The 72,089-nt window shown below is 46.6% G+C and overlaps 1 protein-coding gene and 1 non-coding gene across 5 annotated transcripts; one reads left to right on the forward strand and one right to left on the reverse strand.

The window, feature by feature from the left end:
* The first annotated feature begins 1,684 nt into the window (after positions 1 to 1,684).
* On the forward strand, positions 1,685 to 1,757 carry Trnaf-gaa (transfer RNA phenylalanine (anticodon GAA)). Its single transcript has one exon. It is a non-coding gene; the product is annotated as a tRNA-Phe (tRNA).
* Positions 1,758 to 8,406: 6,649 nt separating this feature from the next.
* On the reverse strand, positions 8,407 to 39,714 carry LOC119391161 (caspase). 4 transcript variants are annotated; one of them, XM_037658847.2, is made up of 7 exons: positions 39,361 to 39,714; positions 35,579 to 35,621; positions 30,431 to 30,545; positions 28,964 to 29,111; positions 24,340 to 24,515; positions 22,886 to 23,009; positions 8,407 to 16,278 (listed from the first exon to the last, which is right to left on the reverse strand). In XM_037658847.2, the coding sequence occupies exons 1-7, from the start codon at positions 39,404 to 39,406 to the stop codon at positions 16,040 to 16,042; spliced, it is 891 nt and encodes a 296-aa protein (XP_037514775.1). In that variant the 5' UTR covers positions 39,407 to 39,714; the 3' UTR covers positions 8,407 to 16,039. The 4 variants fall into 4 exon arrangements, with proteins under 4 accessions (XP_037514775.1, XP_037514767.1, XP_049270299.1 ...); XM_037658839.2 differs by having other exon boundaries at positions 30,431 to 30,572; XM_049414342.1 differs by having other exon boundaries at positions 35,579 to 35,611; positions 39,348 to 39,714.
* Between the last annotated feature and the right edge of the window lie 32,375 nt (positions 39,715 to 72,089).

Raw genomic sequence — 72,089 nt, forward strand, 5'->3', positions numbered from 1 at the left:
CGTGATATCGACAGAATCCGCGTTCGCTGTCTTTCGTCCTCGTTCGCTCTATCTGTTACGCCGACGACGCCGAACAACGCAGGAACAGACGCCTAAGAGCTGCGCTCTAAAAGCACAGCGCGTATCGTAGAACGTCGTGGCTCGAATCGGCGGGCACAACTCAGTTTCACGATTATTTGGACACGTCTAATTCACTCCATATTCTTCATTAAATTTGTATAACAATGTTCTTGCACAATTTCGCTTTCGCAATTTGTTTAGGAGCGCTTGATTTCACGAATGAACAGCGCGTACATAGCTTCAGCCGTGCGCCCGTCGCGCGGAAAGACTATATATGGCGGACGCCGCCGGAGCGGAGGCGTGGCGGTGACGTGAATAGCGTCATCGCCGCGCCGCGACGTCACCGCCCCGCCCATTCGCCAGACTCTCCCCATCGACGGCTCTGGACGAGAGCAGCCGCGCGCGCCGGGAGGAACTCGCTCCGACTCGGTTTCCTAGCAGACGACATTTGCTGTAACGAGCGGGCAGTGTAGAAAACGCCGTTCTTTTCCTTTTGTTGTTCTTTACTGCGCTTCCATCAAAGCAGACAAATCGTTTGCACGTGCCATTTTGTTCTTTTGTATTTTTATCTAATCGTGACACCAACATAGGTCCGGACAGGGGGAACCTACGACACTCCGCACTTGTTCGCAGCAGATGTTTGTTTTTTTGTTTTTTTACTACTCTGGTGCAGCACGTTCGAATAGTTTACTGTTTTCTTTTTCTTTTTTTTTAGTGGTCACATACCCCGAAGACGACAAATGCCGCCGCCTCTTTACTGCAGAATGTCAATAGGAAAAAAAAAAAAGAGACGAGCTCCTTCACAAACCCACAATGTCGTCGACTGGGCCGCTTGCATCCGGTTGCCGGCCCATACGGCGCACCAACGCCTTGCGGCATTCGAGAGCAAAAGCCACCGAAAGCCCTGTGAAAGCTTAAAACCCCCAAAACAAATTCTTTCTTTTGCTTTTCCATGGCCAAGTGTATGGGCGTGCAACATGACTTGCGTGGTAAAAAAAGAAAGCTGGAACAGAAATAAACGTGACTACTGAAGTTGTTTAATTGCACTCTGATACACTGCACATTTTCATCATTCAAGGTTTAGGCGCGTGAAAATCGATCACCGAAGTAGAAGGCTCGTGAAACTTGCAACCCAAGCGCACCAAAACAAGCGAGCCCGGAGAAAGGAAACCCGCGGATAACGGGCGCTTCCCAAAATCATCACTGCGCATCGCAGAGGCGCGCACCGCGCAAAATCGGTGCATGTGAAACGAAGCCGCGTCCGAGCGTCCTGCTGCCGCTCGATCGCCGCGGGCCCCGCCGCTCGGTCGCTCGCATGTGAAACAGGCTTTAGACTGACGATCTAAAGGTACCTGGTTCGATTCCGGGTTTCGGCATCTGCCTCATCTCTTTTATTTTTTATAGAGCAGTATATATAGGAATGGCGTGGATTCATGCTCCAAAGAAACATTTATGTTGTCTTATACGTGTCATCAGTGATAAGCTGTTAATCGAAAGTGAATGTAACAAGTACCTCTTCTACATGAAAACGTCAAAAGAAAAGAACGCGCGCTGCTTGAACACATTACAAGAACGCACATTTGTCAACGTTGGCATTGTTCCGCTTTAGGTGGATGTTAGTTCTGCCGAAAAAGCTGAGTTGGGAGCGCGTTAGACTGAAGATCTAAAGGTCCCTGGTTCGATCCCGGGTTTCGGCATATGTGTCATTTCTTTTCTTTGTTATGGTGCAGTGCATATTGTAACACAGAATTAAGGAGCACACTATACCAGCATAAAGTAGTTGAGACGAACTTGTGCCCGAGAAACAAACAATTCAGCGAAAGTGTCTGTGGCAGTTCCAGACGACAATGTCTCTTTTTTCTCTAGTTCCACACCTCTTCTCCTTCCCTTATTTTTCTTCGGTCTTACATGGGTCACGCGCAGCTGCTGTGGCATGGTTCATGTAGGCACGTGCTACTTTCCGCATTTGTACTCTGTTTCCTAAGTACGCCGTGAACAGTCGGGAGGGCGTAAGAATCGCTCAGCGCGCGTATAGTTTGACGGTAACTTGTGTCATTACCCCTCTTTCAAAAGTGCATCGTCCCGATGCTTCATACAAGCTGGTTTCCAGGCGATCGTTCATAATGCTTCTTGGTAAAAGCAGTTATCATGGAGGTGATGTGTTGTCTCGATTGTTCATTGCCTGTCATAATAAGGTTTCATTTTTACGACATGCACGATTTCTGTGCGATGCTGCCGTCGTGATGCAATTTCTTGTGCCTCCGGAGCAACTTCGTATTTCAGCGAACCAATCTGTCGAAAATTGCGGCCAAGCAGCTTTTCGCACTGGCCACGTACACGTACGGGAATCCACAACCAGTCTTTGTCTCCCGGTGCATAATGGACCTCTTCGTCGCAGATTTTATCGATGCGTGTCGACTTTTTGTCGCTCGTGAATACGATGTCGCGCAAGCTGTCTTGCTTCTTCTGCCCTTTGTATACAATCGCTGACATCATGGTCATTCTCGGACATCTCATCTACAGGTAGCATTGCATCTAAAGTGGTGGTGACTGTCCGGCCAAAACAAGTTGAAACGGCGTCGTACGGGTCGTCTCTTACAGTGCGGTATTGTAAGCGAGCGTTGCATACGGAAATATTTGGTGCCATGTTCGATGTTGTACGTCCACATACATCGACAGCATATCACCCAGCGTTCTCTTCAGTCGTTAGGTTAATTCATTTGTTTGTGGGTGATACGCTGCCGTTTTTCTATGACTGGTGTGCGTCAATTTCATGATGCACTTCGTCAAATCAGCCGTAAACGCGGTTCCTTGATCCGTAATCAGCACTGTAGGAGCACCATGACGCAGTACGATGTTGGTGACGAAGAATTCGGCGACTTCAACGGCCGTTCCGCTAACGAGAGACGCCGTCTCAGTATATCGAGTAAGATAGTTGCCACTATGATCCACCGCTTCCCTGATGACGAAGTAGAAAATGGGCCAAGTAAGTTCATTCCCACTTGTGCGAATGGGGCCTCTGGTGGCTCTATAGGTTGAAGGAGCCCTGTTGGTTTCAACGGTGGTGTCTTACGTCTTTGGCAGTCCCGACAAGTCCTGACGTAGTGTTGCAAAGAACTTAGACCAGCAACTTAGGCCAGTAATATTTAGAGCGAATACGTGCTACCGTTCTGCTTACTCCCAAGTGTCCCGCTGATGGGTCATCGTGGCAAGCCTCCAAGATCTCCGGGCGTAATACTGAAGGTACGACGAGCAGGAATGTCGTTGTATTGTGCTCAAAGTTCCTTTTATACAGGACGTTATTTCGGAGGACGAAAGCCGTCAAGCCGCGGGCAAAAACTCGTGGAACATCGACAAGGTGTCCTTTTAGGTAATTGATCAGTAGGAGTAATCCCGGGTCAGATTGCTGATGATGCGCCATCTGTGATGTCGTCACTGCTCCAAGAAATAGAAAATTTTGTCCATCTTCTGCGGAAGTAGAGACAGTGGGTTCAGTCGGTGCTCGCGACAAGCAATCAGCATCACTGTGCTTGCGACCGGATTTATATACGACGGTTACATCGTATTCCTGCAGCCGTAGGCGCCACCTCGCAAGCTCTCCAGACGGGTCCTTGAGATTAGCGAGCCAGCACAATGAATGATGATCACTAATGGATCGAAAAGGTCTACCGTATAAATATGGTCGAAACTTGCTGATGGCCCATATTACTGCGAGGCATTCTTTTTCTATCGCTGAATGGTTCACCTCAGCTTTGGAAAGAGTGCGACTATAACGCAATTACTCGTTCTTGTCCGTTTTGACACTGAATGAGTACGGCTCCGAGACCTAAATTGCTCGCATCGGTGTGCATATCCATGTCCGCTTCCTCGTCGAAATAGGCAAGAACTGGATGGCTCTAAAGACGCTTCCGTAGTTCACTGAACTGTTCACTAAGCCAGACGAAAGGCGTGTCAGCCTCGTTAGCGGTTCAGCGATCCGTGAAAAACTTTCGACGAATCGTCTGTAATAGGCACATAGTCATAAAAATCGCCTAACAGCCTTTTTATCCGTAGGCTTTGGAAATTTTGCCACTGCCACTGTCTTCTCCGGATCTGGGCGAACTCCCTCCAAGCTGATGACATATGGCCAAGATAAAGGAGCTCATGAAATCCGAAATGACATTTCTGTTGTTTTATCGTCAAACCTGCCGAATTGATGACGGTGAGCACAGCCTGTAGTCGTTCGATATGTTGCTTGAAGGTAGTCGAGAAAACCACAACGTCGTCAAGATAAACTAGGCTAGACTGCCATTTCAGACCGGAGAGCACTGTGCCGTCATCCCTTGGAAGGTGGCGGGTGCTGAACAAAGGCCAAATGGGAGTACCTTGAACTCGTATAAACCACCCGGTGTCACATATGGCGTCTTTTCACGATCTCTTTCTCTGCTGATATCCACTTTTAAGATCAAGCGCGGAAAAGTACTTCGCATCTCGCAGCCTATTAAGAGTGTCGTCAGTTCTTGCAACAGGGTAAACACCCCGTTTAGTGACGGCGTTCAGTTTCTGGTAATCTATGCAGAAACGTAAAGTCTGATCTTTTTCTTTACAACGTCAACAGGCGACGCCCATGGGCTTGCTGACGGTTGGATTACGTCGTCCCTAAGCATTTCTTTGTCTTGACTTCCGATAGCCTCTCTCTCTCTCTTGGCGACACTCTGTAGGAATGCTGGTATAAAGGCCTCACCGATTCGTCCACAATGATACGATGTTTGGCGATAGGTGTACGTCGAATTTGAGATGGCACCGAGAAGCATGCGGCGAATCCCTCACGAGGCTCTCAATATGTTCCTTTTGGTTGGGTAGTGGTCGTGCTTCAATGTCGATGGACGCAAGGACAGAATCTACATCCTTCACACCAGATGTCGTGGTATCAGAAACATTCACCTTCGTAACCTGGACGAAATCATCCAGACTGGCGATGACAGTTCCCTTTGCAATGTGTTGCACCTCGTTTCCAAAGTTTGTGAGCAAAACGTCGGTACATACATTCCACCGCGCAGCTGAACGAGGCCTTGGGCCAGACTCCTTTTTCAAGTACCAAGCCCGCATTGTTGTCGGCAACTTCTTCGAAGTCACTGAACGCTCTGCTCGTTACTGTAACTGATATGCTTGATCTCGGCGGTACCACGACGTTGTCCGTAATGCAGAGATCATAGACGTTTTCTTCTGTGTCGAAGGTTGCGATAGCGTGCCTTGTTGACAATGAGACACGATTCTCGCAAGTTGATCATAGCGCCGTTAGCCAGCAAGAAGTCCACGCCAATAATCAAGTCTCTTGAGCGGTTTGTTTGAACGGCGTCACAAGCAGCACAATTATGACGTGAAGAAAGGAAATGTGAAATCCAGTGCTTTGGCTGAGCATGCGACAGGTGGACACACAATCGACTGGGGGAGGGCACGTGTTCTCGCTAAAGAAAAAGGACTGTCATGGCGTCTTCATCTTGAGTCGCTCGTGATACAGACCGCAGTAGAGAGGTGGGCGAGTTGGAACTGATGCATTCATGGAAACTTTTCAGCGCGAACTGGACGGAGCACAAAGAAGAGAACCCAAGGCAGCGCTCGTCTTGTGTCCTCTTCTTTGTGCTCCGTCCAGTTCGCGCTGAAAAGTTTTCAAGAATGATACAGACCACACCACGCACTCTCAACAGGAGCGATGGTAATCTGCCGCCAGCTTATGCGCGCTGAACGCGTGACATATTCAAGCGTACACAAGGCAACTTGCTTGACACATGTTTTTGTAGCGTTAGCTACGCTGGCCTAGCCGGAGCCGATTTCGCGTGGATCCTCATGAGCCGTGCTGCGCATGCGCGAGGATCAGTGATGTCACATAGCTGGCTCACCGGAGCCGGCATCTCACGCGCTCTCCGCCACCGCCGCGCGCGACTCGGGCGTTCGGGAGGATTGGCGTCGTAGCCGCGGCAGACACACTGGCGCCGGCGCGCGCGCAGCTATTCGCCTTCGCTGTGCAGTCGCAGTCTGACACTGCGCTGGAGCCGCTTGATAGCGCCTCTGACTGGCGTTTGCAGGTGGGTAACGCCATGGAGGAGAGCGCAAATGCTGCTCGACGGCGCAGAAGAGCCGAGAAGCTTATTTCATCGGACCCCGAAGTAGTTGCCTGGCAATTAGCGGTTCAGCCTACGAAGAATGAATAGAAGAAGGCTAATAATCCTAGAGAATCTGGAAAGCTAAGAATAATTAGCTGAACCTTTGCTAACGCTACGTATATCCTGGCATAGCCGAGTTAAGCCACTGCAAATTTTTTCATTTCACTTGTGAACAAGGCTCCCGTGTGGGAGCCGAAACGGTTTTTTTCTGTGTTTTAATTTTCACTTTGGTGGGCGCAGTGCCTCGGGGTTTTTTACCTTCACAAAGTGTCTTGAGCATTCGGGCAGCACAATAAGACTAGCCGCGTACGTGAAACCCCGTATTCCGATTCTCGCGGTGCATATTCCCGTTGGGTCGATGAGGTGTCCTCCTGCTGTGCGAACTCGTGGTCCCTTCCAAGGTGTCAGCACTTTCTTCAGCGTCTTGGAAAGTTCACTACTGATCCCCGAGTAATGTGCACCTGTGTTCACCAGCTCGATGACTTCGTATCCATCAACAAATACACGTAAATCAGAAGTGACATCGTTATTACAGCACCGGTTGCCGAGTCTATCGTCGTCGATTGGAGTCAGCGATCGAGGTAATTACCCGTTACATAGTCCTTTTTTCGGCTTCTGAGGAAAGCCAGCGAAGGATGAGAAAAAGCTTGTGTCATGCATATCAGTTCTGTGGAAGCTGGCAAAAATTAGAAGGGTTCATGAAAGGGAAGAAATTCTCATTCGTACGTTCCGGTAGCATGAATGTTTCATCAACTGGGAAGCTTTCTTTCCGAGTGTCACGTGGACGTGACAGTAAAGAAAGCAAACACAGCCGGTAAAGATGAAACACTTTATTGGGCGAACCTGCGCCCAGGAAATAAAAAAAGCCAAAAAACAAGCAATACATGCTGTACTATGATAGCGGCGATCAGAGTCGTTGGCCGTCGGTAATCTGATAAAAGGGGGGACGCGCCGTCTTTTATGCATTATTGATCGATCCTTCCAGCGGTATCGCTGGTGCTCGCGTAAGCTTTCGAATAAACTTGACTAGTCGCGTAAGACAATCTGAAACAGTCGCGAAGCTTCTCAAACATTGCTGCGCGGCCTGCGCCGAGCGATATGCTAAGAGTTTTTGTCGGTGAAACCCGATCACATCAAAATAAATAAATAAGGGGGCGTGGCACGAGAAATCTTTATGGACTTTTATTGCAGCTTGATACTTCAAAACGTGTGGGCAAGAAGCGTTTCCCTTTCATAAACTTCTGTCTGCATCCTTGTTTCTGGCCTAGCTCATCACATTACATTTAAAAAAAAAGGCACAGCTCGCTGCAACGGTGATGCAGTGAATTCGATAGCAACCGAGTCGAATGCTATACGAAGAAAGGCTAGGTGCAAACTCTTGTAGCGTCCGATCTGTTGTAACTCAACGAAACGCCGGCGTAACGAAACGCGGCCGCTGCGGCGAGCGAAGCGACCTTCATGCTGTCTATAGCTTCAATGCAAATTTTACGATGAGAACGCAACCCGTACAAAGGTATGAACCGTCGATTTATCCCCTGCAAAGATACCACGCGTGCGACCGCGGGCGACCACGTCCGGCTGGTCTAAGTACGCATTTCCTGCTGGAGCGACGAAGCCTCCCTCCGACACCCCTCCATGCGCCTTAAACGCGACGGAGACGGCCGGCTAGATTCATCTCTGCTTGAGCCGCATTTGTCAGCTCTCGCGCGCTTTCACTCGCACAAAACATACGACGAAGGGGGCGATATTGTCGATTTGGACTTTACATGGAATATGACGGCGACGCCGACGACAACGGCAAAAATGCGCCTGGAGTGTCCATATAATTGCTATCGCAATAAAATTATGAGGCAACCTTATTTATGTACGGGCAAATGCATTATATGGCAACACACAAGCAGTGTAGGGGAGAATGAAACATCATACAAGTTTCAGAGCCCAAACGGCTGAGCATATACAAGCTGTCTTCATCAATATGGCTGGGAAAGCACGGAGGCAGCACTCTACTTGTTCCACTATTACAATTCGACCTTCAGTTGGATCGAAGGAAAGTGCATCTGCACAGTCATTGGCTGGACACATTGTCTCTGCCGTAACGTTTCCGGTGCAAAATAAACGATCCACCCCTTCCTTATTCAATTGAGCAGCCTCACAATAAAAGATAGATGCAATTGCTGATCTGTTCCCAATTTATTCTCAATTTACTTATACAACGTGAAAAGCACAATTGCTCAAGCAAAAATTGAGCACACATCTTGTGTACAATAAAGGCAGGCACTCACTACAACTTTAAAAAGTTCAATCGGACAAAAAGACAGACGTGACATGGCAAGGCACAAAAACAAGCACTTGGCGCTCACATTTTGTTCCTCTATCAGTGAAGTTTGCCGAGCTATACGTCTCAAAAATGACCCAGCACACAGCAGTCAACTTTCACTAACCTAACCCCACTGGAACACGGAAGGTGAGCTTAATTTGTCTAAAGTTTAAAATACAGTGCAGACTCATGAAATAGTCATGAATCAGCAGCTGCACGTTAACCAAAAAAAGCTTTCCAAAAGATTGCATTCATATTATGTCGGTGTGAGAATACATTAACTACTTTCAAATTAATGCCCGTTAGCTGCAGGAGGGTTGATGGGCCGTATTGGTATAACACATTGACAAGCATTAAGTGCGACAAACAATGAAGACAAACGATGCAAGATGGGTGCCCATATCACGTCCCTCTTTTCTCATCCCCATCGCATAGTACACAAGAATTATGGATCTAAATGGCACTTATAGCAAGAAATAGATTGAGCAAACTTAAATATAATGAGAAAGCACCTTGGCTATGAAAACACTCCGGATAAGTACTAGACCAGCAGAAGCATGAAAACTTCCTTTTCAAATTAGGCAAGACAGTCGTCGGAAGGCAACAGCCAGTGGCACCACAACGCTGCTAAGTGCTACAGCTATATTTTTGTCAGCAGGGCTGTAACGTTATATCTCTTATTGTCGGATGTTGTGTGCATCTAGGACAGATTCCACCCAGACAGCGGAATGGGGTACAATGCTGTCATATTTTTGACACACAAAATATTTTGTCACAAAGTTGGACGGTTGCAAAAGGAGAAATATGGCAGGCCAAGCAGGAGAACAGACTAAACTTGATGAAATTAGCATTACCTTTACTGGCACCAATCTGTGCACATATTCCTTTAACCACGTCTACTGTGAATCACAGATGGATTACACTTCTTGCAGCAGTAAATGTGACAACATACTGCCCCAATATTTCTGAGGAGCACTATTAACATTGCAGTGAAGAACAAGATAAAAACCAAGCACTAAGTCTGCCATTCTGTTCCATGCTTCTCTCATTTTTCGGATCTGTCCAGGAGGTAGCAATTCTGGTTCTGACATGAGTAGTGAATTCCAAACAAGTGGCCAACGTTGCATTAACTACACATCAACTGCATCTGGTTGCATATCCACCAGGATTGAGGTGCCCACCCAGCAGGTCAACATTTGTGACTCAGGTTGCGGGTGTAGTTTATCTGACCTTGGCCACCGACACCAGGTATGCCAAACACACTGAAAACATATGAACATTCTATGTCTAAACTTACAAACTTTGAGCAATACGTTCACATTACAACTACATGAGACGTACAAGTTTAGCCATCAAGTGCTAGCACTCCTACATTTCTTTTCTTGGCTTTAGAAATGTCTTCAATACTGTAATGCAGTAAAAATTACATGGTTATGGTGAAGTGGCGTGATCCACATGGCACAAACACAGTATAAGGTATACAGTGCTGCACAGTAAGGATTTGATCTTTATATTCAAGGGAAATGCATGCACTGTCATGCCTGTGCAAACTTCTAACAAGAAAAGCTAACCTATGGTGCACTTCTAAGATCAAAATGAAAACCGCATGATCCTCCCTTCTGCATCAATTGTGTGCAGTGCTACAATAGCTTGAATGCCAACTAAATAAAAAAAAAGGGCAGGGGGCAAACAACCTCTGTATCACTTTATTAGAAGCCCACGATCCTTTCTCAAGTCTATGCCTAGATTTCACTACTCAGAATCACTCCAAGGCGGTACTTTTTCCCATTCCAGAGAGCTCAACATGGAAGAAAAGCTACCACAATAAGGTACATTTACTGAGTGTCCAAGAAACTGCAGCTTTTTCATACTTACAGCCTCAAAAATACTGCACACAATTAATGAGAAAGGTTATAAAAGTGTCCTGTATGCTCTTCACATGTACAGCTCTGTCAGCTCCGCTTACGAGAGTAAAAATGTGTGCCAATGTTGCAAGGTTATGATCTAAGCATTATCATTTTCCTAGTACAATGCACCACATCACTTTCAAGAGCCTAAAATATGAGAATGCCACCCAAGCAAAGAAAAATGCGCACTAGCAAAAAAATGACAAAAATGTAAAGGATAAAGCGTGCAATAAAAGAACAGCTGCAACTAGCAAGGGGGTCCTTGCAAATCTCAGAATATATATATAATAAAATGGCATAAAAGCATACACACAATCAAGAAAAACCCAAGTGAAACAATTGATACACTGCAATTCAAAGACAGGTGGGGTGCTTACTAAAACTACCTGTCTACATAAGCTCACAAAGTTCATCTTAAAAACTTGATGCACACTGCAGTGATGCTGAACATGGCAAGGATGTCCAAATTATACAGTCCAAAGTAAACTATGAAATCGAACAGATTAACAGTCCACATAAGCCCAAGCATAACACAAGTAATCACCCAAAGTCCTTCATAGTCCAAATAAGCTGTTGTGCAGCAGGTTCACAGCCACAGTAGTAAAAAAAAACATTTCATGGCACCTTTCTGCTCCCAGATGTTTCTGAATGTCCCAAGCAAGAATCTCTCCTTCAAAACATTACTGTTATAAACACTCAAGGCAAACATTTAAAACAAATTAATTATACCCTATGCACACTATTTGCACCTACTCTGTACTGGCAAAAGAAAGCCATGGTAAAAAAATGGTCAGTCCTTGCACAATTAAAAACGGACAGTTTCACAGAACTACAGCTAGGATATGACAGATAATGCAGTAGAGGGCACCGGCACAATTCTGATGTTTCGTACGTTATTTTTTTTAACTTGTACAAACTTGTACCCACTAAGTACAAAGGATCAGTTCTATTGAACCCCATCCTAAGTAATGTCAGGCCATAATGAAAGACTGATAAGTTGGATAAAAAAAGAAAGCCCATTTTTCTATGCTTCTAACACGTCCAACAACACCAAAAGGCTCACTTCGCACTTTGACACGGAAAGTTAAGGCCACTCCATGGATCATTTCCACATCTTAAGGCTCCAAGTTAGAACACATAAAAAGCGTTTACTTGCTTCTTTCAAAACTGCTTCATTTTAGACCAGTATACAATGCACTGAGACTACACTGCTGAATAATCAATCCAGGCCGTACAATTAAATGCCTGACTGCATCCTTCCTAGAAGTTGTCTTTGTCTCAGCAGAGTTTTCACAAGTAGTCTCTTATTGTATTTGGAAAGTGGCCGAAACATTTGAATCTTAAAGGAATACTGACACGATTTTGCGGCACCGCAAAAGGGGCATTTTTTTTTTTTTGTTTCCTTGGCATGTAGTGTTAACGCTCTCCGCAGACCAGAGCCATGAAGCATGTATAACATATTTTAGTCTGATTTTAAAGTTTTCGTCGCCCAGCATCCGAAAGATAACCCCACCGCAATGGACATTATCATGACAAGTCAACATGGTTCACTGGATTTGCAAACACTGTGTCCTGGATGCAGCCGAAATTGCTGTCGGAGCCATTGGATATCAATTCACAATTCATTGTATATGTGCAACACGAATGACTAACAGCAAACTACAGAGTACTGCAAGAATGTTATGAGTTGCTGTCCCCACGTGACTTAGACCTACGTCACACTGTGCTTACATGTCACTGTGATACCACCCTCTCGACATACAAACCGAAAGTGGTTTTTTAAGGCAGTGGTATTAACAATATATTAGAAGCATTCCGAGCAACCACGATACACTTTTTAGTGTTCTTGTCACAAGCACTTTTGTTAAAAGCAACAATACTAAAATTTCTCAAATTTGTGTCAGTACTCCTTTAAAGGATAAAAGCATTTGTGTATAATAAGGCACCTGTTTAGGCAAAGGCCCCCATAGCAATGAAGTGATAAAATAGATACTATTGTATATGTGAAGAATGCAAGGGTTCGATGCCATCATTCCCAACTATTTCAAGACTTTTACGTGATTCCCAAGTTTCAGCACTGGAAATGGCAACAGGCTACTTAAATTTTTTTAAACCCTTTGGCAAAGGATGCCTTCCATTTTTGGCAACGGTATAGTATTGATTAGTGCTCAAGCTGAACTGATCACAAATGTTCGCAGAACACAGGCTTTAAACATCAAGTCGAATACTGAGCGGTATTGTACTTCCTTAAAGCACAAAAAAATGTCATAATGAAATAGGGAAAAAATAAAATCTTATTTCAAATATGTTTCGACTTGTGGACTACATGTATGTAGAAGGCAGGCTCTAATAATGGCAGCAACACCATATATTTCAGTTTTATCAAATATCTGAAGAGACTGATATCAAATTTCTTAACGCTTTGATACGGGACAGAATTATTTGATCCATGATTCCAATTTTGAATAATTCATACAACCCTACTATCTCTTCAAAGCAACCAGTGCTTCATTCCCTCCAAACACATAGTACTAAACACATAGTACTAACTAACTTGAACGCCTGCAATATCATACCACAGTGCTTTCTGAGTGGACGGTCGGCATGCCACACTACCCTGTTAATGCGCCTCATATGCCGAGTAGGGCCTTGCAAATGGACAACTAGAGTGTAGACCACGAGTGCATAGATCACGAAGTGAGGACCGTATCTGCAGTGCATACAACCGATATACCTCACGAAAATAGCTAAAAGTTGAACTGAAAGCCTGCACGCAGCTATCCTCAAAAAAGCCACTCGGGGTGCAAGGCCAGCGCTTCTGCATGACACTCATGCCACCTGCAGTGCACAGATAGCCAGCAGCTATGTGGAGAACTTCAGGATTTCAAGAAAACGCAGAGCATGCACAACTGTCTCTGGAAATACACTGCATAGCAGGAAAGAAAAAAAAGCCAACCTAAACAGACGCACGCCTTGGAATAAAAAAGACGGCTTGGGTGAGTTGATACGTCTCTACTTCATGTTTATATACATTGCGCAAATTAAGGACTGCACAATTGTTGAGGCATTAGTCACAATCTAATGACACAACCTTTTTTTCCCTTCTCTCACTCATCCTGACGACCTTGTCTGCATTCATTAAATTATCGAAACAATGTTACACACTAACATGCTACCACGAGCCACGCATGCCGCCGAAATGCCTTTGGAAAGCTGACGTTCCCACAAAAAAGTTATTTGCTTCACGATGTGCCTTTGGCTCAAACACATAGCAGGAATATATGCTAGGAGGAAAGGACTACAACAAGGAACGTCTACCACAAGCTACATTTTCTGGGAATCACAAAGAAAGATAACACTGGACATCATTCTTGCATAGCTTAATATTTTTGCAGTGCAGCAGCTGTACAAAGCAGAAGTGTTTGTTGACAATAAAATACGTGGATGAATTTGGCTTTGGTCATAAATGACTTGAAGCAGCACCTAAGGTTACAGTATCTTTATCAAGTTAGCGAAATTCATCCACACACTTGGAGTAGCAACAAGCACTAATAGTACTTTAGGCATGCTGCACTCTGATCGTGAATTGATGCCCCTGCCACAGCCTACCCTGGCGAAAGCATCATTTGTCAATAAGCAAAAGAAAAACGACATGAGAACACAAAACTGGCTGACTGACAAGTCTTCCCAAACCAATGCTATGCCAACACGAACATGATTTCGTAGTGCCAAGATTTATATAGGTTCTTTTTTTTTTTGTTTTTTCAATATGTCAATTTCAGTGCACACACATGCTCTGCACACTACAATGCTTAAGCCTCATTTCATCCCCATGAAAAGGCATTGTGGGACACGTGCCCTCAATATTTACATATGTGCAGCGTGGTTAGAAAAAAAACAGCTCAAAATTTGCACCATCAAAGTGATGGCAATGACCTGCACAAGTTTTAAAACCAAGGCAAAAAAGAACATTAGGGAGCCTTCAGCATGCAGAACTCTCCAGCTGAACTAAATTTTCGTAACCAAGGCATCTGAACAATCATGAATGGTAATGGCATAAAAGGACCCTTAGTTTTTAAAACATTCTTTTTCTGCCTTTAAGTGTTACACAAACAATGACTGAGGCAGTGAATCTTCCAAACCTGTTAATCATTTCCCCTTCACAAGCAATAGACATTTCATGTCACTTTGTGTCCATGATACATCCAAAATTAGTGTATCCAATTATGCCACTATGATCCACTGTACCGTCACGAAAGTTGCAAGGCCAAAGCACTTGGGTCCAGCCAATCTAAAAAGCTCTGTGTGGCAGTGCTGCAGCTTCTGGCACTAAGCTGACTAAACTGATATCTAGGCCTCTTAGTCCTCACCAGTAAAAGAAAAACAGAAAAAGTGTGAGATTAGCCAGGGCGAACATAACGCCGCCATATTGCTTTACTACCTGACCAGCCCCGAGAACATCTGAGACAAAAAGTACAGTCTTTGTCCAAAGTTTAAAAGGCAAGAATTACAGCAAGTACTACTCATGATTAAATTCTTCAATTCCAGGACATTTGCACAGTGTTCTTGTTCACACACCCTAAATTGTTGACACTTATAGTAGATGCAATTGCAAGCGCCTTTTTTTTTTCGGGCGCTCAACTTCACAACTTGCAGTACAGCACAAATTTAATAACGCATTGAGCCATACAGATTGCTAAGCTCGAAAAAGTTTGAGGACTGGATACAGATCAATATAGCTGTGTGCAGCATATATGTATTCACAAATGCACTTTACAGACACGTAGTCGTGCTTGGTGTGCACTATTAATATGACACGGTGTACCACCGCCACCATGTTATCACAATAGTTTCTAAACACTCCAGGAAAAGTGTACACACGGCTGAAACCTGGTTGAAACAATAAAGCCAGTGGTAAAGAAGTAGAAGGGCTCCGAAACATCATGTTCATGCACATTCACTAAATCAGCTCTGAAATTCTCACATTTTCCCGTGTTTTTTCAGAAAACAGGACTTTCATTCATCACTCAAAGCATCCTACGATGCTTCACTGCCATTTGTCCTTGACCACTCTGCATTGTATCATTCCATTTATCCTTAGTTGTTGTGAGGTAAGCACTTCTTGTCCTTGGAGAATAGGAAATGTTTCTCAATGGCAGCCACGAATATTCTGCATAGCAGCTTATCACTATAGACAGTCCTCAAACTTTTCTAATATATTTGCATATATTCCATACTGTCACAACAGGCCATCAAACACAAAAAAGAAAGCAAGGAACTAATTAGGAACATAACATTGTAAAAAGTAGGACGAAGAAGAAATGCACCGACACAAGTACAGCTGCTTCTATGTCAGTTTTCATTTCTACTAAGTCCTCTTTTCTTTCTTTTCACTCTCTTTTTTTTTGCTACTTTGACACTCTCACACGTAGGTATTAACTTGCCCTGATAAAAATCCTTTTGCAAGGGACTAGTTCAGCCAGTGCAACTGGCCAAATCAAAGAAACACCCAATGACATTATCTCACACACAGCTTTGGTCCTTTGAGGCAAAACGAGGGAGGATAGGTGAGGGTATGGCCCACATCCCAAACAAAAGCAAAGGCACACTCCCTAGGCCCGCCGCCCGAAGTAGACTAGCCGAGTGAGCGTGGATGTGATGGACGGCACCTGCTTCTTCCGGTCCATGTTGGGGTCGCCCGGCACACACGACTCGTAGTAAAGTGCAACACGGCGGCACACCACCGTCAGCATGGACAACAGGTCCACAGACCGTGCTCGCTCCTGGAGCACTGAGCACAGGGCCTGTATGAACCATGAGCCTTGCGATGTATTGCGCCACGAGTAGAATCCTGGAGGGAAAAGGATTGTCAAAAAAGGAAAGATGGGAGGAATGTCAGCCACTACATGGACTTCTCAAGGCACTTTTGAAGCAGCCAAATAGTTGTCGTAAAGTAAGTACTCTATATTGTGCAGTAGCTTTTAAATTATGCAATGTTCACACTCAATAATCAACAAAGGAAGGTGGTATTGCATACAGAAAACCAGAATGCAAACTAAAGTGCACTTGTAACCTCAATATACATGAAACAGGTTGCAAAACTATTACTGAAATAACAGTAAACAAAACTAAATTACCTATAAAAGCACTGCGGAGATTAATGTCTGTAAACTGATTTTAATGAAGAATAACTGTTTATTTATGGCACTAGCTGCTAGTGACATAGGGCCATAGCAGTGAGGTTGACCTCTCGTGACCCAAAAAAGGAGTCAAATGAAAGTCAGAAAAAATGACGGCAAATAGTAAAAGAAAACTATTGCCAATATGGAACAGTTGTAATACCTCCTGGCAATTCCATTCAAAAATATACTGTACTCAGCCTGTGTAAAGAATGTTACTGTTCTGATATCAACACTGCGCCTCTGCAAGTGAACTGCTCCTAACAGTATTGCAGTGATGCTACCGAGGACTTCTGATTTGGAGCAATTTTTGGAGCAGCAAAATTTCCGTTTTGGAGCACTTTGGAGCAGCAAAATTTTCATCTTGGAGCACTTTGGAGCAGATAATTTTGCATCTGGGAGCACTTTGGAGCAGCGAATTTTATATCGTGGAGTGCAATACAGAAGCATATTGCATTAGCATTCAAGCACCTGAGTATTATTATGGGGCTCTTATGAAGGCTAGAAATATTTCGATTAGGGGTGTGCGAATATCAAATTTTTCGAATACGAATCGAATACGAATATCCACCTTCGAATATCGAATCGAATATCGAATATCAAAGGAAAAATGCCTCCACAGTAACAATATTTTATTTAACATGTAGCTATTTAAAAAAAAACATTAACAACCTGACTGGCAACACAACATACACTGCTATCTCCAGAACACAATGTCCAGGCTAGCACAATGCACATCACAACACAAGCAAATAACACGGCACAATGAAAGTAATTACTAGATGTTGTCATGAAGAAATATGAGTTGCTCCACATGATCAGGCATCAGGCGCTCCCTTGTAACAGAGACAACCCCGCACCCCCCTGCCACTGAAAAGGCACGCTCGCTTGGAACAGAAGTGGCTGGTATTGGGAGTTACATGGGGCAAAGCTTTGCCAGACTGGGGTATCTGAACAGTCCGCCACCAGTCGCGTGGGTCACTGTCTTTCTTCAGAAGTGGTCCCGCATAGTGAACGAGTGGTAGCGCGGCACGTTACGGCTGCATAATATTGAAAATGTACGGTTACATGATCGCCAACAGCGCTGCACGTCGGAGATGCACCACCAATAAATCATACGTATTGGGGCACTTGTTGCAGGCAGATATCGTGCCTCCGTGTACTTACAATGTTTATCGCTCCTCTCGGCAACGTTTTTAGCGATACGAACGCAGCAGAAATGTGGAAGACGAGTTATGTTATGCATGATAATCGAATCGCATATTCGAATTTTTCGAATATTCGAAGTTATCGAATATTCAAAACTTTTCGAACACGTGATTTTCGAATCGAATACGAATATTTCGAATGTAATATTCGACGAATATTTGAAACTTTCGGATATTCGCACACCCCTAATTTCGATTCATTTTAAATCTCATGGAAAAAATGATCTCAGGAGCATAGGCGTGCGCACAGGGGGGGGGGGGGGCGGCGGCCACCCTGCCCCCCCTAATCACCTAAGAGGGGGGGGGGGGCGCAAAATCTGACCCGTACATTGACCCTTGCGATAGCAATTCTATGGACACCCTTGGCGGATTTTTGCCGTCGCCGTTGCCGTAATTTTCCGTATAAAGTCCAAATTAATAACATCACCACGCGCATTCTAGCCGCGGGTAAAAGCTCGCGAGCGCTGGCGACGAACGCGGCTGAAGCGGAGATTAAACTAGCCGGCCGTCTGTCTCCGCCGCACGGACAGCGCATGAGATAACATCTTCCCGCGTGCGGGCCTGCCGTCGATTGCTCATCAAACAGAGAAGAAACGCCCCGCCCGTTTTTCGTAAGGAGCATGAAGGGACGCCAGGGGAGCGGAAGGGGGGGGGGGACCGCATCGTTCGAAGGGCGCAGTCGCTTGCGCGCGCGCTATCTCGAGGCATCAGGAGACGGCTCGTAAACTTGCTGTGCTCTCAACGCTTACTTCGCGTTTAGAGAACTCAGAGCAAGAAAACGCTTCGGTTCCTGGAGGGGCCATATTCCCTTGAACCAGCGTTTTGTTGAGTTACGCGAGATCGGATGCAAGAGAGTTAGCTGCTAGTCTTACTTCGTTTCACAATACATTTTTTTTGGTATCGCATTCATTGCTTCGCTCTTAAGCGAAACTTAGTTTTTTAAATGCGAATGCATTTCTTAGTCGGGCTATGTGAGGCATCCGGCGTTGTCCGCGCGCCGGCAGGTGTTATCTCTCTGCTCTCACTCCCTCTCCCATAGCAACAGATGCGGGCGCGCGCGCTTACCCTCGCCCCTAGCAACCGGAGCATGTGTTGCGAGAGTGTAGGAGAGGGTAGGTGCAGTGCTTCGCCGCTCCTTCTCTCGCCGTTCGCTCTCTCTCCTCCCTGCGCCACCGCCTCAATGCAGTGCGTTTGAAACGCGTTTGTAGCGTTTGTGCTGCCTTGGCACAGCCTGAAAATAGCGCGTTCTAAACACGTTTGTGCTGCATTGAAGGAGGTGGCAACATCCCTGAGGTGATTACGAACGCACGTAGGAAGCATTCGTTGAAAGAGGCGCCCTAAAGGGAGACACTTGAGCGCGTCGATGTGTCCAGCTTTACGCCATTAAAATTACTACCCCATGTACTCTCGGCGCAAGAAATGCATTCGCATTTCCTCACGATTCCCTTCGGGGAGGTGGGGGCATTTTTTTAACCGTTAGCTATTGACCCCCGAAAGCGAGGGGCGGACGTGTAACATGGCGTAGCCGCTTCACTGTGGGCCATCAACGACGAGCCCGCTACTGACAGCTGCCCATTTGCGGCTGCTCCGACCAGGGGATATTATTTTACTAATGAGATGACATTTTTAAAAAAGCAAGCAAAAAATTCGAATTGGAACCCTAGCACGTGAGCTCGAAAGGGCAGGGCCTTTTAGGGCTATTTACCGCAGAGTGATTACAAACTCAGACGTGCTGGCGGAAGGAATTACGAAAAAGCGGTTCTGGATGAAGATCCATGGATAAAGTACATCTGAGGAAAGGTGTCAACGCGTTTCCACCGTTCGTGTGCTCTTTCCATAAACGCGAAGCAAGGAAAATTCGATATTGTCCCATATATCTACTGCGAGCGATCCCAGATTTCATTCCGCGATGTCCGGAAACAGACAGACACAGAAGTGACAGACATTTTAGCGGCACTCATGTGGTTATTACTGAACATTGCTTTCCTTACGTGCCGTGCGACGCTTGAAACGAGCTATCAGCAGCGTTTCTGGAACAGACGCCGTCGCACTTTCTCGCTACCGATAGGCCTAGACGTCACGAGCCTCTGCGGAGAGCGCGTTTTGCTGTCAAGCCGACTTGCAGAACAGAAGCTGCGTCGGCACCGTGCATGGCATCGTGCCTTACTCGGAACGCACGCGCGAGCGCTATTTATTCAGCGGAATAATTCTTGGTCCATGATTGCGACTTTATTGGCAGCCCCAAGATCGAGCTGCACATGTTCTGACGTGCCGGCGGTGCGATTGCCGGTGATAGACGCCCCCAAACCCGAGACTTTGGCGCAGTTTGACGCAAATTTCGTCGATATTATCAGGATGGCGCAGTAAATACAATTTGGCGCACTTTGGCGCAGTTGGCGCAGGAGTGGAACCACTGGTATTGCCATTAGTTCTCCCGTCATTGAAAACATTCATGCCAACAAAAGAGCACTGTTTTCGCAGAAGCTGCCACACAAGGTATAACAGAACTGCTGCAATAAGCACTGCAGAAAGGCAACGACATCCATGGGTGAATGTTGCACCTTGGTGGAGCGAGACACCCGCCAGTGGAACACCTTCGCGCGTTCACGACTCAAGCTACAAGCCTCTGCCTCCTGCGTTCCTGAAACGCAGTGTGGTAGTGTATGCATGAGCACAGGCACAGGTTACCCTATTACTGGGGAGCACACACCTGCAGTTTCTCACCTCAATTGACGACGCTTTGAAGGAGTGCATATGGAGTACCAGTGTTTATTATGTGCTTGTTGATGCTATCTTTGTGTGGGATTCATCCCCCATATGCTGTGTCCAAGTATACGTTAACAACTTCAGCGACCACAAGGGCGCAAATCATGATCATGGGCGTTAGTCGTCGGGATGGAGACGTGCCACTAGGCATCAACATGGGTGCGTCCACGTCAAACAGTGCTATAGCGGCCAAACACCAATGGACATTGTACAAGCTCTCATATATCAATGCACAATAAACAATCAACTACATCTGGGAAGATACATTTCACTATTGTGATCTACCGATTCCTATGACAGAGGGATCAGCCATGATTTTTTTGCATTTAGCACGGCAAATGGCACCACGCTGGCAACACATCTATTAAGACTGCATGGTCGCCACTTGTGGTCATAATCAACCACAAATTTATCTGAAACAGTCGCAGTGAGCACCAGTACATGTTCATACAGTGCTCAGTATGAAAATGCAATGGCCACTTGCACTAACTCTTTCGTTACCACGCCTATTCAAATCGATCACCGGTGATCGACGAAAAAAGCTGCCGATTTTGACGCGTTAAAAATTTTTCCCGTGCATGCTGCGGCATCTCGCGTTTAGTTCTGGGACTGCTCTTCTACAATCCGTTTAAATGTTCCCGCTCTGACGACGTTACGATTTTTGACGGAGTTTTTCGCGAACGAATGCGCATGTGTTACTGGAAAAGGGGGCGTGGCTGCCACACTCGGGAAAAAAATGCGCTGCTCACGTTTGAGCTCCGTTATTATCAACATTTTGGTATCAAATGATTCCTAAGAAGTCAATTATCAAATTGTGTCGTCAGTTTTGCGAGGTAATAAATTTTGGCTGTGATAATTACATGAAAACGACACCTGCTACTCACTAGCGAGCTTTGCTTCCGAGTTTGCGCAATATTATTCAAATACAGCTCGTTTCTGAAGGTCCGTCGCGTCTCTAACTTGTTGACCTGGCCTTTTTAGCCAGTTTGCAGCAGTTTTGGTTTCGTTTCTTTTTATCTACGCGAGAGGGGCACATCGGGCGTTAGTGTCGGCGCGCGCGGCAATCTCTCGGCCGCTCCCATGGCGTCGTCAACCCGCGGGGCTGCGTCGCGGGAAAAATGTTCCACTCGAAAGCGTGCTCAACCCGCTCACGAATTTAGTGAAGCTGAGTCGAGCTATGAGTCCGAAGACGACACCAGCTCATCTTCAAGCGCTGACAGCGACGTTGCTTCGAGCCAGCCCGGGCCATCCTCAGCTGTGTACCGGTAAGTTTCGTTTCGGCCTTGAGCGGTCTCGTCCGTCGGAAGCGCTTATCTGCCGATCTCGGTGCACGACCTTTGAGGTGTCCTGGTTATCTGCAGGATACGCACAGCGCTTGGACAGGATGTGCTGCCGCCGGCAGCCAGAAAGCTTCAATTTTCACCAAGAAGGCCGCCCGGCGCGCATCTCGGCCCGGCACACCGGAGCAGCGCAAGACGTTTCACGACGGCGCGCGATTTTTTTCCCTGTTTTTCACAGCAGAGGTAATCAGGACCATCTGCGAATATACTAACAAATATGCTTGGATGCATATCTTGGGCCTTCCGACGTATGCCGAAAAAGATGCTGACGTATGCCGACGTATGCCAAAAAAAGTGCAGCACCACCCCAAAAAGATGCCGAAAAGGAAAAACTGCCGCAAGTGCTATGAGGAATGCAAAGTTGAAAAAAAACGAACATTCTTTGTGAAACCTGTGGCGTCCACCTGTGCTTCACGAAAACAAGAAACTGCTTCACCGCATGGCACGAGCGGTGAAGCAGTTTTGGTCTGCAGTATTTTTGATCTGTGTGAAAAATGGCTTTATGCAGATTGTTTATTTTTCTTTTAGAATATTCCTAGACCAATTCCCTTCGAAATGTATATTTTGAATTTTGTTTGTTCGTAATATTTTTGTAGATATTGTGTTTTGTTTGTACTGTTTTTCTCAAGTTCCTGCAAAAGTGGTAGATTTCAGATTTTTTATAAGTTTTGTAACATCTTTTTTGTTTTGAAACTTGTGTTATCTATAAAGAGCAATTCATTATGCACAATTTGGTGTGCTGCAATGTTACCTAGAGCATTATTTATACTAGCAATAAATTCCTTCCTCAGACCTATAAAGAATGGCCATTTTCATGCGGTAACGAAAGAGCTAAGCACCCACAGTGCATACCTCCCAGTAGCATGCATATAACAGACTGCTGGTCCCAAAATGAATTGGAATATTCAACACAGTGTGCCACTGATTTCATAACATCATGGTTATAGTAGTACAGTCTTACTGACCTGGCACTGTTGAGTAGGCAGCCAGGAAGTCAGCATGTGTCGGGATGCGGTAGATCTGGCCCGGTGAATCAGACGTTTCCAAGACTGCCGGAGTGCCTTCATCCAACCTGTCACCGCGGCAAGCCTACAAGGGAAGACACAATGGCATTGCCAACTCAGCATCCCAGCTACTGGTCGGCTGTAGTCATTGAAAGAAAACTATCTCTTTTAACTATCAAGCACTGTGCTTGACTGGGCTGGTTGGTACACTATGAAAGGGGATGAGTGGTGCACACGAGAGATAAAAAGATGCTTTCCACATACAACTACAATGTGTATCTTGTGTCAGTGTGCCCTCCATTTCTCTTCACAGCAGTGAAACTAGATACCTACTGGAAAATAGTGTGACAGCTTGCTTAGAAGGTGCTCGAAATGATTATCATTGTTGTATGACTTTTTTTTAGGTGCATGTGCACATTCTGCTTTTTGTTCTGTTGCCTGCACAGATTCCTGCTCCTTATATACTGTGGTTTATTTGCAATAAGCTTTGGTTGCTAGTCAGTGCCATGTCTGTCGTCGTCACTTCGTCCTGTCCGAAGCGCTGTTTCAATCTGTTGTGTCGTGCGACCCCTGGTGGCATGCGAAAACACAAGTGTGGTAAAGGACCCTGTACATGCCACTGGTTGGGGCTGGGCCTCCCCCATGCCTGTTTGCTGCCACCAACCCGATGTGGCCATGCTCCTCATGTGACCTGTGTCTCGCTGACCAATCGCCCTTCCTCCCCATCCATAAAACCACCTGCAATAAACGCGGGAGATCAGTCTCCAGTCAGCCTCGCCGAAGCTCGGTCTACTAGTTGTCACTCTATGCACCCTCCCATTGCACCTAGAGTTACTGTATATGCTACCTTTAGGTAGCAGAGTTGCGCATAGGTCCGCCTAGCAACCACAGCTATGCGGTGAAGTCGCACTTCGTTTTTGCAGGCGACATGCCTACCGTGTCGCCGATTAACATGTCAGGCGGTTTGAAGACCGGCGATAAACATTCACTGTTGATGACAAGTGTTAATTCAGTTCACTGGCGCGGCGGCGTCGAGAAATACAACAATTAGCCCGAGCGTCAGCTTCTCCGCAATGCATGGCTGCTAGCGGCATTTGGAAGACAGATGCGCAACTCTGCTACCTAAAGGTAGCATATACAGTAACTCTAGTTGCACCCACTGCACCCCCCCGTGGCATGTACAGGGACCTTTACCGCACTGGTGTTTTCGCATGCCACCAGGGGTCGCACGACACCAACACAATCCCTTTAAAAAAAATAACCAAATTCACACCATACCTTTTTTTTTTTCAAATGTAAATACACCACATTTCTTGTACGTGCCCACGACTTACAAATAAGATAAAAATAATAATTACATTAACTGAACCCAGTTTAACGAACAATTTCCCACACAAAAATCGAATGCTGCTAACCTGAATGAAGAACAGCTTGGGTTTACCAAGCAGAGTGGGGCAAACGTTGCCACGGAAAGGGTCCATCACACTGTCCACCGGGAACTTTCCATCAGTTGCGTAAAGAATGTCACGGTCACCATGTGTCAGGATGCAGCAAACAAAGCAGTCATCGTCACTGTAGTCCTGTTGGCCCACTGCAAAAGCAGCAAATGAAGTATATTTACAGTCTATACCTCTGTCTGAACATCAGAATCAACAACAAGCTTTCGCCACTGCCCTCACTGTTATAGCAGGTGTTAGCGTACATTACTCAAATAAATGCATTAGTTTAAAATAAATCTCTTAAAACAATGCATACAACTAAAAAAAATGACATATGGTCACAGACCGATAATTAGAACTTGGTTGCAACCGCCCAAAAGCCTGAATAATCAACAACAGAAAACAAGTGACTTCATTTCACAAGTGGCCAGAAAAGGTTGTCAGCATACATTTTCCCACACATTCCCATTCCCGCAATTTGGGGCAACATTCTCCAGCTATCCTGCCCTAGGATTCCGCATCATTTTTGCACGATTTCACGTGATCCTGCACCAAATGCAACAAAGTATATGGTCAGTATCGTTCCCGTCACTGTGAGGTCTTTTCACAGAGCTAGAAACGCTACCAGCCATCTAATTTCACATCTCCCCTGCCAGCCAACCTCTCCTCCTTTCTTTTGATTAAACATCTTCCACTGCCAGTCAGGTGAAACCTCGCAAGACAGATCACTCAAGCATACCCCACCTGGAAACGTTTGTATCTTGACCTACAGGTGGATTAAATCAAGGGCAACACTTTTGCCAAATCTCCATCCCCTAGCAACATATCAGAAGTTGACAGTACTGCAATAGCTCAATGATAGCAGGGTTCCCTTGCAACAGTCACTACTTAGCACTTCCTAGACTAAATCCCACCTATTTCTGGCACAGACATCAAAGACGGAGCTGGTGCCATTTGAAGCTGTTTGACCAAACTGAGCTACAGAAATTCACAAGTGCAATCAAAGAAGTTGACCAGTACTACCTCAGAATCTAAAGTGTAAACAAACACTGGGCATGCAAAACTTGCAAGACAAATCGCAAGTGCACCCACTGGAACTTGGCATCTTGGTTTGTCCTGTGTTTTAGATGCAGCCAGTTATTACTGAATCGACTTGAATAGCCTTTGCCAGTTTTGTTAGAAGGAGCCACCAGCAGCATGGCCTGTGACTGTGCTGGCAACCATAGCTCCATGCCACGGGCGTATAAAACAACATCAGCATAGTAAAAAAAATGGCTCTTTCTGTCCCACTGGATGACCAAACTAGCATGCAATCATTCAGGCAGAGTTTGAAAAAACAGCGCTAAGCAAGGGGTCCGAAATCTTTATCACAATTATACGCTAAATCTATGGGGCCAGTCCCAATGCCACAAGGCTGTCCGATGCAATGAGAATATCCTAATCATCAGCCAGCATTTGTATTATTAAAGGGACACTAAAGACAAAGTCGACGTTGATTGCTGAAATAGCGGTCCAGAAACCTCGTAGCGCTGCTTTTGTGCCAAGGAAGTGCTTATTTTGAAATAAAATCACGTTTTTAGTGGCCCGCATCGCGTTAGCGCGCTTCAAATCTCCCGTCTGAAAATACGACTCTCATACGTCACTGCTGCCGTGCCCAACGTTGCCCGCTTTTACTGCGCGGCCGCCGACACTAGTAGCAGCCGAGCGGATGTAGCGGGACCCACAGTAGCAACAACGGCGCCGCGGCAAAGACTTGCTCGGATGGGCACATTGAAAGCCGTCACCAAGTTGCGGTTGGTCTCATAATCCTCAGTACAAAAGTGCAGCGAGCACACACGCAGACTGTTTAGCACACTGGCGCAATGGCATGACACTAAGCAACTTCGAGCGTAAGGGTTCATTCCGCGGCACCCAGTGAAAAGACACACCGGTTTCCTTGCTGCAGCACTGGCGTTGTGCACCATTCGGGCATCCGGCAATATCACACGCATGCGGCATTTTGTCGAACTTTCTGTCAGAGCGACTTTCACGAGCGCGCAAAACACGCACGGCAGTACGCGATCCCGAAACTACCACTGAGACGGGCGAGGCACAGTTCGGCGAAAACGGAACCTTTGAACCAAGCGCGCCGTTCCCCATGGCAACGCCACGGAGGTTTTGTTTTCCATGAATCAAGCGGAAACGAACAAACAGCATTTTATTACGTCTTTTGATGCTCGGAATGTTCTTTTTTTACTGCTGCTAGTTTGATTACTAGTGATTTATTGTAGGCCGACTTCCCTACGTCATCGGGATCACTTCGAAAATGTCCCACTCGTGGCGCTCATCATGTGATACATTTAGCTTAATTTCTCGGTAAGTAGGGCACTGCTGTTGATAATATTGCCGTTTTAGAAGTTGTCATACATTGGGCTTTCACTCTGACATAAATTGTTATTTGCCTTTAGTGTCCCTTTAAGTTCTGGTTCAAAAGCCATTTCAGGCTAGTGTCACTAAGTAGACAGACAGTGTATGGGTTCACTGCAAAAGCACTGAAGGGTGACTGCAACAAAATTTCACCTTCATAAAATTTGTTTCACGGATGCATTTTCATATTAGACAGTTATAGTTTAGTGGGCTTAGTGGAATAGCAGGATCGAAATGTGCACGCGCAGTACGCTAAACAACCCGTAGCATTTACCGTACACACGCTATTTTTCAGATTTAGCGTTACCGTGTTTGCGTGGTTAACTAGGTGTACATAAAATATGGCGGCGGTTATGGACGCCCGCTTCGAATTGACTTTGGCGTTGACGTGAACGGATTTCACTTATTTTGTAGCAAACGACTGCGTAAAAAGGCTCCGCTTGCCTTCAGGCAGCTTCGACGACTGAGTATTACGGATAACTTAGCGGAGTTTTTTAGATCGTTTCCCATTTCGAACATTCCTAGGCCTAACAAGAAGTTCGGTGCAAACAAATCTGCAGCACATAAATTTTCGCTTTTGGTGTGTGGTTCATATTTATTTACTTTTATCATTACTAAATAAGTAGTAATATTGCTGCATGCAGGGACAGAGACGAGCATTTTGAGTTTTTCTTTTTTTTTTTTTCACTTTCTGAATGCATTCATAGTCCGCTATCTGATGCCACTGTCACAGCTTGAGCACGTAAACGACATCCCGTTATACTGAAAGGCGCCGTCCGCAACGAACATTGGCGGCACGATAACGCTATTCCCTTAAGCCCCGCCATCACGCTAACGCTAAACTAAAATTGTCTATTAAACACAAAATTTTGTAAATATGTTACTGCAGTAAACTTCATTAATGTGAAGTCACTGAAGGGTTTTGAAATTAACAGAACATATGAAAATGAGATCGAGCGAACTTGGGATTACTGAAAGTAACTAGAGATGCTAGTTTGCTGTGTCTGTTAGCTTGCGGCTCCGAGGGTAATGGTTTCCAGCAATACCTGATCCCAATTTCACTGCAAACGTCTGACCCGCCACGGCAACCTAATGGTTATGGTGCTTGACTGCTGACCCGAAGGTCATGGGATCAAATCCCAGCCGCGGCGGCTGCATTTCGATGGAGGCGAAATGCTAGAGGTCTGTGTACTTAGATTTAGGTGCACGTTAAAGTACTCCAGGTGGTCGAAATTTCCAGAGCCCTGCACTACAGCATCCCTCATAATCATATTGTAATTTTGGGACCGATAGGTGAACCATCCCAGCCTTGTTGCAACCAGTGCAAAGATATTTTTAAAAATATAAAATTTTTTAATGAGCTCTTAAATGCCTCGTGCACAGCAGCAATGTGCGTCTGCAGAGAAGATGGGCTTCCCTGCAACACAGCAGTCACACGTAAGCAGCGTATGATGTTGTTCACAGTGTCAGTGCACCATGATGCTGGTTGGTTTAAGGGGTTTAACATCCCAAAGCGACTCTGGCTATGTTGTCATGATGCTACTGTTCACATATTCTTTTTGGGAAAAGGGAAAAAGTAATAAAGGTCAATTTGATGAAATTTGTGTCGTATGCTGGCTGGAAAAAAAAATCCAGCCAGCATACGACCGAAAAAAAAAGTCCTGACTGTGAGGCAACACCTAAGCACACCTCGAGCTGCATAACCATAGTGCAAGCAGAATCCAAAGCATTTAGTAAAGCTTAGAGAGCAGAGTTGTTTTTTTGTCTGCTTTAATTAATTTTCCTTTATCTCATAATTTGTACATTTCAATCAATAACTACAAATACTAACAATGTGTATGCTTTCCTCGGCTTCACATCTGTTGGCTTCGTATCGCTGTGTCTAACAAGAAAGCAGTCCCCTCTACCCATTCCCTAGGCTTTCTAGAGCAAGTTGTCAAGTGACAAAACAAGTTACACCTGCACAAACTATTTCATCTTTGTCACTTGAACAAACCACTATCAAAGAGTTTACAGTCACTTACGTGACGCTTTTTGACAGTGCATACATTCACCAAGAGACAAAAAGCTTCATGCAAAGTGTCCAAGGCATCCAAAATCATAGCAACAAAAAGAAAACATGGTTTCCTTCGTTCTGATAGTCTAGCAGACACTTGTTCATTTAAATAAAATCCGCGCTAGTAAAGCAACTTACGCCGTTCCAATTCATCAAGCATCGCTTTGCGTGACATGTTATGGTGGATGATCGGCTCAAAGCCCAGCTCCCGGAAGCGATAGTAGAGATTATCAGCATCCAAGTCAGTGCCTCTTCGTTCACTCAGCTTCGTATGGGGTTCAAAATGCTGTGGAGAACAGCAGAGCACAAATGCATGTGAGGACTTGATCCAGTGTGTCACGACACGTCAAGAGTGATGTGTGTAAACAGTTTCTTTTTCTGTGCATACAGGATGAAAGTTTTTATCATCATCACAATCTCCAATTAACCTGGAAAGTTTGCTATTTAAAATAAGCACAGATATTCGCAATGGTTTCCCTTTTACAAAACTTAATTTATTCCAAGGTACATAACAAACTGAATGATGCAGATGTCTTGTAGTCTTGTAGTCCGGATGCTTTAGCAGCACGTATAAGAAAATATAGACAAAAAATGCGCGTACAAATAGTGCTTCAAGATCAAATTAGAGTTGACAAGGATAAATACCTGCAACTTAAAGGGATACTGAACAAAATCTTTGCCATCGAGATTTTCGGACAAGCTGAAAGACTGGGTGCTGAAATCGGTAGACACAACCTTCATTTCAGACAGAAACTAGAGGAAAATAACAAATTTAATGCGTTTTTCACAAAGTGCCGTGTGTTGCAGCCGCGCCGTGAACTACAGGAGGTGAAGTTTAAAAACGGGTGTGCCAACAACGCTAGCCGTCACCCACATCTCTCACCCCGTTCAGCCCCCCTACGGTTCTTAGAACCATTACAAATGGCACCGGCCGTGCACAATGCTCCCCAGTGGGGTAAAGCCCCTAAAGAGTGGGGCACATCTTAGCGTCTTTGTGGAAGGGGGAGAGCGGGATGTAAAGGAAAGGGGGCGAAAGGGAAGTAGCAAGACACGTGCTCCCTGCATCCACCGCAGTGACTTTGACATCATGGCTAGCGCTGGCGTCCAGCCGCAACGCGCTGACAATCCTCCAAAAATACTACAGCCAACTGTTCAAAAATATGTGAAATAAACTCTGTTTATTGGAACAGTTGCATTATCTGAGTAGAATTTTGATGTTTCGTAACTTTTTCTAATTTTGTTCACTATCCCTCTAAAGGTAAAATATATCTACGAAACATCCATGATTACCTTATTCTGCCATTTGAAGCTCACAGTGATACATTTTGCTATTCCTTCTTTTTCTGCATGAGATTGAAACGCGAAACGACCTACCAAACAATGTTCTTGTGATTTCAATGAACTTGGCCAAGCTGTTGTTGAGCATTAATGTTAATGTTTTATATCATAATGGTGTTCCATAGCTTTTGTAATAGTGATGGGTTTTTATTTTTCTTTAACTTTTGTTTTCTCCTCCCTGTTATAACACTCAGTCGAGGATTAGAGTGTCATTAAATATAAATAAGTGCACTTTGTCTAAAGTAGGGTTACCAAATGCACACTCACCCTGTTGTTGAAGATCACGCACTTGCCTCGGTTCGGGTGTGTCATTTTGTACTCCTCGTCCTCGAGCGACGTGGGCAGCACCGGGTACTTGGAGGCTGGCCGCCCAGCGAATATTCTGGGTACACAGCAGCCCACAGAGAGACTGCCAACACCGCCATTGCAACAAACGGGGGAAGGACGGCACAGGGGTAGTCACAACACAGAAGCAGTGTACACACAGACCACCACCACTAGGGCATGAAACAAGGAGTAGCACAAAAGACAGGACCATGTGGACAAAGCGTTTCAACAAAGCCACTGCAACTAGGGCACAAAGTAAGGCCGACACAAGGAGAAGCAGCTACTAAGAAAACATACAAAGCAGGTGTAAGCCCTTGCAGCGGATGACAGGATCACTTGCTTTTAAGTTGCATGACGATTCATTATCGAAACTGATGTAAGTTTTGTTGGCCTAGTCACAGTTATGTCTTCATCTATTACCAAATGTTTGGTGCTAGAATGTTGATTTCTATTTTTGTTTAAAGACTAAAGGAGTGACTGGTGAAACCTCGTGATGCACAGTGACAAACTGGCATCGCCACAATGGCACACACAGGTGTATGCACTCATGAAAGGCCAACTCTGGCGATTTGTTTACCATGTCTAGCTAATGGCAATTCTAGGTTCCCAAGCTCCTGTTATTTCTGATAGTAGAAATGCCGAGCAAATTCCAAAATATTAAATAAGCGATAAGATGCAAAACCGAAACTCAACCGAGCAGTACTGTCTTCATGTTACATATAAGAGGCACAAACCACGTCAGGCATGTTGCCCTGGCCAGTTGCATAAGGCACGAAGAGAAAACGCTCAGCTCAGTGGAAACATGACCACACCGCACCACTCATGTCATGTCTCCGGAAGAAAAGGGTCTTTAGCAGTGCTGGTTTACCGTACGGATACTGTTTCTATTATGTACACCGGGTCTATCTGTGTACGTTAAGGTGTGAGACGTGGCTCATACTTCGCATGCATTTCATTTCATCGATCCTATCGCCGCAACAATAAACGCTGCAGTCCACAAACTTATGCATTCTTCCCATAACAATATAAGAGAGTGTTAGCTTGTCCAGAAACTTCTCAGTGTTAGCATTTTACATGCTTACCATATCCACAAACTTGAGCAGTCCGGACAAAAAGTGCCATCTGATGGCAGAGAGATAAGCCATGCAATCACATAACGCAAACAAATGTATTCTTCTTCACTGCTGGTGTAAATTTTTGGCAGCGGCGTAATTCCAAGTGCACTGGCCTTAAAGGGGTCATGAACCACTTTTCCAAGTAATGATGTAATGACCTCAGTATCGGAGTTTACTGCCTCCCGAATCGATTGCCGCAAAAATTTCTCGAATCCGTCAAGAATCAGCGGAGTTACGGGGGTTTGGCGCACGCTCCGAGCGCTTTCTCTCTTTTCTCGTGCCGACGAGCGCACTGGAAGCTAGACAGGGAGGGATGGCATGGGGGAAAGAAGTTACGTCAGCGCGCGTCATGAAACGCGATCGCTCTCCCGCTGTGATTCGCTCGCGCGAGTGCGGCTACCGTGTACTGAGGAGTGCGGCGCCGGCAAGTGGCGGCACCCCGCGGCAAGAAGCGCATCTGATCCGAACGCCTCTCTCGATTTACATCGTCTATCGGCCAATAAGCATGCTATGTCTCTTGCGACGTAAACTGCCAGATCCGCGACGTAAACTGCCAGACGTCCCGCCCACCGACGAGAGTGAGAACCGGCCTCTGTTTGAAAAGAGGGCGCCTGGGGAAACGGCAACTTCGCGCTCCGCTTGTGGCCTTTACGCGGTGCGCACGACTGTAGTATTTGGCAGAGCAGTTCATAGCCGTGTCAGCTTTCCGCAGGATGTGTTTTTTCAACACGCCCAAGGGGTGCTTCATGACCCCTTTAAATATTTTTAATATCAAGGGCACCAGCAAGGTGGATGCTGTCCAAACAAACACAATCGTTACCTTTTCAACGCTGCAGCACTTAGTAAGCTGCATCCCCAAGCACCTGTTACAGCACTTCCATCACATCCATCGCTGTGCCCAAGCTGACGGCACACACAGTGTGGCCAGTAATCGGGGGAAGCCATGTGGGTGGCTCGAGGTAATCAATAAAGTTCATATGCAAGCAATCTGCACATCTCTCAAGCCTGTAATTTTGACAGAAGTGTTCAAAGCAATGTACCTAGCGAATTTCACTGAGATCCATATAGCTCAAAAAATCGCCGGAGCTGGCCTATAAAGACTGCGATGGTTGTACCGAACCTAACGTGAAAGCTCCCAACTTTAAGGGCAACATTATGAGTACCTATAGGCGTTCTAGTGCAGAATCTGCAACAGACACAGACACGCGAAACGCACAGTGTCTATGAATCTTTGTAGTACATTCTGCACTAAAGTTGATGGCTATGGATACCAACTAACCCAATGCAACACTTTGTTTATGTTTATTTATGTTGCTTCACACAGAAAGGCCAGGAACACATAGTACATATATTTCTGACATCAAAAAGAGCCAAGCAGAACTGAACATTCCACATAATGTGCAAGGAAGACATCTGGTGGCCAGTTACAGCACTGTGTGCATAATGAAAGAAAAGGGGAACACTGCTGGGGGCAACAGAGAATCAGATCAACAGATGAGGCTAGGAAATTGACGGGTGTGAGGAGGGCACAGGTGGTGCAGGACAGGGATAATTGGAGAAGTTGGGGGTGTGGCCCCTGTTTTTCAGTAAACTTTGATTAACGGCAATTACCTTTCGTAACCTCTCACACTGCAACGCTCACACTGCAAAATTGCCGGCAGAGTCCTTGTTGTATAATATGGCTTTTTCTGGTACTTAACAGCCTTTTAACTTTCACAGTGATGCATTCCTTCTCTCGTTCGTCCTCTGAGTGCAGTTTGGAGCTCGTCCGCAGCCGGAGCTCGTCCGCAGTCGAAGCAGCACTCATGTAACGTGAGCGCTCGCAGCATCGAGCGGCCGCTGCTGTTGGTTTGTCAAGCGGCTGATCGCAAGACAAAGCTTGGTGCACCATGACACCTGTTTGCACAGTTGTTTTTGTGGAGCTGATGCTTTGTGATTATGACACATACAATTAATTTGAACAATTTATGTCCGATTTTCAGCACGTAACGAGCGGCACGACCGCTACGTTGACTTGGTCACATGTGACACAGTGCAACTTGTTAGCAACCAAAATAATGCAACGTTTTTTTACGCAGAATGGTAGATGACATCTTTGACCTCAATCAGGGGGATTGAAAAAAAAAAATTTAAATGGCCCTTTTTGAGAAAACTATTTTCAAACTTCAGCGTATTTAGTAAACCGCTTATGTTGCAGCCCAATTCTGAAGTAAAACGAAGCGCGATAAAACCACGAAAATTATTTTAAAAGAGAGCATATCAAAGTTAATATGTACTGAGTTTTATTATTCTCAGTTTAACTTGTTTGAAGCAAGAAAGTCCTGAAATACAGGTATTTTGTGCGATTTGCCATGTTTGTGACTTTTTTCTTCAAAAGTGCTTTTACAGGTAAGAAAAATAATAGGCTCATAAGATTGTATTTCACTTGTTCTTTGAAGGGAATAAATATTGTGACCAAGAACTGCACTCTTTCTTCCCTAGGTGCACTCAAAATTCAGAAATTGCGAAATTGGTGGAAAAGTGTCTTTTGCGACAAAATTTACATATATTTTTTTTTTCAGGCAAACAAAATTTTTTTTCACAAAACCAACTTTGAAACCATTGTTCTGGGTCTAATGCCTAGGCCTAGAGTAATTTTCCTCAAAATCGGGAATTGTGACCGGGACCTCGTGTTCGATTTTATCTGGACACACCTATAATACGTTTTTCTTTTTATTCCCGACGAACATCCCTTAGAAATAATGCATTTTCAAGCATTTAATACGATCACATTTTAGCCCAAAATTGGATAATACGACTGTGAAAGTGGATCTTGACCGATATATCTGAAAATCCTACATTTATTCTTCGGTGTACTAGCTCAAACTGCGTTCTAATAAGCCACGATGTGCACACTGCAGAGCCGCTCAGGCTCCAGCAGTGTCGGTACTGCGGCGAAAAGATCGCTGCCAGGCGCGACCTATGCGTCCAAGGATGAAAAGAAGAAAGTGCAGTGCATACTGACCAGCTACTTCAATGTGGCTCAATAAAAGTGAGTGTCCGAAGGAGTATCCATATTTTCCTCCTTTTTTTAACCTCTTTGGTTTATACGATTTATGCATAATAGGTTTTATTTATCGGTTCTCGTGAAAAATGTATCAACGAGATTCCGCTGTACATAAGCTCATGCAAAAACAAGAAGCTTCAGATATCCAGAAAAAAAAAAGTGGTTTGCGCATCATAGGCAATGCAACATACTAGCTAGCTATCATGCTACAATATAGATTTGATGCCCCCAGCCCCAATGTGTGCATAACTAACTGATACACTGCTCTAATTGGTCAATGTTGATCACTGTATGCAACCTGAAATTTTATGTGCAAGGCCCTAACATTAGGCTTCACTGTTCTTTAGCTGTGCTAATGCATTGAAGATGTTCCTCTCTATGGACAGCCATTTGCCATCCATGCACATGCTATTAAACTTCGAGGTTGGACGTCGCGCACCATCCCTTGTTTAAAATACAAACTTCTGGCCTTCAAAAATTAGAACAACATTTGCAGATGATAATTATTTCCAGAGTCAAACAACACCTTTGTGTTTTTAGAAGCGAATCAACAACCTGAAACATTAACTTCAATATTTTAAAATTCTGATATTTCTGAATTTCTGCAATATTTTTAACTGTTGCATTTATTTCTTAGCAAGTGTAAACAGCGTGCAAAAAATAAAAGGAACCTCTTAGAAGCTGTACAGCCACCAATTTCACACTCTTGACTGAGATTGCCCACGAGCGTTATCCTCAGCTCATACCTTAGCCACAGGCAACCACTGATAACAGCTCAAACCAGCTTCACATGTAGTGTTAGCAAACAATGCTGACAAACCGAAATTTTTATTTCTATTAGCCTCCACTTCCTATTATTGTTTACACGAGGAAATGAAATATATACAATCTGACGAGATTAAAAGAAGCTTTTGAAATGTTCCTTACCCTCCAAAAAGGCTTTTTGCATCCGTCTCATTGCTGCTGTTGGCTGAAAAAAAAAGAAGCAGATGGGGCAAAATCATACATACATGCAGTTAAGACTCGATCTAACGAAACCCCATTTTACAAGTTCTCGATCTAACGAAGAAACTTCCATTTCCTGACAGGCGTCCATAGGGTTCGATGTTGTCATCAGACCAAATTAACGAAACTAACTTGGCACCAAACCCAATTTAATGAAGTTGTTCCTCGAAAGAATTAGTAAAAAACCGGCAATTTCTTTCTCATTTTTACACAGACAGGTTTCTCTTGGAGCGTGCACTCTAATGCTATCGCGTAAGCCGTTCTGTTGTCACGACCCTAGTTTTATTTTGACGAGGCTGCATGCCGCGCCCATGCACAGAACAATGGACTGAACAGCCGGTAGCCCTCTTACGTACCACACGTTGCTAGTGCCGGCAGCGGCCTCTTTTCCCTGCAAATGCTCCCACAGAGACACTACCATGGCTGCTGTCGTTATTTCATGATTTATGTGAGAGATGGCATTGTTGATCACCTCCCCGGAACTTCACTTGCTCGCAAGATCACTGCATTCGTTCTTCCCATAAGCGTGCGCAAGGGGGGGGGGCTATTCACCTAAGAAGGGGGACGCAAAGTCAGCCCCATAAATTGACAAAATAGGGAGGGGGGGGCAATGTCAGCGCCATACATTGACATAATTGGGAGGGGGGGTTGCTGCGATGAACCTTTGCCGCCCGTGAAGGGGAACCCTGCACACGCCTATGGTTCTCCCTACCTCTGCATATAGCGAACCTGTCAAAGCTTCCCGCAACAGTGTGCCTGGTATACATGGGAGGCTCCATGTCCAGGCCGCCCTCACGGACTTTTCACACACACAGGCATAGGTTAGTGACAAATACAATGCCGCTGTAGCTTTTGGGTGTCGCTATGTTACAATATTACATTTCAAAGGACCGAAAAATCTCTTTCTCGATATTACGAACTTCCCAATTTCATGAAGTAATTCAAGCATGGTCATCACTTTGTTAATTTGAGTTTCAACTGTATTTCTAAAGCAGTGCTATCACAAAACCCACATGCCCTGCAACGTTAGAATAAAGTTTTGTACGAAACATGCATTTTTTTTTAGCAGTCTGCACATCTGCAAGGACCCTGCAGCAGCCCTTGCAACTGCACTAGTACACATGGGCGTCGGCAGAGGGTGCCAAAAGGGCACTTGCAGCCCTTAAGCCACACCAGCACTTGCCCGGCCAGAGGTACACCACCACTCCTCGCCTCCCACAGCCGCGATGCAACACAGGTTAGAACCCCCAAGACGAGGTCCTGCCGATGCCCATGCTAGTACAGCATAACCAAGTGATGCTAACTTTTCAGTGCGTTTGACCAAAACATGGACACAAAAAAATCTAAGAGGGAGCATCACATGACATTCTAGAAGCCCAACCAAAAAAATGAAACAGGGGCATGTTGGGAATTGTGCCATGAGCATCGAACACGAGGAGGGAGTGGCGTCAGAGGAGGTTGCCTTGTGGATGCTCGGCACACACTGGTAGTTTTCTTTACAACGAAAGCTGTTGAGAGATCACAACAACGGCCGTTTTTGGAGCCGTAGTTGTCCGCCACCCCCGCCGGTGTCCATAACCGTTATCGCGTGAAATAAGAAAAAAAAATATCCAGGATGGAATGGAGTTCGAACCTGGGCCCTCTGCGTGGGAGCCCAGTATTCTACCACAGAGCCATGCCAGTGATTGAAACTCCCTTGCAAAAGGACCCTTACAGGCTTCATGTCGGGAAGGAACCACATTAACATATGTAATGCAGCGTGGTAGAAGAGTAAAATGACCAACCAGGCATCACACAACGCCAATTCTGTAACCAGGCGTCACACAATGCAAATTGTGCAACGAGTGGGTCATTGAATGCTTCCAACCCATTACAAAGGGCTCTGCCATAATTCTTCATCGTCATCAGGCACAGCATCAACAAAGTGCACATAATGACTCACAGGTGCTCAGTGGGTACTACGGTTCTCCGCTGAATGACAAAAAATGGCATAGAGGCTGCTTCCCTACTTCACAAAAATTATGATGCTTTATAGCATAGTGGGTTCCTCGCAAGTGCACTTCTATTGGTTGCCAAGGAAGCCCATAAGACCCCCTTGATCCATTTCCTCAGGGTCTCAATAAAGTTATTTCCCTCTTTCTCTTTTTTTAATGTTAAGTATGTTATATAGCATGGTGGGAGAGTGAATTAACTACAGGGTGTCATACAATGCAAATTACGTTACTAGTGGGTCGTTTGAAGCTTCCAACCCATTACAACGGGCTCAGCCATAATTCTTCATCGTTATCAGCTGTCGCATCAACAATGACGAATAATGGCGTAGTGGGTGCTTCCCAACTTCACAATAATTATGATTTATGGTATAGTGGGTACCTTGCTAGTGTACTTGTATTAGTAGCCCCAAGAGAGTTTATAAGGGGCTCTAGAAATGCCACCCTTCCAGCTTTCGCTGTGACTGTGCTGCACTTTCCGTGCAGGCCTGGCGTTTTTTCTTCTCCTTGAGCCCAGCAAAAAAGAAAAAAAAAAGATGAAACAGGAGCATGATGAAAATTGTGCCATGAACACGAGGAGGTTCGCTTGTGGAAGCTAGGCGCGCTTCCTCTTTTTTTTTTCCCTCTATAGACACAAAGTTATGTTGCCACAACCAATCAACCAAACTTGCTGCACACATATGTAAAGGGCTCACAACTTGTTGCACTTAACTGCAAGTTTGTTCCACACACAAAAAAAGTTCATTTTGACAGTTTGAAGCCCAACAGAAAGAATATATTATGTATCACAGTTGCTTTAAGACGGCTCAGCAAATGTGAACATATCCTGTGCCTAGATAAAAAACGCCACTTGTGCTGGATGCGACTAGGTGACTCAAAACACACATGCGAGTGTGATAAGAGTGAGTGCACAGAGCCGTCACCTGCAAGACCGGTAATGGACACAAGGAGGAAAAGATTGTGCCTGTAGAATGCTGGACGATAGCTTTGACCATAGAGTACTATAGTTGCCAACTAATAAACAATTTCAGGTGCCCCTTGAAAAGAATGCTAATTAACCACCACTACCACGAACAGTATGCATTATCTGACAAGCAACACTTTTCTACACACCTTTTTTTTGAAGTTTTCACAAGAGTTCTGTAACACAGCACATCCAGTCAAAATGCGCTGTTTGCACCTGCACTAATACGAAACCTCAAAAAGACGCCTTCATTTGAAGTGTGAATGGTGCTTTTTTTTTTTTTTTTTTTTCCAGTGGTTCATCAGAGAAGCGAAGTGACGTAATATAACACACGATGATGTGCTGAAATGGACTTTTTATTTCTACCGCTTCACAAAGATAAAAGGTTTGTGGTAGTGCCGTTTTCGGGTCTGCAACATAACCTTTTATTTCGCTTGCCGCACCATCGCCAATCAAGTCTCGGCTAATGGTGCTTCAATTCCGATACCAGTACCCTCGGGAAATCCGTTGTTGCGTCACTTTGCGATGCGATTGAGCAACGCTTACAAAACCTGCGCCACTGCTGCTGAAGTAGCAGTGCCGGCTTCAGCTGAAATATTGTCACGAAGCAGACGGAGCTAGCATTAGCTACATCGAAATCATACGCAGGGCACACGCATACACACAGGATCAAAAACTGAGCAAAACTGTTGCCTTTAACAAATCGAACAAGAAGGTTGGGTACCATGTAGGGTACCCATCATACGTACCATTATTGTCGTTCAGCTGAAAGTTATCACCGCTAATGTTGGCCATAGTGCGAAGCCGTGAAGCCACTTGTTCAAGACCGAGTTCCCGAAAGTTACGTCGAAGCAGCAGCCGCCGACTTTACGAAAATGTCTCACAAAGAACTGTACACTGCCTGAACTCCGAAAACTCCTATTTACTCTGACGACACCTGCGATCACTGACAACCGTCGCTGCTTGCTTGGCGCGATCAACCAAAAGCTGCGCGTGACAATAAAAGGGAGAATAAAAAAACTAAACCTGAAACAATCAGCAACAACCGTACAGCTTCGACGACTCTCGCAGGCTCACCCTCGCCCGAGCGTCTCTCACCGCACTCGTAGCGCTCGTAGGCGCTGCAGCGCCACCATGTAGGTCTGTAGGTTTCGATTTCAGTTTTGCACGAAGTTTCTTTTTTTTTTTTAATCTGTGTGTTTTATCACAAACGTATGCAACTTAAAAAACTGTGTGCACGCTGTTCTGGTTGGTTGGTTGGAAACTTTATTAGAGTCCCGCAAGGCACGCCTTAGCGCGCAGCGGGCGACTCATATCGCCGATGGCCTATGTAGCCTATGAGGACACTGAGGAGGAGAAATAGCTCCACTTGTCCCAAGGCGCATCGGCATGCCACTAGATTGGCGCTCATCAGAGCCGTATGGCTCTGGCGCTCATCTGTCTCTTACTCTGTCCTATCTTCATGTTTCAAGCATTGCGTACCAGTGTTTCTAGACTGGTTAATATCCCCGCCTTTCCTCTCTCTCCTGTTCCTGATGCGAAGGTGACCAAACCGTCACTGCATGCAAACTTGCGAGAGTCTGTGAGAGCATTTTTATTATATGTAGGTTAATGGCCCCACGCGGGCCAATCTGGCAAAATACTTTTGCAACTCCAGGCGGAATCCTTGCCCAGGTGAAAATGTTTCTGCTGGTTTATACTGGTTTTCACTGGCAGCCTTTTCATTCAAGTTTTACAGCGAAAGCTGTTATGAGATCACAACAAGCAGGGGCGTAGCCAAGGGGGGGGTTGGGGGGGTTCACACCCCCCCCCCCCGAAATTTTTCAATTTTGCTTGCGTATATAGGCACGCACACATACAAACGCACGCACGAACATACATAAAGTATGGTTGAACCCCCCCCCCCCCCGAAAAAAATTTCTGGCGACGCCCCTGACAACAAGGGCCGTTTTTGGCGCCGTTGTTGTCCGCTGCCACCGCCGGTGTCCGTAACCACTATCGCTCGAAATAAGAAAAAATTTCCAGGATGGAACGAGGTACGAACCTGGGCCCTCTGCGTGGGAGCCCAGTACTCTACCTCACAGCCATGCCGGTGCTTGAAACAGCTTTGCAAAAAGACTTTATACAGGCTTCATATCGGGAAGGAACCACATTAACATATGTAATGTACAGCGTGGTAGAAGAATAAAATAACAACCAAGCGTAACACAACGCGAATTCTGTAACCCGGCGTCACACAATGCGAATTGCGCAACGAGTGGGTTGTTGAATGCTTCCAACCCATAACAAATGGCTCTGCCATAATTCTTCATCGTCATCAGCCGCAGCATCAACAAAGTGCACATAATGCCTGACAGGTGTATAGCAGGTACCACGGTTCTCCGCAGAATGACGAAAAATCGCATAGTGGCTGCTTCCCTACTTCACAAAAATTATGATGTTTTATAGCGTAGTTGGTTCCTCGCAAGTGCACTTCTATTGGTTGCCGAGGAAGCCCATAAGGCTCCCATGATCCATTTCCTCAGGGTCTCAATAAAGTTAATTCCTTCTCTCTATCTCTTTCTCACGTTAGCGTATGTTATAAAGTACTGCAGAATGGGCAAGTTGGTGCATTATGACATCGTATTGGTATGTTATAAAGCGTGGTGGGAGAGTGAAATAACGACCGGGCGTCACACAATGCGAATTAAGTAACTAGTGGGTCCTTTAAAGCTGTCAACCCATTACAAAAGGTTCAGTCATAATTCTTCGTCATCAGCCGTCGCATCAAGAAACTGCACATAATGCCTTACAGATATGGTACCTCGCTTGTCCGCAGAATGACGAGTAATGTCGTGATGAGTGCTTCCCAACTTCACAAAAATTATGATTTGTGGCGTAGTGGGTACGTTGCTAGTGTACTTGTATTAGTAGCCACAAGAGAGTTTTTAACGGGCTCTAGAAATGCCGCTCTTCGAGCTTTCGCTGTGACTGTGCTGCACTTTCCGCGAGGCCTGGCGTTTTTTACGGCGGTGATATGAGGTCATATGCAACGCTTTCGCTCGTGAACCAGAGCTGTTGAGGTGCAAACAGACACTGTATACCGGCTCGAAGTCGAGAGCCGGTCTGTCTGATCGGGAAAAGACATGAGGACAATTAAGATGTACACCTACCACGAATGTTCACATAAAAGCAAGACTTTTCATTGTGAACAAGGCGGGAGCCTCTTTTATGTGAATATTCGTGGTCGGTGTACATTTAAATCGTCTTCACACCATACCGGCTCGCTTTGATACTCGCTCGTTTCCAGTTCCAGAAACTGAAAAACAAAAAGAAAAAATACGCTTGCTTCGTTAAGCCACTACACACCACATAGCATCATTATGATCATAGTTTTTCTCGCTCGAAATCTACAGCAGGTACTTTCCTATAATTTGCCTTGCACACAGGCGTGCGCAGGGTTCTGGCCCTTAGGAAGACAAAGTTTCATCAACCCACCCCCCTCCCGCCGGTTGGTCGCGTGCAAAAGAAAATCTTCGCAGTCGATGCAAAAATGAAAAGGAAATAAGCGATGCCGTGCTTTACCTCAGTTTGGTCCCCGGCTATCCGGGGATGTTCTTGGAATGCAATATCAGAGGTCCTCGGCCGGCATTATCGACCTGCGTGGAATGACGGGACAGGGCTGACTGAGTAAAGGCAGACTCGGCGCCTTCGATCCTTTCATGATTATGGAGGTGCCCCCTGCCCTCCTCGTGCGCACGCCTATGCCTATACACATCAGTAACGTTGGTGGGGAAGTTATTTCTCGCTTTTGCGACATCACTCTCTCCCCGAGCCACCAGGTATACACCTTGTCCACTTAATCAAACGCCTGCCAACTCGCAGGACTCGGTTCGGGCTCTCGAAGCACGCATCGCGTGCTTCATTTAGCTTAGAAGGTGGCTACACACGCCCTCCACAATTAGCGGCCTGTGTGTGGCAAGCATTCACGATAAAATGACGACGAAAGAAAGGGGGTGAAAGGATGGTAACGGCCACTGCGTCGACTACTGCAGCACTGTAAGCCACCGTAACAGTGCCGCGTCGTGCAAATCGAAAACTAACAAAAAAATTACATCATCTCCCACTAAAAGGAACCATGTGGGGATCCGAAGCAGCGCTGGGTGTTCACTGGTGTTTCCATTGTTGTTCCATTTGTATGTTTCATTTGTGTGTGGAGTTATGTAATGTTGTGTACCGCTTATGTTACCCCCTCCCCCCCCCCCAGCTCGATGTTTCCGTTGCGCTTCGGCTTTGCGTTGCCTCGCAGCTTCGAGATTCTCTTGCCGGCGTTGCCGTTTACGTTCAGCTTCGCGAGCGTCCATAGCGCCGTTGCGAAGGAGTGCAACGGGAGCGAGCGCGCGCCGCATTATATAGAGGCAGTGAGAGAGAAACGGGAGAGGAGAAACGAAGCGGAGGCAGCTCTCACGCCACCTCCTCCACCCCACCTCCTCGCTCTTACGCGAGGAGAGGGGGGAGAGTTGGCGCATGCGCGAGTGGGAGCGGACGCGTGAGGGAAGGACGGACACAGCCCCGAGCAAAAGCTGCTTCGCACCTAAAAATAAAGAAAAAATTACACCATCTCCCACTAAAGGGAACCATGTGTGGATGTGAAGCAGCGGGGAGATGCTCCGCTTGAGTGGGAGATCGTGTAATTTTTTTAGGAGCTGGCTCGCCAGGTTCTTAAGCTGGGGCGAAGTCCGGCACCGTAAGCTGCATCCATTCTTTCAAAGCGTAGTGGACAGCGATGAGGAAAGCTACGCGCGTGGTGTCTGCCCTCTAGCCTGGCGAGCGGGGAACGCGGTCGACAGACGCGCGAGAGGGGGGAGCGTAGGAGAGGGGGAGGGGACGCACATGAGGCGTCCCCTCATGTGCATCCCCTCATGTGCTCCCCCCCCTCTCGCGCGCCTCAAAATGAGGTGCGCGAGAGGGGGGAGCGTAGGAGAGGAGGGGGAGGAGGATGCGCAGTAAGGGTGGTCACGCCGCACACCGGATTGAACTCCGCCATAAGCTGCTTCGCATCTAATAAGGCTAGCGAGAGATGAGAACGGCTGGCCGACTGGCAGGAGTTCAGCGCGAGTCAGCAGCGTGCAAAGAAGGCGCAGTAAATAGGGATCGCGCTCCGCGGGTGGCGTTACCTCGATATAGCGAAGTGCTCGGTGTAGCGCAGCACACACCCGTCCGTCCATCTCGGGGGCCACCGCCTTCCGCCTGACGGTCGATGCCACGAGCGCGTGCGCACACTGCCAAGGAGGCAGCGACGACATCGTTCGCGCGTACAGCTGGACGACATAGAAAGAATGAAAGAGAAAAGGGAAGAAAAAAAGGGAAAGAAAGTTCGCAAACCATGTTTGCGGTCTCACCTCCTCTCCTTCTCACAGAAAAGGATGATGAGCCTCTCAAGAGAGTGTCATGATCGGCATCGTTTAGGTGGCGTCCAACGTGTGAGGGACAGTTTTACTGCGCCTTATGTACTTTTTTCCATTGTACTTCTCTCTCGTTCATATAGAACGTCTCGATACTCCTGACTTGCGCTAAAGACAGCACTGGTGCCCGCACGCGACAGTAGCATTCAAGGGGTCGCCATTGCACGGCGGGCTTTGAAAAGATGCCGTCGACTTCGGTTTACGAAGTCCCGTCGCGCTGACCGTCCTTCTCGGGGTTTCATGACCCTCCTCGTTTTCTTCGCTAGGACGCGCATCATGGACGCAATTAGAGAGGGGGAAATGAGGAGGGGACTTGGTGGCGTGAGGTCGGCCACTGCCAGGACGCCTCTTGAAATGACACTTCTCCGAAAGCTTTCTCCACCTAACGGGGTTTTGCACTGCCTCTAGGATTGGAGGCATTGCAAGCTTTCTGCAGCTCAGCTGCTTTCGCACTGCCTCCGTGATCGGCACATCTCTGCCAAGCGACGATGTCATGTGATGACGTCATCAAGTGGCGTCACGTTATGTGACGTTATAGTAACGTCACAAATTCGGGCGATCTCTGACGTTATGATGACATCATATAGTGAAGATCTTTTGCATCACTCGTGTTGACGCCGGCGCCGCGGGACGCCGACGGTCAATATTCGCGCTCGATGGGGCATTAAGGCTTTCACCTTAATAACTGGTATGCTACACCGCGCTGGGGAATGGTAAAGGGTGTTATGAAAAGAGGGAACACAGTCAAGACAGGAAGGTTAACTGGGCTTCGTGCAGTTTGCTACCCTTCAAGTGGGGAGGGGAATGAAGGGGTAACAAAGAGAGCGAGACAAAAAAAATTCCCTTTATTCTTCTTTTTTCTTAGTGTTGGCCTAGTGTCACTACTCTCAATTAAATCTATGTTACTACAGGGAAAAAATACGTAAATTCTCAGCCTAGTTCTCTGCCCTTTACGGCAGAATGTCCTTATTCTTTTTTTTTTTCAATATTTTTTTTTGTCCTTTCTCTCTAATTTTCTGCCACCAATACTCTAAACGTCTCCTACTTCTTTGAATCGCGGTTGTGTTCATCTTTCCATTGTCGTCTCTAAAACCCAAGGCTTCATGTAAGCTCGTGCCCAAACGTGCACCTGGGTGGATATCTCTACATTCAATCAGAACATGCTCCGCCGTTTATCTGTCTTCCCCGCAGCACGTGCATTGTTCTTCTTCTTTACTGAATCTGGCTTTATAACTACGCGTTCTAAGGCAACCCGATCTCGATTCAAACAGTAAAGCGCTTCCCCTTGAATTATCGTAAAATGCCTCCCTCCTTATTTCATTTTTGCCCTTTCGGTAGTTACTCAAAGCCGGTTTTTTTTCTCCATAGCTGCCGTGTTATCATAGGCGTATCTACTAGGGGGGCAAGGGGGGCGCTACCCCGCCCCACTGAGAAATGTTGGGGGGGCGGAGCCCCTCACTTTCGACAGTGGTTAATTCAGAATGACATTCCTTATAGTTATCAGCATGTCTCGCCAGCTGCTTTAGATGCCTTCCGTTCAGAGGTTGGCACTTTGCATTGGGACAATGTTTTTCACTCAAATGATGCGAATGCAGCCTATGACGCTTTTTTAGAATTCTTTTATCTGTATACACAAAAAACACTTCCCTTATAAACAGCGCAAAAACGTAAAGGTTGTCGGAAACCTTGGATGACACGCGAACTCTCGCGTAAAATAGACAAAAAAGACAGATTATTTCGGAAATTCATGTGTACGCGCGACGAGGCGGACCTAATTGCTTTCAAGCAGTTCCGAAATGCCTTAAGTAAAGAAATAAAGAAATCAAAGCAACTGTATCATATACAGGCATTTACTGCGCGTGCTCAAAACGAGCGGATGTTTTATGGCATAGAATAAACTCTTTGATGGGCCGCAATCCGAAAACAGAAGAAATTAAGGAGGTACTCCATGATGGAAACTTGGTCAGTGGAGAAGCTATGGCCAATGTTTTATTGCGATAGCAATTATATATATGGACAATCTCGGCTGAATTTTGCCGTCGCCGTCGCCGCCGTCATGCAGCGTATATGTATAAGTATGTATATATATATAAAAGCCCCAAAGAAAAGTATTACAGAAAAATGCTTCCGAAGCGCGGAATCGAACCAGGGACTTCTTGCTCCGCAGCGAGTGGCGCTAGCCACTACGCCACGAAACATAAATGCTGCACGTAGCTAACGGCGAGCGTTATATACACACCATTTAGCTCTGGACGGACTCAGAGATGGCGGGCGCTTATAAGCGTTTCTTCATTACCAGCGAGATGGCGCGAGGAGCGCGTCGGCGAGTCGGCGAGCTCGCTCGCTTCTTATGTTTGCGCAGGGAGAGCCTTGCCCTTCCGCTGTCTGCTCGCGCGGTTTTCTCGTGCTGAGGGGAAGAGTATGTTTCACGCTTTCACCGTGATGTTTGCGCTCATGTTACGGAGCGTGCGAAAGTCACTCGAGCTCAGGGAACGCCGCTAAACGAACAAACAGAAGATGAGCGCGAACTATCAAGTGTCACAGCTCGACACTTGAAGCACGCTAGTTTCCTTCGCTGCTTCGGCCGCCTTTGCAACAGGAGCGCTGTTCAAACTGAGAGTATCCATTGGCGAGCCTCACTTCGTATAGCATTAGTTTCTTGCTATCGCATTCATTGCTTCGCCCTTGCGGCGAAACTGTGACTTTTTTAATGATTACTTCGTTTACCGAGTCTTTATCGACAGATCACCCGCTGCTTGCCGAACTCTGGGTCCCGAAACTACAAACACATTTTTCCTAGCAGGTACTATTGAACCAGAAGTCCGCACAGTATTCCTCGACTTAAAAAACAGTCGCAGCTGCGACGCCGATGGCATACAAATAAAACTAATGAAATGTGTTATCGATCAGATCAGTCCAGCACTAACACACATATTCAATCTGTGTATTTCGACAGGGGTTTTTCCTTCGAAAATGCAAACGGCACGCGTAATAGCTTTCTACAAAAAGGGGAACAAGCATAACGTTGCAAATTATCGACCGATATCTATTCTCCCCGTATTTTCTAAAGGTTTCGAAAAAATTAGTTTTAGTCGCTTATCCTGTTTTTGCACCAAATATGTCCTGACAAAATCGCAATATATGGCTACCAAAAACATAAGTCTACAGAACTCTCCCAACTGGATCAAAAAGAATATATTCTACAACAGTTTGAACAAAAAAATAAAGTGGTCGGGATTTTTGTGGATTCCACACAAGCATTTGACTACATTCACCACGGTATTTTATTTGAAAAATTTAACCATTATGGCATTCGCGGGCTCCCATTCATGTTACTTAAAAGCTATCTGGCGCATAGATGTCAATTTGTTTAGTTAAATGACTTAGTATCAGATAAGAAAAAATATAATTTCAGGGGTACCACAAGGGAGCATTCTTGGCCCCTTATTGTTCACTTTATATATTAATGACATAGTCCATATCTCCCCAGAAGTTAAGTTTATTATCTATGCAGATGACACGAGTATATTTGTCACCTCAGCATCAGGTATTATTCTTTCTAATAAAGCTAATGACGTTTTACAGAAGTTAGACAACTGGACAAGTAACAATAAGTTAAAAATAATTGCAACTAAAACAAAAGCCGCAGTTTTTCATTCGAAAGGTCAACAAGTGACTTTGGAGAATAACATTGTATTTAGAGGCTCAGATGTAGAAATAGTGAAGTCAGTGAAAGTACTTGAGGTACATTTCTCCAGTTCTTTGCAATGGGATGACCACGTCAATAATATTCAAATAAAATTAAGCCGGATAACTGGAATATTCAGCCGTATCCGGTACCTCATGCCCAACTCGGTGAAGTTATTGATATACAAATCGCTGTTTAGTTCTTATCTTAACTATTGCTATTTGGTTTGGGGAACAACTACAGAAACAAACTTAACAAAATTGCTGAGAATACAGAAGAAAATACTGAGGCTGATAGACAACGCTATAGTTCTAGCACCTAGCGACCCACTGTTTAAAAAAAAATTGGGGGACCCTTAAGCTTCGCCTTTAAGAGTTGAACGCGATAGCGAAATCCGGCCCCTAGTGCGCACTTCAACCACTAAGTGCATACTTATTAATGTGTATTGTTACACACACACACGCACACACGCGCGCGAATTTTACAGGCTTTCGATCTAAAGCAAGAGTCGCATGGCCTCCAAGATATACGCCGCGCGCCGGCCCTCTCGGATGCCATGAAAAGTTGAGACATATTTCTCACAATGCCTCACAGATGGCAGCACATTATCTAGCGTTTGCTGCGTTTGCTTGATATGTTTTCCTCTAGAAGGACATAGTTGTCCATTTTTAGAGCTGTTTGAAGTTCGTGTGTGTATTTAGCGGCGATGGCTGCACTATCCCGGCGTTTTTCGACGTAGTTTGATGGCCTCGCGAATGCGCCTACCGTATGGGCTCGTTTTCGTCGTGACACCTGCCGAACAAAATGCGTCGAGACTCCTTTCACTACATGACATTTATGTAGTGTTTTTGTCCGAAGCACCTGCAAGCAACATCGTGGCTTTGTGGTAAGACACCTGCTTGCCACGCGAACGGCCCGGGTTCGATCCTCATTGGGACCGAAGTTTTTATTGTTTATTTTATTTGCTACTTTCTCGATTTTTCGCTCACGGATGATTTTTCGCTCACAACCAACGGTGCCGACGCCGACAGCGGAATTTCTGCGACACGAGCTCTCTAACGCTACCGCGTTAATATAAGATAATCAAAGTGAATGACCTATATCAATACAGACTACTACGAGAGTACTGTCTCAGCTGCAAGCGCTCAAACTCTTTGTTTACGGAGATGGCGAATCTTTGCTTAAAGGAAAAGGCTTATAAAACAAGAAATACAGAAATGTGGAACGTTCCTTACTTTCGTACTAACTATGGTTTTCAGATGCTTCGATGTACTCTTCCGCGAATTCTAAATAATTACATTAGCAAAGGTATAGATGTGTCTCGTTTAAGTGTCGCAGAATTAGCGGCTCTTTTTGTTGTATAAGCTATGTAGCAGTTTATTTAGGTGCAGAAGATTGCAGCAGGTTTCTTTGTTGTATAAGCTATGCGTAAACCACGTTTTCAGTTTTCCTTTATGGCATGATCTTTACGTAAAACAATGTGACAGTTTAAAAAAGTGTGTGATATTGTGATGTCCTTCAGCTGCTGCCATTGTTCACAAAGGGGGCGGAGGATCCCTCAAGCCGTCATTACGGCTTTTCCCTCTGCCTCCTGTTACACTGTACTGTGACGAAGCAAATAAAGCAACCAATCAATCAATCAATCAATCAATCAATCAATCAATCAATCAATCAATCAATCAATCAATCAATCAATCAATCAATCAATCAGTGGTTATTGTCGGCTGCAGACTGGGAAACTAACAAGTCAGGCAAAGTTTTACTTGAACGCAGCAATAACATAATTTTGTAATAAAGTTTGTCCTACGATTCTGCTGTGACGACTGTCCTCCGTGTGTCATGACCACGCACTGTAGGCTACCTGCGGTGCGGGCTGCCTGTTCCACGTTTGTGCGTCTTGCTCTCGAGCATTGCAGAGGAGGCTATCGCTCGGCAGGGGCTCTATAACATTACAGCAATCTGTCATGATTTTATTTTGTCCTGCCTGGCCTGAAATTTAAGTAATCCGCGACGCAAATATGGGCGGGAACCAGCAAACGTTTTATAACCCGATCAAACGCTCTCCTTTTTCAGGAAATTCAGTTTCTTTGAAAACGAATAGCATCGCCGCTGCTCCATATTCAAGCGGCTGGGAGTTCATGAGTGTGCAGAAGTGTCCAGTATTTTAGTTGTGCCTAGCCTGGACAGCTAAAATAGATTCCCACTTTAGTCTCCGATTAGCCTGCTTCACTTGGCTTATCATATAATAGCCTGCAGCGATCGTGGCGGCTTTTAACAAGGCAGTGGACTCGAGCACATTGAGAAGCCCGGCTTTCAAGTTTGCCCCGTTACTTGATCTACCACACCAGGGAGATGATCAGCGTCCACTGTTTTCTGGACTAAGAATTAGGCTACCTACCTGTGAAGGATTTCGTCTGTTCCTAATATTGTTTATTTCTCTCTCTACCTCCTTCTCAGCAACGATTAATTGAGTTGTACACGCACAAAAACAGTTCAACATCGTTATACTACAACTGAAAGTATCTATTATACACACATGAATCCATCTCGCCCGCTGCTATAAGCAGCCGCTGCCAATGTGATTGGCGGGCAGCCTTCTTAAATTACGTTCAGAAAGAGACACTGTCTGGCTATTCCGAAAAAAATGAGTTATTGTTGAGCACAGTAATGTGCTGCTTATTGTGCACACTTCATTTTAACGCCGCGAGTTTTCGCACACTTGTGGCGTCGCGTAACAAGGAGGCGATTTTATGGCACATTGAAAATTTTTGACGAAAAGCGAAGAACCAATGACAGACAATACGCCGTATTGAAAATAATTCATTATTTTTTCTATTACGCAGTCATGCGTACGTGGCAATTACGCGGTGGACCACTTACGCGTCATTTGTTGCGTCGTTTTACGAGCAGGTGCTGTGAGCATGACCCAAAAAATTTCGACCAATCATTAACAGCTAACGACCTATACACCAGAGCATGCCTGCCTCTCACCCAGGCTGCTGGCAGGGCTGGGCAGTATCGCGATACAAGAGTATCGCGATAGTATTTCAGAGATACTTTTGAGTATCTGTATTTCTGTATCGAGATACATTTGAAAAATGTATTTTTATTTCAGTAGTGAAATACATTTACGATGTATCGCCTGTATCGCGATACTATGCAGGACACGGGTATCTCGTTACATTGTTTTTTTGTGTCGGAAATGAGTTGAGGCATGTTTCCAATGGGGGAATAGCGTTTTTTTTTTCTTTTTTGTGCCAAGATGAGCAAAGGCGCGCCGCCGGTCGCCGACAGATAAGGCGGCGATGGTTTTCCCTCAAGCACGGAATGGTGCATGTGGTAAAGCGCGCGACGCCGCAGACGGCAGAATCGCGGGGGCAGTGTTGTCGGCCTCTGCCGACGAAAGTCGCTGTCTCTCAAGGTCAGTGCAGCACGCCTAATTTTTTTCGGGTGGCAAGCCATTACTTCGCGACCCCCCGCGCGGATACCACCTTGGAACAGGATTTGCAATGCTTCGCGTGCGTTCAGTTCTCGAAGCGGCGGCACTTCTAAAAGCAGTTCCCGTAGTCGCGGCGGAAGTGACTAAAAGATGGCTATCTTTGACGCGCTTTCAGCCACCTCTCCAATGTCAGGGTGCTTTCCTAATTGATTACATGCGTGAAACGGTCTTTGTGGTAGCAGGCTCCCCCACCGCCGGAGCCGACTTCGCCTGTTGCGACTTTCTGAAATGGGTGCTGGTAGCGTCGGTGGTGGTGACAGCTTCATTGAAGCCGACATGGTCAGACGGCTTAGGATTCCGAAGATGGGGACAGACTTCGGATTCTGAACAGTCAGAACAACCCAAGTGAGGGCGGAAGCGTTTCGGTATCTAGATGACCTGAGAAGAGATATCGCCACGCTGCAGGGCAATCCGGCTATGAAGGCGATATTTATTCACTATAACACGAATTTGTGCTCGCCTTCAGCGGTAGGCAGACTTTTTTTCTTTCGTGAGTCTTGTGCTGAGGCTGAACCGACGCTGTTAGAAGATAGCCTATTTGAGAAGCCTACACAGCAATCTTCTCAGGAAAGCAGATCTTCAAAATAAATGTGTGCTTTTTCTCAATTCACTGGTGTTCATTAGTGATTCGAGTGATTTGCTTAAAGTGTGCTATTTCTAACATAGCTTAGCTTGTTCGCCAAGTATGTCGATTTCGCTGTCCAATCCTTGTTACTGTTGCTGTGAAATAGTGTATTTTATTGCAATTGATACTTGTAATTATGTCATTATTACTAATTATGTACTTTGTCCACCCCCCTCCCCTGCAATGTCTTAATGGCGCTGAGGGTGCTGTAATAAATAAATAAATGAACTGAACGTTTCGATGCGCTGTAACTTTAATTACAACATTATGCTGCAGTGCACTAATAAGTGTCTGCGTAATATGAGCATCCTTCAAATAAAAAAAGTATTCCAGTATCTGTATCGCTGTAACTGTATTCCGGAATACTTTTTTCGTCTTATTGCAAAAGTATCTCCGAAATATCCCGTTACGTTAAAGGCAAATGTATCTCAGTATCTGTATTTTAGGCTTTCAGTTCATGTATTTCGATATCTGTATTCCGGAATACTTTTCTGAGTATCTCTGCCCAGCCCTGGCTGCTGGCGAGCGGAGTGGATACTGTCGCACCCAGACGCCGGGCTGGCCGAGCTGCCAAGGCGCGCATGGCTTGCGCTAAGTAAACCCACGACCTTCTCTTGAGTAAACCGGGCAAGCTGCAGTTCTGAGGCTTTAAAGTGCGAAAAACTATCAGTTCACGCCGCTTCCGCGTATAAGAGCTCGTCTGGGCACTACTGCGTTGTCCTTGGATGCCAAACAAGCAGCGCAACAGGAGGATATTAGCGCTGTCTGCGATGATCAAGACGCGCCACGCGAATAGTGCCGGTGCGGTGTTTTCAGCTTCGCCGTGAGTGGATAACTGTGATTCAAGCAGAAAAAAATACGGCAGATCCCACGCATTGTGGGAATCGATGTAATGCGAAGCAGCCGGCAGAGAGCGGCTACATCACCTTGTTCGTCTTGGAGACAAGTGAAGTCAATCATGCCATGGCATCTAGTTCACTATATATCGCAAGTTTGACATGCATGCATGCAGGTACAATCCGGTATATGCCATGCTAATGAAACGTATATTCTGGAATATACAATGCATGACCTGTCATTTGTGTTCTTGACGCACTAGTGTCATGCCATACCAATTTTGGTATATATCCAGTTAACAAAACGGCCGGAAGCGCACCATGACAGTGTCATGTAAATCATGTCGTACATGACATGCATGTCATGATATTCATGTTACCACCTCTCATTTATGTTCACCATACAGTCTCGTCGCGCAATACCAATTTTGCTGTATATCAAGCGAGCGAAGTGGCCGCGAGGGCACCATGAGCGTGGCATGTAAATTACGTCGTACATGACTTGCCTGTCATGATTTTCAAGTTTCCACCTCTCATTTACGTTCATCATACAGTCGAGTCGCGCAATACCAATTTTGATGCATATCAGGCTAACGAAACGGCAACGATCGGACACTGAGCGTGGCATGTAAATCATGTCGTTCATGACTTGCGTGTCATGATTTTCACGTTATCACTTCTGATTTACGTTCATCATACAGTCTCGTCGCGCAACACCACTTTTGATGCATATCACGCTAGCGAAACGGCAACAATCGGACAATGAGCGTGGCATGTAAATCATGTCGTACATGACTTGCATGTCATGATTTTCACGTTACCACCTCTGATTTACGTTCATCATACAGTCTCGTCACGCAAGACCAATTTTGGTGTATATCAAGCGAGCGAAGTGGCCGCGAGGGCACCATGAGCGTGGCATGTAAATCATGTCGTACATGATTTGCATATCATGATTTTCATGTTACTACGTGTCAGTTATGTTTGTGATACAGAAATGTCTCATCACACCAGTTTTGGTATGTATCCATTCATTTAAACGGCCCCCATGAGCGTAGCATATAAATCATGTCGTACATGACTTGCATGTCATAATTTTCATGTTACCATGGTCAGTTATGTTCGTCATACAGAAATGTCTCATCATACAAGTTTTAGTATGTATTCATTCATTTAAACGGCCACGGGCGCCCCGAGACCATATAATGTAAATCATGCTGTACATGACATGTTTGTCATGATTTGCACATTAGGACCAGCCTCTTGTGTTCGTCATACACTATTGTCACGCCATACCAATTTTGGTATATATAAAATTAACGAAACGGCCGCAAGAGCCCCAAGACCGTGGCATGTAAATCATGCTGTTCATGACACGCATATCATGATTGCCATGTTATGACCTGGCATTTATGTTCGTAATACGGTCATGTTGTGTCATGCCAATTTTGGTATACATCCCATTAACGAAACGGCCAGGAGAACTCAAAGTCGTTGGCGGTTAGATAGATAGATAGATAGATAGATAGATAGATAGATAGATAGATAGATAGATAGATAGATAGATAGATAGATAGATAGATAGATAGATAGATAGATAGATAGATAGATAGATAGATAGATAGATAGATAGATAGATAAAGGCAAAAGTACCTTTGGTTCGCTAAGAAATGCTTCGCACTTAGTGGTGGTTCAGGAGCATGAACGGTATTGCTCGCATAGTAGCATTAGAATGCTTGCACAATAAAGCATTCTGCATAACATAGCAATAGTGTTGTCGGTGTTAAAAAAAACCCGACATTTCAGACACAGGTTCATTGTTTTCCCTTTATTTATGCACAAACATCAATACTCGTCTTTCTGCTGTATTCTGTAAGAACGTTGCGTTTGAACATCGTGACACGAGATCGAAACTTTAATGTGGTTTTTTGTTGCAAAGCATTGATAAGGCGTCAGATATTACGTAAAATGCGAAAAGTAGTACAAATATAGAATCGCGAAAAATAACCACATAAGACTGGTCATGCGATATCTTCCCCCAAGTATATCATCAACAAAGGCCATCGCATATTAAAGAGCTTTGTGCAGTTTTACGGTCATAAAACGAAATTTAATGTCAAGGTGTATGGCAGTGGCAGTGTCACACATAGCAAAATGCCAGAGAAAAAAAGGGGGAAAGTTTCGCGCGTTTCACTCGCTCACTGTAATCTCGCTCCCATCTTATTCACTCTTGCCAAATCCGAGCACAATAAGCAACATTATTACTGCAGCTGGAACCCTAAAGCGTATCCCGGTGGCAGCGGCTAAATAATTCTTGGCAGTGCAGAGCTCCTGCTCCATGCACAGATCAACCAGAATACGCAACAGCGCCCAGTGCTGACATTAACAAGTGGTATGGGCATTCGGCAATGGCAGGTCGCTCAGTACACAGTACATGGCAAACTCGTGCAGCGTCGTTGCGAAAGTCGAGGCCGCTTCCCAGTCAGCGCACTTCCAAAGGTCCCGGTGCAGGTCGCCTTCCGCCGGGTTAGGGTGGCTAGCCGGGAGCATGGATAGGGTATCGGCGCTCATCATGCTGTAGTTCCCATGTGGGTCGCGGGGTGGCCGCCAGCCTTCAACCGTTGCGGTGAATGAATGCTGACCGTTGCCGGCGTCCTAGGAAGCCCGCTGCAGCTGCCGTTCTCGCAGGTGGAAGAAGATGCTGCGGAAGAGGCGCCACTCGTCGTCCCAGTCCAGGTAGCGTATCGGAAGACGCAGGAACGAAGGCGCGTCTGGATCGAGTTCGCCTGCGTAGGACGACGGTGCACTACCGGTGGAGGCACGGGACTGCAGACACAAATACTGACCGCTGTTGGCCTCCTGAGCCCGCTGCAGCTGGCGCTCTCGTAGGTGGAAGAAGACGCCGCGGAAGAGGCGCCAGTCGTCGTTACGGTCCAGGTCGTATATCGGCAGACGCAGAAGCGACGGCGCCTCTAGATCGAGTTCGCTTGCGTAGGACGGCGGTGCGCTACCGGGGAGGGCACAGGACTGTAGACACCGATGCTGACCGCTGTCGGCCTCCTGGGCGTGCTGCAGCTGGTGCTCTCGCAGGTTGAAGACGCTGCGGAAGAGACGCCACTCGACGTCTTGATCCTGGTCGTCCTGGGGCACCACCCGATCCAGGCACATCCAAGCACGTCTCGATCGAGGCACGTCCTGCGGCAAACCCAGCCTCGAAGGCGCGTCTGGATCAGGTTCCCTTGAGTAGGACGACGGTGCACTACCGTCGGAGGTACGGGACTGCTGATGGTGGTGCGTGCATTCCCATTTGCAGCACCTGCCAACGATGTATTCGAGAGTATTGTCGTCGCTGCCCATCCCACGCTGGATCGCCGTGCAGTCTTCCAGCCCGTCGACCATTGCTTCGCCTGGGTTTGTAACGAGTTCCGTGCCATATGCGCGTGCACGACGAACGCCCTGCACGACTTCCTTCTCTTCTACTTCTTCTTCCTCCCCGTGAGTGGCTTATAGCCGTTGTGGGAGACAGGACACGAGGTGGCATGTTTTACCATCGCTATTGATATTTGAGTAATCATGAGTAAGGTGTGTCGCAGCCTTGAAACAGACTTTTTTTAATACAGATTTTTACCCTTGTCAAACCCCTGGTTGGCCTCGACAGGAAGCTATCATCATCACGAACGGCCTCTACCTTATATGGCCTCTCGCTTCGCCTAGGACGTGGCACAGCTGCTCCTAGTGCGTGCAACGCAACAACTCGGCTGGCGCGCACTCTCCTGCTCCGCCGATTTGCCCGGTGTGGGATACGATAATTCGGATTGGCGAGAGAACAAGTACAGAGAGAGAGAGAAAGAAAGAGATAGAGGGAAAGAGCGAAATAGAGAGAAAGAAAGCGAAGAAAGAGAAAAAAAGGTAAATACAGAGAGATAAATAGAGAGAGAATGAGATTGAAATAAAGAAAGATAAGAAAGAGATAAAAAAAGGAGAGCAAGAGAGAAAGAAAAATAAAGAGAGAGAAAGAAAGAGAGGGAACAAAGAGAAAAAGATACAAAGGGAGAGAGAAATAGACAGAGAAAAAAAGAAATAGCAAGAAAGAGAGACAAAAAAATTTGGACCATCTCCCCGAAGGGAACCCTGATGGGATCTTGCGTGTTAGTTCTCATTAATATGGTGTCTAACAAAGATAAACGAGCCCTTAAAAATTATCTGCTTTCCTTCATTCATAGCGAGGGTCTCTTCCTGGCAGACTTAATGCCTTCAGGTAGTATGCGAGGGATTATTGGTCAGCTGCCAGCTCGTAAAAAAGATCACGTGCTACGTGACGCCAACAGGCAAAGAAAAGAGTGTTCTACACTCGCCGCCATGGCTGCGATTGGCGCTGACTAACACTCCTAGGTTTAAATGCACATATATACCCCAGAAAGTGGACGGGAGGATGACCGCCGCCGTAGCTCAGTGGTAGAGCATCGGACGCGTTATTCGAAGGTCGCAGGTTCGGTCCCTGCCGGCGGCAAGTCATCTTTTCGTCCACTTTACTTTCTTCACATTTATATTCTAAATACTACAGATAACACCGCCTATACTTTCCTTGGCGTTATTGTCTGTTTGTTCTCATTAATACTTTTTCTTCTGACGTTCGGCAATAGGTGGATAGCGAAAACCCGACTCTTGTAGAGGACTGTGGGCTACGAAGCCCGTCAGCATCGACTTCCGGTTAGAGAGTCCTCGCCGCCGTACGGGCCCTGAAACCTATGCCGTCGCTTTCTCCGTGTTCCATATAGCAGTCGTGGTGATATTAAATGCGAAGCATTTCTTAGCGAACCTCAGGCACTTTGGGCGTTTCTATCTATCTATCTATCTATCTATCTATCTATCTATCTATCTATCTATCTATCTATCTATCTATCTATCTATCTATCTATCTATCTATCTATCTATCTATCTATCTATCTATCTATCTATCTATCTATCTATCTAGCCACCAACGTCTGAGCGCTCTCCTAGTCGTCTCCATAAGTTCTAATATACCAACATTGGCAGCAGCAGGGGATCAGTGTATGACGAACACGATTCACTGGCCATGACATGAATAACGCAAAATACCTGTCGCGTACGTCATGAAACCCTTTCTCTCAGTCACGTGTGGCACATACCCGCATACCAGAGTTCATGTTATGCGGGTACGTGCCACAGGTGATACAAAGTCTCAACCAACACAGTAACCGCGAACACACACATTCACACGCAAGGAAAGTGATAATAATATTAGTTGGTGTTTTGTGTCCCAAAACCACGATATGATTATGAGAGACGCCGTAGCGAAGGGTCCGGAAATTTTGACCATCTGATACTCTATAACGTGCACCGAGATCGCACAGTACACGGACATCTAACATTTTGCCTTCATCGAAATGCGACCGTCGCGGCCGGGAACGAACCCACGACCTTCGGGTCAGCAGCAGAGCACCGTAACCGCTCCACCACCGCGGCGGACGCAAGCAAGTGAGGAAGCTGAAGACATAACACCCCTGGAAGACGCTCAACTACCATGCACTCGTTCACGTGGTCCGCAACGTGGACCACGTTGATTACGCAAAAACCGGGGTCAATACTTCCTACAATAAATCTGCCGAGAGAACCAGGCCTTTCATCATTACCGGTGACTTCAACATTAATTTTTCAAGACCCAACAACGCCTGGTCTTTATACTGCGTGAAAGGCGGCTTGAATGTGAACAGGGCATCAAAAAACCTCGCTGCCACGTCCAGGACAGGAGGCATAGATCATTTCATCGTAAGAGGCATCCAGGATTTCCACCAGCTGTGCTATACCTCGCACTTTAGTACACTAAGACCCCTCGTAGCCGCGATCACGAACGGATCCGATTAACAAGTGCGGTCTAGCTGCTGGTGCTCACTGATCACGGTGATGATGACTTTGTTCAAGAACTCTCCAAGAACCCCTTCTACACATACACACAAGTTCGTGAAACGTGCGTGCGTTCGGACAAGTATAACAACTGCAACGCAACTGTAACAACATCTGTGTCTGTTACACCAGAACGACACGACACCGATTTCGGTCTGCCGACTGTCGCCGGGAGTGTCTTTTGTCGTGCCGTCGTCCTATTTACACTGAAACGACGCCAACAATCGGCCGATCGTCTATGAGAGACGCCGTCCGCGTCTTATCGTGCTCCCAGCCTTTCGTCGGCCGATTCTCTTGTCACACAGAAGGCGCGCACAACGACACCCACTAAACTTGCGCGCTAAAGTTGAAAACGGGGGAACACCTGCAGCTCATTTCGACTGTCCTCCCTCCTCTACCATTGTCCCTCTCGTGGTAGCGGCGCGGCCTCCGCCACCCCTTCCGGCGTCGGGGACGGCGGTGCGGACAAAGGGAAGCAAAGAAAAGACGTCGGAGGGGTGCGCGAAATGCCCATTGTCAATTGCCCGAGTATGTCGAGGGGGATCTCCCCCAAGATCTACCCCTTTGACTTTCGAAGCAACGACATGGGAAAATTTTCGCTCGGCCACCGATCTCCCGAAGACCTCCCGACGACACGTCGGCCGATACGTTCTGCTGGTGTTTTTTGTCTGCCATCATGTTACACTACTACGACATGCTGTCTTTGGAGGCGTCGGCGTCGTTGTCGGCCTAGTGTGACCAGACGGTCCGGCGACATCGTCGGCGGGCGACTCGTCGGACGACCGTCTGCGTCTGCCTCGTGTCTGCGTCGGTGTCGTGTCGCTCTAGCGTAAACGCGCCTGTGCAGTGAGCCTGCGCGCGTCACTCGGCTGTGTTTATACTCAGGGAAACGTTCCTGAATCTAGGTTCGTTGTGAGTAAAGTCACTGGAACGGGAAAAGTACCGCGTTCCTTTTCTCTTCGCCGCCGCGCCCTTTCGGCGGCTTCGCCACATAAATGGTCCAGCTCGCTCGCTCGCCTCGCTACTGTCTCCCGGCCGCAGACGCACGGCGCTTTGGAGGGCGATTGTTTTTATAGGCTCAGGAAAGCGTGCAGGAACATTACGACATCCCGTATCGTTTTGAGACTTCATCGAAAGCCTATCGAGGCATCGAAGAATGCCCGGGTGCTGCGCTTTTGGGTGCAGCAACCGGCGGGAAGCGGGCAAGGCCCTCTTTACCGTTCTCAGCGGGAAAAGGGATGCCAAGCGACGGGCTCTGTGGCTGCACAGAATAAGGCGGGAAAAATTTGTTCCCACGACTGATACCCGCCTTTGTGAGGTAAGCGCTTCATTGAGAATTCGCGAATGTTGTTTCGGGGAATGTTTGCACCTACCCTGCACTAGTACAGCTTGTTTCGCGTGGTTGTCGCAGGAGGTTCATGCAGAATAACATTGCCGGGCGGCTTTTTATTATGTTTGGCGTAAAATTGACGCCTTTGGGCGCACATATCATGATCAGCGCGCCATGAAAACTGACTCCTACAGATTGGTACTGCCTGGCGTATGACGAACACAAATAACAGGTGGTAGCATGAAAATAATGGCTGATGCTCTCGCGGGGGGTTCGCTTGCTTGATGTGCACCAAAATCGGTATTGCGTAACGTGACTGTATGACGAACATAAATACCCTGCGGTAACATGAAAATATTGGTATGCATGTGATGTAAGGCATGATTTACATGCCATGCTCATGATGCTCTCGCGGCCGGTTCGCTTGCTTGATATGCACCAAAATCGGCATTACGTGACGTGACTGTATGACGAACATAAATACCCTGCGGTAACATGAAAGTAATAGTACGCATGCCATGTAAGGCATAATTTACATGCCATGCTCATGATGCTCTCGCGGCCGGTTCGCTTGTTTGATATGCACCAAAATCGGTACTGCGTGACGTGACTGTATGACAAACATAAATACCGTGCGGTAACATGAAAATAATGGTACGCATGTCATGTAAGATACAATGCATGTTTGGCATGCATGCATGTTGAATCACAACGCGAATGAAACGTACGCATATTCTGGTATATACAACGCATGGCCTGTAATTTATGTTCGTCACGCACCCATGTCATGCCATACCAAATTTGCTATACATCCAGTTAAGAAAACGGCCGGAAGCGCGCCAAGACAGTGTAATGCAAATCGTGCCGTAAATGTCGTGCATGTTATTATTTTCATGCTACCACCTGTCATTCATGGTCGTCATACAGTCAGGGCGCGCAATACCAATCTTGGTATATATCAAGCTAACGAAATGGCCGCGAGCATACCAAGAGCGTGCCATCCAAGTCATGCCATACAGACACACAAGTCATGATTTTCACGTTACCACTTGTCATTCGTGTTCGTCATACAGTCACCTCACGCTATACCAATATGGGTGCATTTCAAGCTAGCGAACCGCCCGCCATCGCAGCATGAGCGTGGCAAGTAAGTCATGCCGTACATGACATGGAAGTCATGATTTTCATGTTACCACCTATCACTAACGTTCGTCATACAGAAATAGTTCGTCATAAAAATTTGGGTATATATGCATTTCATTAAGCGACCGCGAGCGCCCCGAGACCATGTCATGTAAATCATTTTTTATATGGCATGTCTCTCATGATTTGCACGTTATAACCAGTCACTTATGTTCGTCATACACTCTTGTCCCGTACGCCATACCAATTTTGTTGTGCATCAAGCTATCGAAGCGGCTGCGAGTGCACCATAAGCATGGCATGTAACTCATGCCGTACATGGCATGCATGTCATTATTTTCATGTTATCACCTGTAATTTATATTCGTCATACAGTCATGTTATGCCATACCAAATTTGGTGTACATCCCATTAACGAAGCAGCCAGGACAGCACAAAGTCGGGGGTGGATGGATGGATGGATGGATGGATGGATAGATAGATAGATAGATAGATAGATAGATAGATAGATAGATAGATAGATAGATAGATAGATAGATAGATAGATAGATAGATAGATAGATAGATAGATAGATAGATAGATAGATACAAAGTCGCAGAAATTCGCTAAGAAATGCTTCGCATTTAATAAATGCAGACAACTGAGCGCGTAAACGCCGCGCAGTTCGCATTTCTTTAGCGTGCGTGCGCATGTAGGCAAGCGAAAACTGCCGCTATTTCTTTCCTAATCAGTCAGAGAACAACGGTATGCTTCATTCGGGGCTGCAAAAGCGTACGCAATGCGTAAAACATGCGTTACTCCGCGTGAAATCAGCACCGCACCACCGCCGCTTCAGCCGCGCTGGACCAAATATGGCGGCGCGCAGGATGGTCGCGGTACTTTTCCCGTTCCAGTGACTTTAGTTGTGAGTAATGCCTGTCCTGTGCATATGTGTTTCTTCTTTGAGCTGTTCGGATTCGCGCTATTCAGAATTGAAGAATATAAGCACTACATAGCAGCTTACCGAGTCCGGTGTTGATAACACCCATGTTGCTGTTGGCATCGTTTCGCAACTGTAAACAACTGGTTATATAATTCATATGCGATTCTCCAACATATGAGTGTGTGTATACCACTTCCACATTTCTCTAGCGTGATTCCGTAAGATTTCGCTCAATGTGAAAAATTATGCAACGGTCACCATTCCGCGCATGCTTCGCATAACACCGATTCCCAAGGTACGTGGGATCTGCCGAATTTTTTTTTTTCATGCAAATTGCCGCACAACTACCAGCCAGCCAGCCCTGCGTCTGGGTGCTTTCGTGAGTGTAGACAAAAATTGGCATGGGAGGGTAAGAGGGTTTGACGAATACGACTATCTGGTCATGACATGAATAAGGCGAAGATCCTGTCGCGTACGTCGTCAAACCCTAACCTCCAGTCACGTGTGGCACATACCCGTATAGCGCGGGCCATGGTATACGGGTACGCGCCACAGGTGATTGACAGTTTATATCTAGAGCCAGGAACGGCGACAACAGCCATTGGTAATTTAAATGCGAGAGCGTTAACCCTTTACTGCCGGTTGTCGCGAATTTGCGACATACCGAAAGACGCCGATTAAGTAACACACGAAACGCGTTGATGCCTTCACCGGCGGCTGTCACGTATTTGCGGTGAACGTAGCTTTCAGCACGAGACATCTAGCGCCATCGCATGTAAGGTATTGCAAGCTGGAACCCAGTGTTGTGTATCTGTTGCTGGAGAGCGCGAAGCACGTGCAACAGCTCTCACTACATCGTTGTTTTCTACCAAGGAGATGTAAGTTCCATCTCCTATAAAATTTTTTCGATGTGCACGCATACAACAGGTTGCACACGGCATGTCACATTGTTTTCAAGTACGTTATTTCCTGCGCGATCCTCGCCTCTGTGGTATGTCGCAAATTCGCGACATCCGGCATTTGAGTCAGTCAGTGATGACTGCCGGTATGACAAGTTCATGATGGACTTCCGCTCATTTTATGGGAAAAAAGGCTTCGCACGCGCTTGCCACCTGAAGATAAAAGGGACGACAGCTGCCTCAATGACAGAGAAGACGACGATGTCGATCCCGATCTTCATGTACAAGCACGAGTGTCTTCATCGAGCAGTGAAGATGAAGACGAAGATGTGGTAAACCAGCCAAGCTAGTGCCTCTCTAAAACATGCAGTGCGGTGGGAAAAAAAAAAGACTCTCAAGAACAGCGGGAAATGCCACACTGGAAAACCACTCATTCTCAATGTGACGCTGTCCGAGCTCCTATTGAATATTTAAAGAAATTTTTTATGACATCTTCACGGAACACATCGTTCAGCAGAGCAATCTGTTTGCGACGCAGAAAAATCCGCACAAAAGACTGGCTCTGTCTCGTGGTGAGCTAGATCTATTTCTCGGTGCCGTCACCTTCGTGTCATTTTGTCGGCTCCCAAGAAGTTGGCTATACTGGGCGGCGGAGTCTAGGGCACACATGGTGGCCGACACGATGTCACGTGATTGGTAGGAGGCAATAAATTCAAACTTGCATTTAACAACAATGACGACACCAAGTTACGTCGTCCTAAAGAGATCCGCTTCATTGATGCGGCGATGCCATACTTACGTTGCATTGAACATATTGAGCTACTATTGGCTTAAGTGCCGGTTGTCGCGAATTCACGACATACCTAAAAGTATGTGTTAAAGTTACATTTTGGATAATACAACTGCTGATTTCTGTTAAGGCTGCTATTTAAAGCTGAAAAATGAAAAACAAATTTTTTTGTTCGGCGCTTTCACAATTCAGGCATTAAAGGGTTAAGAAAAAAGTCACAGTTTCGCCGCAAGGCCGAAGCAATGAATGCGATAGCAAGAAACTAATGCTATATGAAGTGAGGCTCGCCAATGGATACTCTCAGTTTGAACAGCGCTCCTGTTGCAAAGGCGGCCGAAGCAGCGAAGGAAACTAGCGTGCTTCAAGTGTCGAGTTGTGACACTTGATAGTTCGCGCTCATCATCTGTTTGTTCGTTTAGCGGCGTCCCTTGAGCTCGAGTGGCTTTCGTACGCTCCGTAACATGAGCGCGGACATCACGGTGAAAGCGTGAAACATCCCTCTTCCCCTCAACACGAGAAAACCGCGCGATCAGACAGCGGAAGGGCAAGGTTCTCCCTGCGCAAGTATAAGAAGAAGCGAGCGAGCTCGCCGACGACTTTTAAATGCGCCCGTCGCGCTCCTAGCGCTATCTCGCTGGTAATGAAGAAACGCTTATAAGCGCAGCCGTCTCTGAGTCCGTCCAGCGGTAAAGGGTGTCTATATAACGCTCGCCGTTAGCTACGTGGAGGATCTGCGTTTCGTGCGTTTCGTAGCGTAGTGGCTAGCGCCACTCGCTGCGGAGCAAGAGGGCCCTGGTTCGATTCCGCGCTTCGGAAGCATTTTTCTGAATTATTTTTCTTTGGGGCTTTTATATATATATATATACATACTTATACATATACGGTGCATGACGGCGGCGACGGCGACGGCAAAATCCAGCCGAGACTGTCCATATAATTGCTATCGCAATAAAAGCAACATCGGCAGCGTTGACCCGACGAATGCAAATAATACAAATTAAGATTCCAGCAGCAGTAGGACCCAAGCATTCTGCGTGGCAATCAGGTATTTTACCACAGAGCCACGCCAGGTCTAGAAACTGCTTTGGAAAAAGACCATATGCAGGCGTAATGTCTGTGCAATGTCAATTGTGGTTGTAGTGCTGGCTGTCTAATTTGATAACCATAGCAGTAAACACTGCATATGTACTCCTACAATACATGCGTGATGTCAGGTTAACGTCTGTGGTTCCAGTGTTGGCTCCGCTTGCATAGCAGTGTAATAAACATTACATGTTTATTCCTATAGATGATTCAGCAATCTATATTCAAGTGTTGCTCGACGCCGGAGGAATACACTAGTGAAAGTTACGTATGATATTCACATCATCGCTCCGTAAAGTGTACTTTGTTTCGATAGTACTCACGTATGTGCTCTAAAGTGAGTGCTGACGTTTCGCAGAACTTTTTTCGCAGCATATCGAGGCCTCTCTAGTTCGGCGCGATGCTGCTTTTATTGCTGGACTTAGTGTTGGTTTGTCAGGTTTCGCGTAGGCACCATATTGACGACTAGTGAAACGCAGCTTTGTAAGTAACCTGCCTTGTAGGCAGTCAAAGGGAAGCTGGCATTCTGCACCATTTGTTTCGGCTTTTCAGCCTGTCATTGTATAGTCACACAATTGTGCGATAAACAGTTTACCAGATCAAAACTGCGGCCACTGCATATCTAGCAATTTGAAATATATTACCCTAATGGTAAGTGAAACGCCATCAATGTCTTGTGTACATCATTAAAACATGGTGCAGCTTTGATTATTTTATTAATGCTCTTTACAATAGTGAATCCGAAAGAAAACGTGTAATGCAAACGAGAGTTGACCGTGGGCCGCGGTATGCGGGTATGTGACATACGTGACCTGTTAGTCAGTGAAAAAAAACTTCATTGGAGGTCAGGCGAGGACGCGAACTCGTCGCGCACCTGGCTGGTCTCGTGGGAAAGAGTTTCATCGCGTACGCGCCTGGCATTTCATGTTATTCATGTCAAGATGTGTGATGTTCGCCATGGATGCCTATTCTCATGTGCCAATTTTGGTTTATACGAAGCCAACGAGGCGACCACGAGAGCACCAGGACGTAGGCGGATAGATAGATAGATAGATAGATAGATAGATAGATAGATAGATAGATAGATAGATAGATAGATAGATAGATAGATAGATAGATAGATAGATAGATAGATAGATAGATAGATAGATAGATAGATAGAATTAAGAGCGAGTGAATGCGAGCCAGTTGGTAAGAATCCATGGTTAAAAAATTCGGCAGATCCCATCTACCGTGGGAGTCGATGTTATGCGAAGCATGCGGCGGGCAGGTGACTGATAGGTGACTGATATATATATATATATATATATATATATATATATATATATATATATATATATATATATATATATATATATATATATATATATATGTGTGTGTGTGTGTGTGTGTGTGTGTGTGTGTGTGTTGAAGAGCCGCATATGTGTTATATACCCATTTGTTTACGGTTGATTAACGTTGCCAATGGCAACGTGGGCATTACCAACACCAGAAGCGGTAAGCTGATATGCACGCACGTTTCGCGAACCCGTGTGCATGTGTGCAAGAAGTTCTCGACAGTTCTTGAACAAGGGAAACATCACCGTGATCAGTGAGCACCAGCAGCTGGTCATGACTTGTTACAGGATCCAGTCGTGATCATGGTTGCTCATGGTCGTGATCATGGTCGTGATCATGTCGGAACCTGAAGCCACCCTTCGCGTTGGTGAGGTATAGGCCGTCGAGGCTGGTAGGCCTGGATTGTGCTACGTAGACCAACATCAGTGGATGGTGTTCGTCGTATTCGTAGACTACCTGGGCGTATGTGGCCTACGTAGCCTAGTCTACAAAGCGGCTGTCAATCAATCTGGCATTATCCTCGGTGAGCATGAGGCCATCGCCCAGCCTCGTAAGAAGTGAAGAGGACACGGCGTCGTTCTGGCGGACTAAGTGCACCTGACGGTGCGGTGATGTGGATATCATATGTAACTTTCGTTAATTTGTTCCTCCGAGGTCAAGCAATGCTTCAATATAGCTTGCTGAATCATAGAAATTCAAACGTAATGTTTATTAGACTGCTATAAAAGCGGAGCCAACACTGGAACTACAGACGTTAATATAATATGACGCCTGTGTCGTATGAGTACACATCGTAGGAGTATCATGTAGTGTTTATTGCTTTCTTGTAAAATTAGATAGCCAGCACCACAATCACAATTGACGTTGCACCGCTATTACGCCTGCGTAGGCTGTTTTTCCAAACCAGTTTACAGACCGTGCGTGGCTCAGTGGTAGAACACCTGATTGCCACGCGGAATACTTGGGTTCGATTCCTGCTGGGATCCTATTTTCATTCTTTCGATTCGCTGAGTCAACGCTGCCGATGTTGGTTTTCCTTAACGCTCCAGAATTTAAGTTACCAATGTCTGTTCTCGCCGTTCCTGGGTACATATAAACTGTCAATCACCTGTGGCGCATACCCGTACACCGCGGACCGTGGTAAACGGGTATGTGCCACACGTGTCTAGTGGATAGGGTTTGACGACGTACGCGACAGGATTTTAAAGTTATTCATGTCATGACCCGGCAATCATATTCGTCAAATCCTCTTACCCTCTCATGCAAATTTTGGTCTACACCAAGTTAAGGAGGCGATCATGAGAGCACCCAGACGTACGTAGGCGGCTAGATAGATAGATAGATAGATAGATACGTAGATAGAAACGCCCAAAGTGCCAGAGGTTCGCTAAGAAATGCTTCGCATTTAAAAACAGCGCGAAGAAGACGCGGACAAGAAAGAACACATGACTAGCGCTGCACAGGACAGCGCTAGTCCTGTGTTCTTTCTTGTCCGCGTCTTCTTCGCGCTGTTTTTAACCAGATAGATAGATAGATAGATAGATAGATAGATAGATAGATAGATAGATAGATAGATAGATAGATAGATAGATAGATAGATAGATAGATAGATAGATAGATAGAGATAGAAGCATTCTGCATATCATAGCAATTGTGTTGTCGGTGTTAAAAAAGCCCGACATTTCAGACACAGGTTCATTGTTTTTTGCTTTATTTGTGCACAAACATCAATACTCCAAATTCTGCTGTATTATATAAGAACGTTGCGTTTGAACATCGTGACACAAGAAGCTTTAATGTGGGCTTTTATCGCAAAGTATTGACAAAAAGGCGTCAGATATTACGTAAAATGCTAAATGTAATACAAATACAGAATCGCGAAAAATAACCACATAAGCCTGGTGTTGCGATATCTTCCCCCAAGTATATCAGCGACAAAGGCAATAGCATATTAAAGAGCTTTGTGCAGTTTTACGGTCATAAAACGAAATTTAATGTCAAGGTGTATGGCAGTGGCAGTGTCACACATAGCAAAATGCCAGAGAAAAAAAGGGGGAAAGTTTCGCGCGTTTCACTCGCTCACTGTAATCTCGCTCCCATCTTATTCAATCTTGCCAAATCCGAGCACAATAAGCAACATTATTACTGCAGCTGGAACCCTAAAGCGTATCCCGGTGGCAGCGCCTAAATGCTTCTTGGCAGTGCAGAGCTCCTGCTCAATGCACAGATCAACCAGAATGCGCATTAGCTCCCACTGCTGGCATTCCCAAGTGGTACGCGCATTCGGCAATGGCAGGGCATTGTCGCTCAGTACGCAGTACACGGCAAACTCCTGCAGCGTCGTTGCGAGACTCTGATGCCGCTTCCCAGTAAGCGCACTTCCAAAGGTCTCGGTGCAAGTCGCCTTCCGCCGGGTTAGGGTGGCTAGCCGGGCGCATGGAATCATGCTGCAGCTCTCATGTGAATCGTAAGGTGGCCGCCAGCATTCAACCGTGGCGGTTAACGAACGCTGACCGTTGCCGGCGTCCTCGAAAACCCGCTGCAGCTGGCGTTCTCGCAGGTGGAAGAAGACGCTGCGGAAGAGGCGCCGCTCGTCACGGTCCAGGTGGTGTATCGGCAGACGCAGAAGCGAACGCGCGTCTGGACCTGGTTCACTAGCGTAGGACTATGGTGGGCTACCGGTGGAGGCACGAGACTGCAGGCACCAATGCTGACCACGGTTGGCCTCCTGAGCCCGCTGCAGTTGGCGTTCTCGCAGGTGGAAGAAGACGCTGCGGAAGAGGCGCCACTCGTCGTCACGGTCCAGGTCGTGTATCGGCAGACGCAGAAGCGAACGCGCGTCTGGACTTTGTTCACTTGCGTAGAACGCCGGTGCTCTACCGGTGGACGGACGGGACTGCAGACACCAATGTTGACCGTTCGACTCCTGAACCCGCTGCAGTTGGCCTTCTCGCAGGTGGAAGAAGACGCTGCGGAAGAGGCGCCACTCGTCACGGTCCAGGTGGTGTATCGGCAGACGCAGAAGCGAACGCGCGTCTGGACCTGGTTCACTAGCGTAGGACTACGGTGGGCTACCGGTGGAGGCACGAGACTGCAGGCACCAATGCTGACCACGGTTGGCCTCCTGAGCCCGCTGCAGTTGGCGTTCTCGCAGGTGGAAGAAGACGCTGCGGAAGAGGCGCCACTCCTCGTCACGGCCCAGGTCGTGTATCGGCAGACGCAGAAACGAACACGCGTCTGGACTTGGTTCACTTGCGTAGAACGCCGGTGCTCTACCGGTGGACGGACGGGACTGCAGGCACTAATGTTGACCGTTGTTCGCCTCCTGAACCCGCTGCAGTTGGCGTTCTCGCAGGTGGAAGAAGACGCTGCGGAAGAGGTGGCACTCGTCGTCACGGTCCATGTCGTGTATAGGCAGACGCAGAAGCGAACGCGCGTCTGGACCCGGTTCACTTGCGTAGAATGCCGGTGCACTACCGGTGGACGGACGGGACTGCAGACACCAATGTTGACCGTTGTTCGCCTCCTGAGTCCGCTGCAGTTGGCGTTCTCGCAGGTGGAAGAAGACGCTGCAGAAGAGGCGGCACTCGTCGTCACGGTCCAGGTCGTGTATCGGCAGACGCAGAAGCGAACGCGCGTCTGGACCTGGTTCACTTGGGTAGGAGGACGGGGCACTACCGGGGAATGCACGGGACTGCAGACACCGATGCTGACCGCTGTTGGCCTCCTGGGCGTGCTGCAGCTGGTGCTCTCGCATGTTGAAGAAGACGCTGCGGAAGAGGCGCCACTCGTAGTCTTGATACTGCTCGTCCTGGGGCACCACCTGATCCAGGCACATCCCAGCACGTCTCGATCGAGGCATGTCCTGCGGCAAGCCCAGCCGCGAAGGCGCGTCTGGATCTTGTGCGCTTGCGTAGGACTGCGGTGCACTACCGTCGGAGGTACGAGACTGCAGATGGTGCTGCGTGCATTCCCATGTGCAGCATCTGCCAACGACGTATTCGAGACTTTTGTCGTCGCTGCCCATCCCAGGCTGGATCTCCGTGCAGTCTTGCAGCCAGTCGACCATTGCATCGCCTGGGTTTGGAACAAACTCCGTGCCATATGCGCGTGCAGGACGAACGCGCTGCACGACTTCCTTCTCTTCTACTTCTTCCTCGCCTTCAATGGCTCATAGCCGCTATGGTAGAAAGGACACGAGGCGGGCTGTTTTACCATCGCTATTAATATGTGAGTAATCATGATTAAGCTGTGTCGCAAACTTCAGACAGACTTTTTTTAACGGCGGAACTTGTTAAGCTTGTCAAAGCCCCGATTCGCCTCGACAAGAAACTATCATCATCATGAATGGCCTCTACCTTATATCGCATCTCGCGTGCCTAGCGCCTGGCACAGCTATTCCTGGCGCGTGCAACGCAGCAACTCGGCCGGCGCGCGCTCTATTCGTCCTCTCCCACGCTCAAGTGTTCGCAGCGCCGTCGACCGCCCCAGCCGAGAAAGACCGAACCTCCGGTCGCTGAGAGCGGTCGCGCTTGCTTGGTTTTCCCATTGCGCGCGCGGAAAACGTGCTCCCCGGGGCTTTTGGTTGGTTGGTAACAACTTTATTGATAGTCCTGCCCAGCTTTCGCCGACCGGGCCTTAGGTGTCCCACGTGGGGACGTCGATGCGTTGCCTCACCGCCGCCTCGCGGGCCAGCTGGACAGCCCGAAGCTGGTCGCTGATGATGGGGCTGCGCAAGGCAGCGGCCCAGCGCGGCGGAAGGGTTCCGGAGTTAGCACCTTTCCGGTTTTGTAACAGTCCCAGAACATGTGAGTTAATGTGGCGACCTTAGTGTGGCAGACCTTGCATATATTTGTCGGGTATGTACTCGGGTAGAGTCTGTTACACTGCGCGGGTTTGGGGTACGTGCGCGTCTGCTGTTGTCTGAGGGCCGCCGCCTGCGTCCTGTTAAGCTTGTCGCTGGGCGGAGGAAAGGATCGGCGGGCTAGGTAGAAGGCCTTGGTAATTTCGTTATAGCTCGTCAAGCGGTCTTTGGTGTTGCCCCATAGACAACGGTCGCCGGCGCGGTTCGCGAGCTCGCGCGCCTTGGCGTGTGCCGTCTCGTTTAGGTTGCGTTGGTTTTCCGAAAACTCTCCCATGTGAGCCGGAAATCACATGACTCTGGTTTGAAATTCTACCGCCCGTTGGACTTGGCTATTGCGCAGGATTCGGGCCGCTCGTCGCGAGAGCCATCCTTTGGCGAAGTTTCTGACCGCTTGGCTCGAGTCGCAGATGACCGTCGAGCACGTCGAATCCGTGAGTGCGAGCGCCACGGCCACTTCCTCCGCTCCTTGTGCGTGCTCGCACGGTATACTTGCCGATATTCTCGTTTGGCCTTTCCAATCGACGACCGCGACCGCGAATCGTGAGCGTTCTGCGTATTCAGCGGCGTCAACGAACCGCGTCCCCATTTCGTCTCCGTAAGTGCGGAGGAGAGCTCTGGCCCTGGCCACTCTTCTGCCTCGGTTGTGTTCCGGGTGAATGTTCCGTGGAATCGGGTCAACCCTTAGCGTTTGTCGGATCGTGTCTGGAACGGCGACTTTCTGGCCTTGTGTGTGGTAACAGATGCCGAGACTTTCCATGATCTGGCGTCCCGCTCTCGTGCCCGATAGTCTTTTAGTTGAGAAGTGCGCTGCGCCTCGGCGATTTCGCTTAGCATGTTGTGAAGCCCAAGTTGAAGCAACAGGTGCGTGCTGGTAGACTCGGGTATACCCCCAGAGCTATCTTGTACACCCTGCGGATGAGGACGTTGATCTCGGCTTCTGCCTTGTACCAGTTGTGGTACCCATTCACGCCGCTTCAGCGTGTAAGAGCTCGTCTGGGCACTACTGCGTCGTCTTTGGATGCCAAAAAAGCAGCGCAACAGGAGGATCTTAGCGCTGTCTGAGACGATCATGACGCGCCACGGGAATAGTG

Source organism: Rhipicephalus sanguineus, chromosome 1 (genome assembly GCF_013339695.2).
Source record: "Rhipicephalus sanguineus isolate Rsan-2018 chromosome 1, BIME_Rsan_1.4, whole genome shotgun sequence".
In the NCBI taxonomy this organism is placed as follows: domain Eukaryota; kingdom Metazoa; phylum Arthropoda; class Arachnida; order Ixodida; family Ixodidae; genus Rhipicephalus; species Rhipicephalus sanguineus.

Bases quoted from the DNA above. Each gene is read 5' to 3' on its own strand.
- LOC119391161 (XM_049414338.1), bottom strand. From the start codon at position 39,406: ATGGCCAACATTAGCGGTGATAACTTTCAGCTGAACGACAATAATGGT. The intron at 35,612-39,347 runs GTACCCTACATG...AGCCAACAGCAG, and splicing joins AATAATGGTACGTATGATGG to CAATGAGACGGATGCAAAAA. The intron at 29,112-30,430 runs GTGAGTGTGCAT...TGTTCTCCACAG, and splicing joins GCGTGATCTTCAACAACAGG to CATTTTGAACCCCATACGAA.